We start from the raw sequence: 72,089 nt of genomic DNA, 5'->3' as shown, positions 1-72,089 counted from the left end.
ACATAACATGTATGTATGTTATAGAACTTGCCCCTTACCTGTCTTTTTTAAAGCATCTGCATACATTCTTCAAAGCTTTTAAGCCTTTTTTAAAAAATGCATCTTTTGCCATACTGGCCCAGGATGACAAATTACATCTTGACATTAACTCCCTCTTTCAGTGTGCTCTTAGAAATTTCTCCAACAGGTGCCTTTTCTTTTGGATAATTAACTCTAACTAATGATATTTGTTGACAAAAGGAGCTGATTTGGCACTTAGAGTTCTATTAGTTAGGGTCCAATAAATAAAGGAGAAGGTGTAGGTGCATTTAACAATTTCTCTTCTCGTATAGGTAGCTGTGCAAATGCCTCACACCTCAATTCATCATTTCAAAAAACATCTATCACTACATGTAAGATGTTGTGCTGGGTGCTGGTAAGAAAGGGAAAATCAAGCACTCAGTGGTAAGCTGCCTGAAGGCCCTGGGTCTACTGCAGCCTTCTATACAGATAGGATGCTTAAAAATATCTACTGATGTGTATTGCGTTCAGTTAATTATTATAGAAAGATCATTGGGTTGCAGATAAGGTAGGAAACGTGGACTTCATTTTCTCCATCTGTAAATATAAATGCTATAGATATATATTATCCTTAATGTCGATCTGTGAGGGAAGTAAAGTCAAGTAGGAGGTGCATTTTTGCTTCTCTTAATTATAAAATAAGAGCAAATTACCTCTTTCCTCAGAAAGCATTCAAGGATGAAGGGAGGAAGGTGAGCATGAGGCACTATCCCCTGTGATCTTCTTCTGATTTTTTGCCCTCTTTTAAGAATGTGGCCATGACCATTTGCTCAACAGTCGTCTGTCCTGTGAACTAAGAAAGAAGACCAATTAAGGAATTTAAAAATGTATAAGATCAACATTTCCTTCCTATCTTGGAATCTACAGCATCCACTGAAATCCATACTCTTGCAGGATTTTAGTTTAATCACAGCTCCGTAATTATGGGTTCAAAAAAAATCTCATAGTCGTGAGCTCAAATCCAATCGCCAGTCTTTTAGAGCAAGGCATGCTTATTAAGAATTAGGAAAGAAGCAAACTGACAGAAAAAAATTACACTAAAATATGAATAACTGATAAAAGTTTGTATGTTTTCTAAATTAAAAATACACTTGTCAGCCATAAAAAAGAATAAAATAATGCCATTTGCAGCAACGTGGATGAACCTGGAGATTGTCATTCTAAGTGAAGTAAGCCAGAAAGAGAAAAATACTGTATGATATCACTCATATGTGGAATCTAAAAAAAAAAAATGGACTTATTTACAAAACAGAAACAGACTTATAGACATAGAAAACAAACTTATGGTTACCAGGGAGGGGAAGGGAGTGGGAAGGGACAAATTGGGAGTTCGAGATTTGCAGAGTTTATACTGTATAGCACAGGGAACTATATTCAATATCTTGTAGTAAATTATGGTGAAAAAGAATATGAAAACAAATATATGTATGTTCATGTATGACTGAAGCATTATGCTGTACCCAGAAATTGACACACATTGCAAACTGACTAGACTTCAATAAAAATACACATATACAAAAAATATATACTTGTTAAGTACATATCTAATTTGTAGAATTTCACAGAGTTCAGTTAATGAAAGTGAGAAATGCCAAGTTGTTCAGAAGTCTCCTTGGTGGATTTGGTATCAGCCGCCGTTTATCATAGAATCATGTTCCTTTAGCTATTGACCCATTGACAACTGTGGAACACAAATACTGACTCAAAGCCTATCTCCTCTAGGGAACTGTTCTGACTTCTCCAGACAAAGAAAAATCTTTCTGCTATACTCATTTAGGACCTTGCTTATATCCTTATTATAACATTCATCACATCCTGGTAAGCATCTCCGGGTAGTTTGGGAATACCTGATAATTTAGTGGCTGCTCACTAAACAGGGGTTTGATTGGTATTACAACTATTTGTAGGCTATCTACTGACCCTTGATAGGGAATCACTCACAGCTAGCCTTAGGGCCAGAGGAAAGAAGAATGATTTATAAAATGAGCCATCAGCAAGTACAATGGTCAGGAAAATTGTGGAGTAGGAGTTGGTAGGGGATGCACAAATTCTAATCTCTTCCTCTGACAGGATCAGGCATATGCCTAGAAACCCAGTGATGTGTAACTGGTTTTGACCAGTCTTCTTCTCAGTAGATTGTGCTGGACAAACAACCTTGAATTTCCCAAGGCTAGATTTATGCAAAGCAATTTGCCTTGCTGTTAGAACTTACTGATCAGCTGATTCTTTCTGACTAGTTTTGACTTGTTTATTAAAATATAAGTTGGACAAATGTGATACTGAATTGATGAAACAAAATTTGGCAAGCCTTAACACAAAAGCCACCAGTCACCCATCTTGCTAATAATATTTGTAAGTATAATAGTTTACTTGATTAAGTGCTTATGTAATAGATACGTGTAGTTAAAACCCCAGTATCCACTCTCCATTTGATCTAGAGAAGCTCAATCCAGTCTGCGCTGCTGTGTTGAGTATGGATACACCTGGAACTGCTAGAAGCATTTTGTTCCTCTAAAGGGAGTCAGTCTGGGCAAGAACCTGGCCTAGATAGGAGAGCAGGACTGAGATGATCATAGAGAAGTCACTGATGGCATCATGAACCTGTGGCTCAAACTTTGGCTGGAGAAGATCCAACCTGTGAATGAACCTTTGTTCTTGAAATATGTTTTGATTTGGGTTTTATGATACTTTCTATGGAAGGGCATCTTACATAGTTCACTCTGGGCCAGGCCTTATACTGAGCTCTTTAGATAAGCTCTCTCACTTAATCCTCACCAAAAACCCTAAAAAGGAAGCGGGACAGCCATTGGGGCAGTCATTTCTGCTAAACTCAGATATACAGTCAAGCCCTCAGGACAGCAGAGCGCCAGGCAGCTGTCTCCAGTCAACTACATGGGACATGGGCAATGACAGCAGTTGCTTTCTCAGCCATAAACCATGCTGCCTGGAAGCTGTGGGTGTAATGTCGCACTCGATACACTTAGGGTGCTTAATCTATATCTTTGAAAGGTACTGAGTTGGAAGAATTAATGTAGAAAGATTATCAGAGAAGTGCCTTCAGTGCCTTCCTCCTTCCAGTGCCTGGGGCCCCAGGAGCCTAACAAGCAGTGTCTGCAGAGTCTTTTCACAGACGAGAGAAGTTCCCTGTGCTCTGTCTCTGATCACCTCCTTCCAGCGCTTGCTCTCCTAGGTACCGCTCAGTATCTTACTTTTTCCCCACTACTTTTCCTCTCTGACCCCTCGAAGTTGATTGTGCATTTATCCTGTCTATCCACAATTTGATACAGCTTCTATTTGCTAATTTCCACCCCTGGTCTAAACCATCCTTAACTCTTTATAAATGCACATTTTAGTAAATTCCTTGGCCAGACCTATTGTCAGCTTTATATCAGAAGAAGCATCCTGTTCCAGTGAGAAATGAGGCAGTGAACTGCCCCAGGAAGACATGTTTGCAACAGGTTAAATTCAGGATTTGTCAGACTGTTTTATGGCCATAAAGAGGGAAATTATGCTTTAATATTACTTTTTTTTTTTTTTTTTTTTTTTTTTTTGGTCCATAACTAAACCTAGCTGAGGCTTCAGTGACATCATCTGGTCAGAGAAGTTCACCATGCACCTCTCTGGAAGAGTTAAAAAATACACATTCACATTTCCTGGGAGCTACATTAAGAGTTGAAAACAGTCACAGTTCACAAAGTAGCAATTGTTTCTTGTCACTACCTGGAATTAGAATAGCATCCGGTATGGTGAAAGATACTATACTTTTGATTGTTGTTATCTATGGCAAGATGGTAGCATCCAAGCAGGTGTTTCCTATTACAATCAACTTACTGACACTGAGTCTGTGACAGGAAAAAAAATATCAGAGAGAGAACATGGAAAGTACTTAACTGTAACTTCAATTTAAATAACAAGGTTATTCTTATTCTGCTGTTGAACAGGAAGCCTGGTGCCAATGCTTTTGCATTTCTGATTGTCATTTGGTACAGAGTAGAATCTGGCAGATGCAGTTGCCAATTGCTTGTTGAAATGAAATGGTACATTATTGTGAAAGAAACCTACCACCTGTGCCACCTTCCAGTAGGTGTAATTATCCCTAAATGATCCGTGGCAGGATTAAGCAGTATTTGTATTTCGTACCAACCAAATAGCTCTTCCTTGTCATACACATTTTGACACATCATAAAAAGGAAATATATTCTTTCTCAATATAACATTAATAAACTTCAAGTTTAATTTAATTTCCTTAACATGTCCTTGTGACAGTGTTTATATGCAATATAAGGCACTAGATGTAGAAACCGGGTGACAATACTATCTGGAAAAACCAATGATTATGATTCATTTAACATCATTACTGCTGCTACTATTACTAGTAACTGTACTTGTCACACTTGCATGCTTCCCTGAGTCAGATTATTCTGTCTGTGTTTGGGAAACCCCATATCATGAGGCAGAGCTTACTTCTCATTCATTATTTTTAATCTGCATCAAAATGTAAGAACATGTGGTATGGGATGAGTTCTAAGATTTGGGATAGTAAAAACGCAAGCAAAAAAAAAAAAAAAACCCTCCTCCATCTGGGTAGAGAATCTCTAGCCCAAGGATTCTCTGCCCATGATTTTCCACGTAAGATCCTTATTTTGTTGTCTCTCTATGACATAGATCTTTAAGTAGTTTCACTTCTTGAAGAATTTCATCTCCTAAACCCTCTGAGAAATTTAGCATTATTGGTTCCAATTGCTCCTAACAATATTAACACATGTTATTTTAAAACTATTATAGATGACCTTCTAGAGTTTACTTGATTGTTGATAATTCTTTGCTTTCTTAGGATTCCATAATTTATACCTTCTATTTATTATTACTTTTTTTCTGGGAAACAACATATAACTGTAAAACAGAGTCTAGATTCCTTCCTCGCTGACTCCAAAGATGCACACCTAGCACCAAAAAAATTTTTCCTCTCCAGAAATCAACCCACATTTCTAGGATTCATGAGGTTGCCTTCTGGTTTGGTACACGGCACCACAATGCAAAGCTGAATCCTAGAAACAAAGATGAGTTTCAGATGGTTATCTTAGTTAGGCCTGAAGTATGCACCAAGCAGGTTTCAGGAAGACTTCTTGAATTCTTTGTGCCAAATATATACACAGAAATGGACTCGTGGTGGTTATTACTGTTATTTCCCTCTAGGTCCATAAGCAGATGAATGGATAAAGAAGATGTCGTATATGTATATACAATGGAATACTACTCAGCCATAAAAAAGAATGAAATTTTGCCATTTGCATCAACATGGATGGACTTTGAGGGTAATATGCTAAGTGAAATAAGTCATACGGAGAAAGACAAATATTTTGTGATATCACTTATGTGCAATGTAAAAAATGAAACAAGCTAATGAATATAACAACGGAAACTGAATCATATAAAGAACCAACTAGTGGCTACAGTGAGGAGAGGGAAGGGGGAGTGGCAAGATAGACAGATTAGGAGTGCGCACAAATTCTAATTAGTATTTATGTATAAAATAAATAAGCTACAAGGATATACTATACAACATGGAATATAGGAAATATTTTATAATACCTGTAAATAGAGTATAAACTTTAAAATTGTTAATCACTTTGTTGTATATCTGGAACATAATATTGTACATCAACTATATCTCAAATCTTTTAGAAATGAATTAAATCTTGTCTTTGAGGCACTCATCCTCTACTACTTGAGGTCCTAGTAGATTTGTCAATTACACTGATGCACACAGATCCCACAAACTCCCATCTCTACTGCAACACATGACCCAGGCTGAGCCAATCATTGTACTCCATCCTGGTACAATCTTGGTCCAGTAGTGGATACTGGACCCATAGAAAGATAATCAGTATCTTCTTCAAGATTCAGAAATTGGATGAAAGAAATCTTTCCAATAGTTTAACTAAGGAAATGTGAGTCTAGAGATACCTATAGCCATCTTACCCATCACATATAGAGCACATCTATGCAGAATACAGCCAAGTAAAAGAAAGATGATGACAGAGAAGGTTTGAGCTGGTAGGTTCAGCATCTCATTTCATGTATTTCTCAGGTCATGAGCCAATAAATCCCCATTATTTTTAAGCTAGTTCATTTTGAGTTGGGTTTCTATGACTTGTACCAGAAAGAGCCTTAACTAATTCAACCACTTTCTAAGGGAAATTGCCCAGTAGCCATGGATTTTACTTTGTGTTTTGAGTTAAATTAGCATACTTTCTGGATATATCTGATTGGGGCAGTATACAAGTTGATGGCAACCAATGTTGAAAACCAAGGCTGGGCATGAGATAGGACAGTTTCTTCTAAGGTGGCTAGTACAGTTTTCCCAATAAGAATGCTCCTTTTGGGAAGGTAGCAAAATGACTGATTCAAGTCATATAGGAAGAATTCATTTGAAACATATGAGATCTCCATTTGTTAGATCACAAATTGGCAAATATTATCAATTTCACTTGATTCAACCTAATATAATTATTAGATAAATAAAAAGAAAATACTTCACTTGGGTTAAGCTGAAGTCATCACTCTTTGAGTGTGACAGACCAAGATTTGTTTCTGTATTCAAGTCTCTATAATGTCTGGCACGTAATGTTGCAAGCACTGACACCCAAGGTTGATTTTATAGCTAGAAAATTGGCTACATTTTTGTTCACATGAAGTTATCTTAGAACAAAATCTGTACATTCTTGCAAATCGAATGATTCTGACAAACAAGAGATTTTGAGAGATCTGACCAGCACTCTCAGCCTAGATCTTATCATATAACCCCCAGTATTATCAGAACCTTGGCTGATCGTGTTCTTGTTTCATTCATTAATTCAACAAATATTTATTAACCAAATGCAAAGTACTAGGCTCTGTTCAGTTGTGTTGGATTTATATCAATCAACCAAACAGTCAAAATCCATGCCATTCTTGGAACTTACATTCTGGTGAGGAGAAAGCTAATAACTGAAAACTATATTATGTATTAGAAGTTCATAAATACTGTGGGCAATAATAATGCTGGAAAGTGGGTAGGAAATGTGGACTAGTTTACAATTTTACGCTGGGTGGATGGTGGGATGGTCAGGGGAAATTTCACTGAGTATGTGCTATTTAGGCAAAGAATCAATGGGTGTGAAGGAGCAAGCCATGTAGATATCTAAGGGAGGTGTGTTCTGACAGAGGAACCCAGAATTTTAAAGTCCCTGAGGGACCTGTAGGACTTGCATTTTCCAGGAACAGGAAACAGACCAGCATGGCTAGAATGGAGTGGGAAAGGAAAATAGGAGGGAAGAACAGAAGTCAGAAAGGTCCCAGGAGGCCATATCTGCGGCTTGTAGCCTTTACAAGGATTGAGTGTTCACTTTGAGTGAGCCGGAAGCCCTCATCTTGAGCAGAGGAGTGGCATGATCTGACTTGTATTTTGGTGGAATCACTCTGGCTAATGTGTTGAGGACAGACTGAAAGTGGACAAGGTTGGAAGCAATTATGTGGCTCTAGCCACAGAACCTAGCCCTAATCCAGGTCAGAGATGCTGGTGACTTGGACTAGGGTGTCATGGTGGAGGTGGTGAGAAGTGATGGGGTTCTGGTTCTAATCTGAATACGAAGCCATACACCAATAATCTCAATTAGTCTACAGCTGACCAGTTCTTCCGTAATACTCAGTTGGGAAAACTGTCCCATCTGTGACATCTGGTGACATTCTTGCTATGCAGAACACAAAGCTAAACAAAACAAATAATCTTCCCCTTTCATAATTTTCCTCCAATTTTCTCCTCAGCTTAAGGGCATTGCTCTTGTGGCTGTCATAATTAATGTCAGTTCCTGGGGCTCTGCTCCATCATCAGAATAAAGAGACTAGGAACCTGTCTACAACAGAGTGGTTAAATGTCATTGATCCTTGATCCGAGAAAAACATTTTCCTGGCATCACCCTATGAATTCTCACTAAGTGCTAATCCAGTTCACTACTGTCCAGTTTTAAAAGCAAATGAAGGCATTTGATATTTCTCCAAATGGCTGTTTGGGATTCAGCAGGTGTGGGGGAGAGGTCAGAACGATGCAAAGTAGCGAGTGAGGGAGAAAACGGGGTCTATCCAAGGAATGTCCTTCTGAACTGGGCCTGTTGACTTGGTTCTACTGGAACCATGTGATGTGCTAATACGTTTTCAGAATGTATCCTCTACTTAAAACCACGTTGTGTTTTCAAAAGCATTTTCTCTGCACAGTACAACCTCCCGGGTGTGTGTCTGCCTGCTAATAAACTCATGCCCAAGGTGGGTAAAGTATTGGCAGACAGGCCCAGACCCTGGGGTGTGTTATTGCTTGCATAATTAGCCATCAATTATCACCAGTTACATTTGCACCTGTTCCATTTACAGATCTTTGGAATTTCAAGCTTGCCCAATTAGCATGTTCCGAACTTTCTCCCGCTTGTGAGAAGTGGGATAGTAATTCCTTCCTTGCGGAACCTCCTTGGGCAAGGTCTCCTCTGCAGCCACCATATGACAAGGGAATATCTAGTCAACCACTTTAGAGGCACTGTGAAAACAGTAGTATGTCAGAAACAGCAAAATTATTTATTGACAGTCCTAGCTTTTTTAGACTTTGAAAGGGCTTTTGAGATCATTTCATTTTACTGATGAAGAAAGTAAGCCCTAAAAAGTGAAGGGGACTTTTCCAACGTCACACACCTTGTGAGTGGCCGAGCCACTGCCCGAGCCCAAGTGTTCCTAGCTCGGGTCTGTTTCTGCTCTGGCATGTGGTCAAAATTCACCTTTTACTTGGGACTGAATTAAGACCGAGCTTCTTTTGGGTATGCAGAATTATGGGAAAAAATGGCACATTTCAAAATACCCCATTTCAGCTACATCAATTGCTGATTATTCGAAGCTTAGTTTAAAGGTTCTCTCACACAAGTGTTTTTGGGCTGTCTCTAGTTATTTGGAAAACTTTAGGAGGCATCTTTCTATGGTAATATTGCAATTCATAACGGAGGGCATCTCCGGGGTCTTCTAACCCAAGGGGGCCTATCACCTTTCATTTCCATCCGTGACTGGGTGCAGCTTATGAAGACTGGTTGTATATGAGGCTTCTAACTCTAGTTGGCCAAATAACCGTTTTTCAAGTTGTATTGGTAGATAAGGTCACCTTTATTGCCCCAAAGCCACAAGTGTTAACATAATTTTAGTGTAAACTGTACTAGAAGAAAAAGTTAACTACAAATTATGCTTCTGACCTTTGTATTTTACTGCTTATAAAAATGAGGCTTCTGGATCTTTAAATTATAGATTTTGGTCCCCATTCAACTGTATGAGTCCATAATAGCTGACCTATTTTGGCTTTTTCACAGACATAATTTGAAATGGTCCAGCCTTTGAAGGGTAAATCTGTGTGCAATATGCTTGGGGAAAAGCTGCGACTGGTGGCACGGTGAACAATTTAACAGACAGTCTTCTGCACACCTCTTTCTGTATGAACTTCAGCTACACTTATTACCTTTGGTTCCAGTGATTTTCTTCTACAGGAATTTTTCATTTCCAAAAAGTTTCTCTCATAGCAGAGTATGCATGAAGATTAATTCAATGAGACTTAATTTGATAGTTAGAATCTTAATAATTTGGTGGTTAAAGTGATGATATAATGACTAGAAAATTACGCTAGAGTCAGGAAACCACCCTTCTGTCCAGATCCACCACCTAAGAGCTGGTTTCCTGAATCAGTGAGGTATACTGTTGAGAACTTGAGTTTTAGAATGAGCTGACCCTGTCACATATTCAGGGTGTGACTTTGTACCAGCTTCTATCAGCTACTTAATGCTTTTAAGCCTTAGTGTCTTCATCTGTAAAATGGGAAATGATGGCTATTTTGCAAAGCTTACTGTGAGGATTACATGATTTACATAAATATCTCAGCACTTGGTAATTATTATTATTACATTCAGGAGCCAGGAAAGGATGTACAGGAGTAGATTCTGAGGGTGCTAGAGGAGCGTAGTTGAACCTAAAGATCTCACTTTGAGAATACAATACCCTCTCATGTTACAGGATTTAACATCCATGGGGAGATCCTGGGATACAGTGGGGAAACACTGCTGGGAAAGCTCTCAGAAATCAAACACAAAACCAAAAAAAAAGTTGCTCTATACAAAGTGAGGCTGAAATTCCAGAACTGCCATGGCAGACAGGAAAGAGGGATTAAAGGTTTCAAAGAAGCAGACATTCTACATATACTATGCAAAACAGGGAAACATACCAGATGATTATGTCCCACTGGGGACCCTGGAGATACCTCACTTACTAACGTAATAAAGAAAGTAGCAGTGAAAGGGACACCAGCATCACTATACAGTTTAGTGGGGGTGATATCTGTAGGCTAAGGCTAATGACAGGAGTGTCTAGTATAAAAATAGGCTCACTGATAACAATGGGATGATGGAATTCTGAAAGAAACAGATGTCACGTGGCTTAACATCAGAAGCAACGTATGGACACAATGCTCATAATGAGTGGCCAGGTTGCAGTGGCAGCTAAGGTATCCTGACCTGCAGAAGGCTGTGGAGACAACTAACAGACTACAGTATCTTTAGAGGCAAAGTTCATGGCCAGCCAAAACAGGTGTCAGTCATCAATCTACACAGTAAATTAAAAATTAATCAAGGATGGATGATCATGAATCCAGGGGTTTTCTTCCTTATCAAAAGTCATTATCTCTTGCCCAGTTTCCTGAGTGAGCCTATTTTCAGACCTCTAGAATCCAAGGGCTTACGAGGCCAGATCCCCAGAGTAAGGACTCTGCAGTGCCAGGGCAAGGATACATGGACACAATTATCCCATTACTTCTGCAAAGGGAAAATAACTCCTCTGTGAATCAAATATTTAACATAAAAAAAGAAGGTACAAGAGTATCAGAAAATATAGATACTATGTTTCTTTTTTAGTAGTAAAAAGTGGTATATTTCAATGAAGTCAAAGCATCATATGAAATTAACACTAGCATAATCATTTACCCATAAAACAGTGCATGCTTCCTGGTATCCATCTCTTGCTCTTGCTCTCACTGCTGTACTCTCCTGCTCTCCTCTCCCTGTTAGTTGACAACAAGGTCTTCTTTCTTTTCATTTATACTCATTTGATGGTGACAGAAATTGAAAACTTCAGTACAATCTAAAATGAATTCAGAATACTGTGCATATGCAAACATATGCACATATATTGAAAACACACACCTGAACATTATTTATCCATAGTTACTTAGGTCTTTTTGAATTTATTTGTATAAATAAGAATTAACCTATATTTAAGGAACAAAGTAGGTACTTTCTTTGCTTCAGTGTTTTGAGGCAGGGTATAAGACATGGAAATAATTCCACATCTGACATTTGAGAGAACACACCTCTTAAACCACATACTAAGAAGTATTTGGGAAATGTTCCTTTGTTGCTGTTTTTCTGTTTTTGCCATGGTTATTAGTTCATTTTTTAAATTTAGGGAAAAGTTGGTAATTTTCTCAGAAAAAAAGGTCAATTTTGTTAGATTTCAAATGCCTCATCAGCAAACTTGTCACTACATCTGGAAATGGTCATGATAACATAGTGAAGCATGTGGGCTTCGTACTCAGAGATTTGAATCATTGGTTCTCCCGCTTACCGGCTGTGTGATCCTTATAAAATCAATGTAACCTTCCTGTTCTGTATTCGTCTCCACAATAACATGAGGATAATATCACCAACTTTAGAGTTATGATGTGAGTGTGCAATGATACAGTATTTATAAAGTGCTTAGCACAGTGCTTTCTTATTATTAATACTATTCTTTTGCATTAATACTATTACTTTTTTCTTGATTCTGTTTGCCAGATTTCTATATAAGATATGAATGCTTTCAAAGAATTATATCTAAGATGTGTTTATCAACTTCTTTTTTCTAATTCATTGTCTAAGTTCTTTGCATCAAACTTCTTGGGTTGAATATTGAGCTAATATCTTCCTTATTTGAAAATGCAAATGTTTATAGCTATGAATTTCTGCCTCTATCATGTTGGCTATATTCATTGAGCTTCGATATGTAGGATTTTGTTATTTCATAAATGGTAGGAAATTAATATTCCTACCATTTTAGAAATTAATATTAAATATTTTTCAATTTCCTTTTGGCTCAGTTGTAATTTGAGGAGGATTTTCTTTTTAACTATATAAGTAATTAGGTTTAAGTTTGATTTAACATTGATTTCTAACTTTCTTACATTTTGATCAGGCAATGTACATGATCTTATCATTTGTGATTTTTTAAATATATTGAAGTTATATTTTGATCTTGGATGTGAATCCATTCTATTTACAGAGACTTCACGTTTAGAGCAGTTTTAGGTTTACAGCAAAATTGAGAAGTTAGAAATTTTCTGTATATCCCCTTCCCCCACACAGCCACAGTCTCCTTCACTGTCAAAATCCCATACCAGAGTGCTACATTTGTCATAATCAGTGAATCTATATTGACACATTATTACCCAAAGTCCACAGTTGATATTGGAATTCACTATTATTGATGTATATTCTATTTGTTAAATGCATAATGACATGAATCCACCATTATAGTATCATAAAGAGGAGTTTCATTGCTCTAAAGATCATCTGTGTTCCTCCAAACCACACCTCCCTCTCCCCCAACCCCAGGCAATGAGTGAGCCTTTTATTGTCCACAAAGTTTTGTCTTTTCTAGAATGTCATATAGTTGGAATCATACAACATGTAGTCTTTTCAAATTGCTTTCCTTTACTTAGTAGTATATTTTAAGTTTTCGCCATGACTTTTCAGAGCTTGATAGCTCATTTCCTTTTAGTACTGAGTAATATTCCATTGTCCGGATGTATCACAGTTTACTTATCCATTCACCTACTGAAGGACATCTTGGCTGCTTCCACGTTTCAGCAATTATGAATAGAGCTGCTATAAATATTCATGTGCAGATTTCATGTGGACCTAAGTTTTCAACTCATAGAAGAGTATAATTGCTGGATCAAATGGTAAGAGTATTTTTAGTTTTGTGAGAAAGTGCCAAATGCTTTTCCAAAGTGGCTGTACCATTTTGTATTCCCACCAGCAATGACTGAGAGTTTCTACTGTTCCACATCCTTGCCAGCATTTGGTGTTATCAGTGTTTTGGCCTTTGGACATTCTAATAGATGTGGAGTAATACCTATCTCACTATTGTTTTAATTTGCATTTCCCTGATAGCATATGATATGAAGCATCACTTCATGTACTTATTTACCATTTGAATATCTTTTTTGGTGAAGTGCTTTTTAAGGTCTTTGGCCCATTTTTTAATTGCTTTTTGTTTCTTTTTCCTTGTTGTTGAAGTTTGTGTTCTTTGTATATTTTGGATAATAGTCTTTTATCACATGTGTCTTTGGCAAATATTAACTCCCAGTCTATGGCTTGTCTTCTCATTCTCTTGACATTGCATTTTGTAGAGCAGAAGTTTTTAATTTTAATAAAGTCCAGTGTAACAGTTCTTTCATAGCTTGTGCCTCTTGTGTACTGTTTTAAGTCACTGCCATACCCAAGGTCATCTAGCTTTTCTTTTATGTTATCTTCTAGGAGTTTTACAGTTTTGCATTTTACACTTAGGTCTATGATCTATTGTGTGTTAATTTTTGTGAAGAGTGTAAGATCTGTGTCCAGATTAATTTTTTTGCACATGTAGATATCCAGTTGTTCCAGCACTGGAACAAGACTTTTTTTGCTTCATTGTGTTATCTTTACTCCTTTGCCAAAGATCAGTTGACTGTATTTATGTGTGTCTACTTCTGGGCTCTCTAGTCCATTCTGTTAATATATATGTCGATTCTTTTAACAATACCACACTGTCTTGATAATTGTAGCTTTGTGGTAAATCTCGAAGTCAGGTAGTGTCATTCTTCCAACTTTGTTCTTCTCCCTCAGTGTTGTATTGGGCTATTCTAGGTCTTTCTCCTCTCCATATACATTTTAAAATCAGTTTGTCAATATCTACAAAATAACTTGTTGGGAATTTGATTAAGATTGCACTGAATCTATAGATCAGGTGGTTAAGAACTGACATGTTGATTACATTGAGTTTCTAATAAATTTTTAAAGTATTTTACTTCTAATCATGTATTAAATGATTTTGATAAGCACAATGGATAATAAAGTTGAAATTCCATTTCCTTTTTCTATATTGTTTTACCAGAGACACTAAGTACTTTTATTTCTATTTCTTCAATGTGAAAAAAGAATGTATCTGTGGAGAGCCAGTGTTTACCAACAAATAAAGTCTGTGGTGTGTTCTGTCCCTTTGCCCCCATCTCTTTCCGTAAGTGTGGACGCCAGTCAACCTCAACAGACGTATTGCACTGTAAAGTTTATGGCCTCATATGAAAGCAGCAAGTCAACAGAATAATGAATTTCAAAATACTGGAGTGAGAATAAGAACTTTTGCATGAAATTCACAGTAGAACATGCATATACTTGACAAAATGCTTAGCTAACACAATCAGACTTAAAATTTACACCTGGAAAACCCTACATTTGGGTTTTGGTAGAATACCCTTGGCATATCGGTCGTTAGAGAACAGATGTATACATGCATTGGCCCAATTTCCTGTGAATATTTTTCTAGTACATCTCATTTGAACTGGGTTGAAATATTTACCTATTTGCACCATCCTGCTCTTTATCATACTAAACCAAAGAAGCACATGCAACCCAAAGGTCCCCAGCATGTGAAGAAACCAGGGTTCTTCCTCTCTCAATCGTATCCATTTCCATAGAAATTTACATGAGGTTATGATCTCCCCTTTGGAAGCAGTAGATAGTTATCACTCCCCTCAGTCTCTTGCTCTGTCTTGTGTGAGTGATTACATCCCTCTGTGCGAGGAATAACTAAAAAACCAAGGGGAGGGGCACAGTACTTTAGCCACCTTCAAAAACAATACCCATGGACATCACCATTCAGTTGTGATAACCTGATTTGTACTGGACTGGGAACAAGTGGAAAAATGAACAAAATATACAAAACATCTGTTTTCAGACATCAGCATATCACGACAGTCATACTTGGGAGAGGAGAAACAGAAGAGGTGAAACTTACGATCACCCAGTCTTTCTGCCAGAGGCACCTTCTATACTGTTGAGCAGGAATGGGGGACCCGAGCATAACACAGGGGTTTTGTTGATTTGAGTTAGACAATAGATTTAAAAGACACTCATGTAGCTAAAGTATGTAGAGCAGAGTCTTGGAAAGAGGGATCTGTGTAGACAAAGGGCTCTGATATTTTGCATTGGGTCCCCACGAGTCTACTGCTCAAAATAAAGTTACACACACATAGGGTAAAACTTCACAAGATTAGGCAAGATAACAGTGGGAGCTATAAGGTGAACAATTCTGAGAGCTCACACAGGACTAGAATCCATTTGAGTTTTAACAAGCCAGAGTGGAGAGACTTTACTGGACACCCAACACATTCAACAGAGATCTCAGAAGAATTGCACCTCAGTAGTAGGGATACATGAGGCTTAGAGTAAAGGCAACTATAGAAGTTTCCTAAAAGAGTTACAACAATCTTCACAGCGGTCTTGTCCAGATATTTACCCAAGAGAAATGAAAACATATATTCAAAAAGGGCTTGCTCACAGATTTTTATAGTAGTTTTTTTAAATCACTATATATTGCAAATAGTAATAATGTCGATCAACAGATAAATGGTTTGTTATGTTTATACAATTACTAATCAGAGAATGAATTACTGATATACCCATAAGCATGGGTGTATCTCAGAAACATTATGCTGAGCTTAAGAAGCCAGACTCAAAGAGCACTTACTGTATCATTTCATTGACGTGGAGTTCAAAAACAGGCAACTAACCTTGGGTGAGAAATATGAGATCAACAATTGCTTATGGGGGAGTGGTACTGACTAGACGCAGGCATGGGGGAATTTTCTGAGTAATAGAAATGTTCCGTATCTTGCCTGTAGCAATATTTATGGAAGTGTATGCACCTGTCAGAACTGATCTGTAACAGTAAACTTAAAATGGGTTCATTTTATTGTATGTAAATAAATTCTACATTTATTTATTATATGTAAATAAATTATATGTGTAAGTATATTATATGTAAATAAACCCCAATAAGATCGTTAAAATAAAAACAATAATATGGAGAGAGATGGTTGTACAGGGTTCTGGTTGGTCTGAACCCTGGACGTCTGAGTCACAGGACATCTTTCTTGCAGGCTTTCAGATTGCCTTCATTTCTGTATCAGTTATTTATTTTGAGTCTTCACTCAGTGCTCAGTGCAGGTCTTGAAGTCAGTATAAAATTCTCTTAAATTATGACAGTAGGTTGCAGGCTCTTTTTTTAATGGAGTTTTTGTGGTTTTTTAGTTACTAAGTGTGTCTGTGCTATTTTAGGGAAAGGCTTAGTGGTGGCTACTAGTTAAATGCCACCCGTGTGAGGTGCAAGGGTTTTCATCTTCACTGCCCTTCCACTGGGAAAGGTTTCTCTCAGATCTGACACTTTCCTCTCACGTTGATTCCCATGTACTTGATCATTCCCTTGTACTTGTTGCGATCAGCACACATCATCCTGTATTATTTCTCCTCTACTCGTCATCCTCTCCACTTGCCACCCCACCTACCACATAATAAATCCTATAGGAAAGAGGACCCGTAAGTAAAAATCTAATTTGCTGATAATGTCCATTGAATCAACCACAGAGTTTCTACAATGGAAAACGGACTTACAAAGGGTCCAACAGTTGGTTAGTAAAATCCAAAATAACTAATAGAATGTTTGCTCATGCATAATACAGTATAAAGGTCCTGGGCTTTGGAGTCTTGGCTTTCCTATTTGTAAAAAGAGAATGATATCCTTGGGCGCATGTAATTTTATGAGAAATACACAAGCTAAAATAAATAATACGCCCACAAATATGTGATACACCTTCACCTAATCAATAAACATGTGCCTCCCAAATTATGTCTGTAGTGTGTATGTATGTAGAGCTAGACTATGTATACATATATATTCATATGCATGTGTGAATCCTTAATATGTTCTACATGTCAGATCTACACATATTCAGCTAAATACATGTATTTTAAATATGTATCCAGTAGCATTAGAAAATAAAATAATGGTTTTATCATATATTTAATTAAACATCAAGATTATGCATAGAAATTCCCAGACAGCCATAATTTCCTTTGTTCTCTTGAAATGTTTCTTATTTATCATTTTATCTCACAGGTGCGCATACATCAAGATCATGGAATGTGCAATAAATTAATGAAGGTGTTGGGCTACCCTGCACAAGCCACTTGACTCCTTAGCACATAACTGATATTGATATTACCTTGCTAAGAAATATAACCTAGCAAGGAACACTGCATTCTTGTACCATTTCCAATTTGGATAAAACATGAATATTCGACAGTCATTTTTAAAATCAGCCGTGAGATTTTTGTTTTGGTTTAGCTGAGCTGCATATCTGGCCTAATCAGTGGATATTCCAGTTAAAACATCAAGTGTTACTTAGATTATTTCCTGCCATATCAGCTTAAAAGTCTTGTTTTTTTTTTTAATATCACAATATTCATGTTGATGATACGTGTGGATTCTGTATGCAAAAAAATAGAATCTCCATATAAATAAAACACAGAAAAGATGCACTGAAAATTTCTTCTTAAAATTATAACTAAACAAGAGTTATCGCCTTTGTTAGATCTGACACAACTTATTCATTAGAGAGCAACCAGTGTGCACATCTGTATATTTGCATGCTAAAAATAGTTGTTCAAGAAACAAAAGGTTGCTTAGAATACATAACCTCTTATCCGTTTAAATTATATGTTTCCGAGTGGAGTATTATGATCTTGTTTTCAACTACATGTATGTGACCACCTAATTACAAAGCAGACATTTTAAACATAGTGTTTACTGCAAAGCATTGTATCTCAGAATAAAAATGCATTAGAAGCAGTGATCAGGAGGAAAGGGAGGCAGACACGTTCAGCGTCTTGGACACAGACATCAAAATCTTCATCCTCCATTCTCAGTCAGTGTTGTTGTGACTGGACTTAATGCCCTGTAGACCAAATGCAACTGCTTAGCTATGACAATGCTGATGGCATGATCAACTCATGAGGAATCGTGTCATACTGTTTTTATTTTACCTGAGATTCATCATTAGTCTTATTGGTGGGCAGAGAACAGGACCAGGAGGATGCTGTTGCAGTGTTAGTATCTGTATTGATTTTCTCTTGCTTAGCTTTGTCAAGTAGGGGATAAGGTTTAGTGGCGGTGCTTGCTGACTGGGACACGGAAGGGTAGCCAGGAGGGAGGTTTGACTGGTTAAGCCTAGGTGTAGAACTGGACACTGAGAATCAAGGACAAAGTGCCCAATGTATCGAGTCCAAATGGATGAAATCATTTGGGGCTTGTTTCAGCGATTCTTGTGGTTTCAGTTCTTTCCCAGCAAGATCCTAGCTAGTGTCTAGGGAATGGAGGAAAGGATGGGGAGCGAGGGTGTAGGGTCCAGCCCTCTAGGAGGGCGATAACAAGAACTAGGGTGGATATCAGGCTCCAGGATTCAAAGTCATCTATAATACGAGTAGCAACTGTAGGACTTGGCAAGGAAACCATGGTGGGAAACTGCAGCCGCCCTGGAGAGCACACTGATACGGTGGGCGTGCAGCTCTACAGGCACCTGCCTACTAAATCAAGAGCAGAAGTCTAGCTTGAGGCCTGACTGGATGGTTTGCTCTTTATAGGCTGCTTTCAGCAGGACTGGCTCAGGGATTATGTGCAACTGTGTTGGTGGTGGAGGCCATTGGTTCCCCCAACAGTCGGAGGGGCCGGAGGAGGCAGGGCAAGCCAGAGAGAATAGTGTCTCATCACGTGTGTCTGAGCACACAGCAGCACGTCTATGCTGTGAACAGATCATGACATCTCCCTGTTCTGATCACCTTGCACTGAGCTCCCAAAGGTATGAAAAGAACAATACAAGTGGAGTGTTACCTGGTATTTTTGTTTAGTTAATAAATATAACACATGTGACCCAAGGTTAATTCCGAATGAGGAAGTAGTTGTCACTTTGTGCACATGCCTATGGCCCTTCATCCATGCAATGTTTAACATGTCCTGTCAGCACCCCCTCCCAAAGCAAGACTTGTCCCTGCACTTAAGAAGCTTACTTTCACGTAAAGATGATGAAGCAAGCTCACACACACGGTAACATAATCCATGACAAATCCACACGTCAAGACCACTCTACATGCCACAATAAATCATCTGGGCCACAATTAGTGTTTCCTTACCTATCATTTTATTTATTTTTAGTGGTGAAGTCTATTGCTACCATTCTTCTGAGGCCACAGTGTGAACACACTGGAGTCCTAATTAGTCATCACGAGTTGGTTAGTGCAATTTTGACAGAACAAAACCTAGAATCTGAATCCCTTTTTAAACAGTTTATGCAAATTTACTCTTTATTCTCAGGCTATTTGCAATCACAATTGAACTTTTAAATGGAGTAGTAATTTTACTCAATAAAGTGCAGCTTCTAGCATGGTGTCCCTCTCTTTCACTTGTCTTTTCTATCACAAAATGAGTGTGGTCACAGCATATATTTTCAGTTCTTAAACCCATATTGCCGGAAAACATGCTGCTTCCCAAGGCTCACCTTTGGTGCTGCGGACAAAACTTTTCCCTTATAGAGGATATGCAACAAAATGGCTAAAACTTGCTATCCAGGCCCACGGTGATAGGAGTGAAAAGGATCTTATGCTTCTTATTTTCCAACTGAATTTAAAAGAAAAGGAAAAAGAACTTCCCCCTACACACTCACAGGCATGTGAATCCTAGTCTACTCTACTCTAGTCTGTTCCCGTTCTACTGTCTGATCCCTCTCCCCTTCTGTGGTTAGATTTCATTTAAACAGAGTGAAGACAATGCAATCTCTGGCTCTGATTTTCAGTTGAAGATACTGCCTTTGCCAACCTTAAGTTGTGATCAACAGATACCAAAAGCAGCAGCTTTGTTTTAGAACAAACACATCAACAGGGTCACTTTTCTGGATATAAGGATGCTAAAAGATGGTGATGGAGATGAGAAGCAGAATGTCATAGGCAAGAAAATGTTACAGTTCAGGGGACTCTTCATTAGAATTAGAAAGGAAGAGTTACCATTTGTCAGAGAAGATGAGTAACGTAATGTCACTCGTGCTGAGATGGATGATATGCAAGAAGAAGGTAGGACCACATGCTCAGAATGAATAGTCATTAGTAATGTAGAGAGCAAATTCAGAGTTTACTAAATCATACGTTCGTTAAGAGCCTGTGGACACACCAAAAAAATTGAAGAGTTAAAGACATAGGGAAAGCATCATCTTATGTCCCTAATAAGTGGACAGTATCTCCTCTTCAGTAAATTTCCAAGTCTTGACTTGCAGTCTGGGAGAACTAGAATGAATGTGTTTACTAATTCTTTTCAACTGCTTTGGATGAAGATCCTAATTAGGTTGTGATGGTGTAGTTCATTTGACTCAAAGGTGGATCTCTTTTCCTAGCAAAAGCCGAATCTATCCCAAATCTGAATGCCAAGGTTCTTGAGAACCACTAAATGGCACCATCAACCATCAATAGAGAAAATAAAAGATGCTGTTGTCCAGTGATTTAATTTGATAAAAGTAATGTATGGAGGGGAAAGAAGCCACTGGGAGAAGCTCCTTTTCTATTCTTGCATTAAAATATAGTGAATGTTCTACTATAATGAATGAATAAAAGAAAGAAATAAGGGCTACAGAATCAAATCAAGTGTATCTGTTTCCCACAAAGACATTCATGCCCAAAATCAACCAACAAAATGAGCAAAAAGAATGCATTTCTGAGGGAGTGGATACCCATTAAATAATTTCTGCAAGCGACAGAATACTTTGATTCATATTTGGATAGCAACTCAGGTTATTATTTTAATTCCTATGGTGGTTATGACCGTCCCAAATTCCCCATCAACTTGGACTTTGCAGAGGGCGTGATTAATATGCATGGTGTTCCTCTCATTTGCTTGGAATTACAGATGATGACTCCAGCACCAGTGTTCTGGGCTTTATCTTGCAAATGGGACATGGACTAAAATATGAAGACCATTGGGTCCCTTGCACTCATATAATCTGCATTCTGGACACAGTAAGGTCTGCTTATATAAGGATGGCCTGATCAGTTCTCAAATCCAGCATTTTTGAAAAGACTGACATTTAGTGCACATTTGGAAAGTAAAGTAGGCAGTGTCCTAGAAGAAAGAACATAGAGATGATCACCTCTAACAGGCCAAAATCTGGTTAAAAATTACTAGACTAGATGATCTCTAGTAATTTTTTCCAAATATAACATTTTATGGATCTGCAAAGAGAATGATTGCTTACTTGTACTATTACTAAACACTTACATCCAAACATTCTCTTGCTTCACGATAACTGTACTAGGAGAATAAAATGACACCGACGTGGGAAAGAACACAGTTTTACATCTGGCACATGGCGTGCGCTCCATGAATGGAAGTTGCCTTCCTTCTATCTACAATTGATGAAAATTTTCCTTACACATAGTATGTTCGGTAATGGGAAACGTAAGAACGAGGCGGGAGAAGACAAACACTAGTTTCTTAAGAATAGCCTAGTAAATTGGAAATTATTCTGTCTGAACATAGCATTAGCTCCCAGCCCTGTGGATTTATGCAGACATTTAGCAGCTTTCACTGCACAACTCTTACTTAGAGAAGAGATAGGACTACTCCCAGGTGCTGTGATATGCAGACAGATAGCCATAGTATTGCATTTTATAATGAGAAGTATCTTTGTTTAATGAACACCTTTTCCACACATGAGTCCTACCCTATTCATTACACAGGAAATAGTCTCATCATTTATGGAGTAGTTATTTTCTCTTTATGTCACAGAACACTGTTATGTATGTTCTTCACATATTAGGACAAGTGAGCAGATGCAATTTGTTTCGATTGTGTGGCTTCACGTACATGTGCTAGGCATGTAGTCTACACATTTGTGAGATGTGCATGTGTTTGGCACAAGTGGATATTAATTTTTGATAAGTGAATGCATATCTGCGTTGGGAGAACTTTTCAAACCTCACACATACACTATATTCATCATATAATAGTATCTGTCCAAATACAATGCATACATATTTATTTAGACTAAAGTCAAGTGAAAATGACCAGGACTGAGACCCAGAGAAAGAAAAGAATTGAGAGTATATGTGAGGGCAAGAAAGGGAAAGAGAAAAGTATGAGGGCCCCCGAAATAACGTGAACCACCATGTATGTTCCTGAAGCTGACTTTAAATTGGGTATAAGAAGAAATGACCATTACTTTAGTGTAAAAACTGAGTACTTCTTGATGAACGTAGTTTAGGGACAACTAGCTGTGTCTGTTGGTAGGTTTTGCTGAGCGCTGTGCTGTGTGCTTTACCTTTTAGTCCTTAAGTAGTGCGTGATCTGGTTATTGCTCCTGCCTAACAAGTGGCCCCCAATTTAGAGTAAAACAAAAACCTTTTGTTATGCTCATGATTTAACTTGCCAGGAATTCAGGAAGGGCTCAGTCATCTAGTTCTTGGGGCTCCTCATGCTACTGCAGCCAGATTTCAGCTGGGGCTGCTGTCATATGAAGATGCAACTGGACTGAATGTTCAAAATGGTTCACTCCCATGACTGGCAAGAGACCCTGGCTGTAGGCTGGAATGCCAGCCAGGACTGCCCAGCAGTTCTCCACGTAGTCACAGGGCAGCTGGACTTCCACATGGTAGTTACCTTCCTCCAAGCAAGTGTCTCAAGAGACCCTGATAAAAAACTTCAGGGCTATTTCCATTCTAGCTTTGGAAGTCAGATACCATCATGTGGTTACCCACGTTACTAATGTTCACAGCAGTCACAAATTCAATCAGATAGGCGGGGATGAGACAGAGGGTCACCTATGGATGGTAGAACATTCAGGTCAAGCTAAAGAAAAGCATGCAGAATGGGAGATGTCATTGTGACCATATTTGAAAAGTGTGATGGGCCACAACTGGTTTTTCTGTGCTAGTTTTTTTAGAGGAGTAAACTCAGGCCAAAAGTATTTTAGAAACTGGAAAGAGAACTAAAACCTGTATCCTTTCTGCTGCGCGGCATTGCCTCATGGGGTATATTATTCTGCCTCAGATGATTATATTTTTTCAAAAATGTGAATAGATTGAAATTTGGTATCAAAGACAGATCATCTCATTAAGAGTCTTAGTCCTGACTTCTAGTCTTGTTTCTATTGCTTGAATGATCTGGGGTGAGTTGGTTCCCTTCCCTGGGCTAATTTTTCACATGCGATGAGCAGAAAATTTGTGCCATATTGTCTCCAAAGCCACTCACACTTCTTGAATCCTGTGCTTCAGAATGTGAAAACATTACAAGAGAAGGAGGTGGTAGAGAGAGAGAGTGCACAGTATTAAAAACTTTAATCATTTTTAATCGGAAGGTTACAATACCTATTTATCTCACTTCTAACATGTCTAATTTTGGTTTTGTGATCCTTGCCTGGGATCCTCATTAACCTCTGAGGCAAGAGACAAGTGATTTAATTAGTTGTGCAACTGTGTATTTCCTCTCTGAGTATTTCCTTCTATATTCAGTCACGTTTCCTGAATCAAGAGGCTCCCACAGGCAAGAGAAAGGCTATGGATTTTATAGGTTTATTCGGGTTACTGACTAAAAGGGAATGAAACTATCACGGGTTTGAATAACAGTTTGAGTGAAAGACTATTCTAGTTCTGCAAACACAACAGAGAAATTTATTTCCAGGCAGTAGGACACGCACTCTTGAAAAAATATGTCCTGCAAGAAGCAGCTTCCCAAATGATTGTCTGGTACAGTAATGGTAATGATCTGGTGAATTGTATGACAGTGTCCTAAGTCTCGGGCAAACGTCTTTGAAGACCCTTTCTATGTAGACTAGAGTGTAATGCTTTCATCTCTTATTATTCTAACCATTTAATTAACTGCAGTTTCACAAATTTACAGAATTCAGACCTTTGGGGGAACTTCAATATCCTGGCCTTTAGTTGTTTCTCAAACTTTTTTTCTCAGCAGAATCTTTTCTCAAACAAAATCAGAAACGAAACTTTCATGGACGTATTGATAAAAGTGCAGATTCTGGATTCAAAGTGGGACTGAGGCTCCAGAACCATTTCTTCTGTTACCTCCTCTCTTCCTTTATTCTTTCCCCTATCCTGCTGCAGGCTTCAGATTATCGGAAGGAACTTCTAGAACTTTGAAAAATCTGGTTGGAAAGTCAGTCATCTAGTCCATTATTTGATTCAAAATAGATGCGATAACATGTCCCTGTGCTGGACAGTCGTAAATAAGATTAGACAGAAGTCAATAAGACCGACAGAACTGCTGCCCTCACGGAACACAGGATCTAATAGGGGACTTACGCGTGTGAACAAACCATCTTAGGCCTAGTCTTGGTGTGCTAATTACAGCCTATGGAAAGGATACCTAAGGTGACCTGGGGCTTAGTGGTCAGGAAGACTTCCTGACATAGGAAAAATACTGACACCTGAAGGCAAATTAGGTGTGACATCAAAAAAAAAAAAAAAAAATAAGAATAGGAGGAAGAAATAAAAGTGTGTATAAAGCCCCTGAAAGGAGGGGAGTGGCCTATCTGAGTTTCTCCTGAGTGTGAAATGTGAAGGGAGCCAAAGATAAGGAATGAGCCTTATTCAAGCTGTTGTAAGGAATCTGAATTATAACCAAAGAGTACTCCAGCAGGAGCCCACCGCAGGAGGTTCAAGAAGGGACAGGATATAACGTGAAATGTGTCTGCAGATGCTCGCCGTGGCTGACGTGTGAAGAATGAACGAGGGAACTATTGCAGACGTAGAATTGGCATCATTGCTAATAGACTGGATGTCATCCATGAAGAGAAGAGAGAACTCCAGAATGGCCCTCGGGTTTTGCCTGGCAAATAGGTGGAAATTGGTGTTACTTATTCATATGTGGAAGACTGACAATTCTTAAACCCTATGCTTCAGAATGTGAAAATATTACAAAAAAGGCGGGGGAGCATTTTTTAATAAGTTTGACATACATCATAAACATCGCAGTTGGAATGGAAGTAGGTAGTAGTTAGATCTAAGTACAAATTTCAGGAGATGGGTCTGGGATAAAGATACAGTTTTGAGATTCAAAAATATACAGGTGGCATTTGAGGCCATTGTAGTAGATTATCCAGATAGATGGCATAGAGTGGAAAGCTAACAGGACCAGAACACAATCCCCAGCATTTAAAGGAGGATTAGAGAAGATAAAGCCCACAGTGGAAAATTAGATAAAGTACCCAATGATGTAGAAAAACCAACCAACAAACAAAACAAAGTGCTGAGGGATCATAAAAACAAAATAAAGTGGCTGTCTGAGGGCGGAGTAGTCAACACTGGCAAATATACCTCTGGTGGAAATTAGGAGAAGGAAGAACACTTACTTAACTCTCTTTAACTCTGCTTAACACTCAGTCCACTCTCCATTTAGAAAAAGGAAGAAAATTGGAGAATAAAACAGCACAGATAATATAATTAAGAGTAGCTACTGACTCAAATAATATTTTCTAGAAACAGTGAAACTAAGATCAAATTAAGGGAGGAAAGTGAGGAACAATACATATTTCTCCTGATCTTTAAAATGGAAAACATTATTTTTCCAAGAATATTTGAGTACTGAAGGATGCAACTCATTAAACTTTCCTTGAATCAGTAAGGATCAGAGCCCTGGACGGGCCACACAAAATGGAATCATCTGAGAGTGAAGAAGACCTTCTTAGACAAGAGAGAAGCCATATAGGAAAACAGTGAGAAAATACAGGATCTAAACATTAAGTTTTATAAACCAAGAACTAGTATAAACATTTAAAGAGGCAGTAACTGGGAAAAATTGTAACTCTTTAATAGATGGAGGACTGTTACTATTAATATATAAACAGTTCTTATAAATTTGGGAAGGGAACTCACAGAACAAATGGTAAAAAAAAAAAGGGAGGAGAAATAAAAGGAAGTGATGGCTAAGCTGAGTGGAAATCCATGAAATATACTGTATTTTGCCTATCAAATTTGCCCTCCAAAAGGCAAAAAGATGGTAAACTACATTACTGACAAGGATATGAGGAAACAAATTCTATCCCTCATCGTTGGTTGACTGTAAGAGGCCACATATTTTCAGAAGGCAACACAGCAATAACTGAACATTAAAAGCATACTCCTTATCTCAGAAATTTTATTTTTAGAAACTTATATAGAAATGCATGCGTGAATATTTAAAGATACTTATAAGGATGTTCAATAGTACATTACTAAAATTTTCAAAAGTGGAAACCACTCCAGTATTAATCAATAATAAGGTATTTGAGCATTAAATCAGGGAATGTTAATACGCTGGTGCAACGGAGTACTATGCACCAACTGAAAGGATCGATGCAAAATATACAGGGAATGACATGAGATTTATGTCCAATATACATTAAGTAAAAATCCAACAAAAAATCAAAGAGCAGTATATTATCATATGATCTCTTTGTAGACAACAAAGTCCCACAGCGTATGTTACATGTCAATTTGAAATATGTCAGATGACACAGGTAACAAAACCAAAAAGTTGCATTACACATGTTACTTGTCATCTGACATGACTGTTTTGTGTCAGTCTCAGCCTATCATTAGAGATGCTATGGGTTAGGAACTCCTTAGGGTACTCACCTGGACCCCTGCTGCTTGTGGGGAACCCCCACAGACATTTCTGCAACCAGAGCCAAGTGTGGCTGGACTACCTCTTACGGTTCATATTATGATTGCAAGACACATCTTGGCAACAGCCATTAGGGAACTTTGAAAAAACAAGGTGTATTATTCACAAGTCCAGGAGGGGACAGTGCATGCCTGAGGCCACACAGCTAGGTCATGGGTAGAAAGAAAAAGAGACGGTGTGGATCTAGGGTTCTGTTTTTATTGGGGTGGAGGGTGGGGTATATAGGATTTCACGCATTCACTTTTTATTGGTGAATTTAAAATATAAGAGTGGGAATTAAAATGCTGGAAGGGATAAGCAGGGTCACTCAAAAGGTCAATTACGTAGGTCCCCTGGGGCCTTCTGAAAAGGAACTTCTTGGGTGGGGCAGCCTGGCTCTTATTCTAGTTGTGTTTGTCCAAGATGGAGGTCTTTGAAATGGATGCCTCGGCTATCAAAAGTTTAGTGTCTTGCACTTACATGACAATCAAAAAAGCTAACTGTCAGCTTACACTACAAGGTCATAAGGCATAATGTAGGTAACTTTTGAAGGATACATTACAAATATTTAATAGGGCTTATCTTTGAGAATTAAAATTAGGGGTAGATTGGGAGAAGTTCCCTTCATCTTTAACTTCAAACACTTACGTATATATTTGAAAAATTTTTATAACAAGTATACTTCTGAAAACATAATTTACAAAAAAGGGTTACAAATCCTACAGAGAATAAGGGCTGACAACTGTCTATCTGCTTTGGCAGCCTTGGTCTTGTCCACAGCACTTTCAATATGAAGTTAATATACACTTAAAACCCCAATATAATAAATGGATAAATTTTAATCATATAAATATCACTCTGAAGAACAGCTTTAGTATGTCGAAGTCAATATGTAAGCAGACAGGGTAGGGGGATCTCTAGAGAAAGGGAACCAGGCAGGGCTTTCTTGACACAAGAGGAACCATTTTTGGCTTAAGTCATTTTGTGATCTAAGCCCGGCCACAATGCTTGCCCTTGAACAGGTCTCAGTAATCAATGATCTTAAGGGAAGTAACGGAATGCAGGAACAAAGGAAAAGCAGCCAAGAAACAAGAGTTCAGCGATAAAACAGAGTTCCTCCTCCAGGGATATACAGAACAATCTGACACAGTCTTTGAGCTCTGCAGGAACTAAGGCCCCCACCCAGGTGGAGGATGAAATGATGACGTTTACCCTCATGGCTTCAATCAATGAAAGCTTGGACTCTGTTGACCTTTGCTCCAATTCTTTGCTGAATTCTCCTCTGCTCAAGACCCTTCATGAATATGCATGTACCCTTAGCATAAAACTTCCCCAATTTTGCTGTTTGGGGAGACACTGCCTTGGGGAAGATCCCCGAGGTTCTCCTTACTTGCTGCAAGTAATAATAAATTCTTCCTTCTCCCCATCTTTGGCTTGGTTGTTTTTTTGGTTCAACATCCACCAAGAGGCGAACCTAGTTTTCAGGTAACAAACGTAGTTCCTGTATGTGTAGCAGTTGTTCATGCTTAACACCCTAATTTTGTTGGCTTGAGTACCCCTCCAATCACCTTCAAAATAGTATCGTTCTTGGGTTCTACCTTCATCTCTCCTTCAGTTGAGGTACAAATAAAGTGGTTTCTACTGAAGAGGGAACAAGAGTTATGTTTTGTGAATCACTGTACACCTGAGAAGTTCCCAACTCGTGTGCCATAGCATGAGACTGTACCAGAAATGGATGACCTGTGTGCCGAGGAATTGACCCCCTTCAGCTTTGGGGTGGCTAATCATAGCTTGGGTCAGCCGAAGCCTTCAGGCCAATAGTTTCTTGGTGTGAGCAGCCACATCTAGTTACCTTATTATACTATAAAAACATCCTTTTCTATGTGTGCCATGAAGTGAAAAAAAAGGAAGAGTGTGGTACCACTGCTCTGGAACATCACTGCTTTCTTCCCACATATATCACATCAATGGGTATAAATCTTGGGTTACAATTTTTTAGACCCAAGACAAGATAGGCATTTCTTCATTTTCTTCTTCCATTTAGTTTTTTTCTGTGTAGAAAACTGTGTTTAGGTTGTTTTTTGTTTGTTTGTTTTGTTTTGTTTGTTTGTTTGTTGGCATTGGTCAGTAAACATTTTTCCTGCTTTGATGTTTGGATAATTTGTGAATTTAATATTAAAGTGTAAAGTTTTACAAAGGTATCCTCAAGGTATCAGTCGCCTTTCATTAATTTTGCCTGAATGTGGGTGAATACTTTCAATCTGTATGTGTACATCTGTTATCAGTGAGATTTCCTTCTATTTCATCTTTCTTACTCTTTGGGTTTCTTTTGTTCCAGTTTCTTGTCTGAACACCTGTAATTCCTTGGTCCTCTAAATCACATAGTGTTTTTGTTATTGCCATTTGTTACATTTTTTTCTACTTTACTGACTTTTCTTTCACATTTTGTCTATTACTGCCTACAGTAAGAATTTTGTTATGCTGTGCTGAATTATTTCCACGTATCATCACTTGCTTGTTTTAGTCATCCATTTGTATATTTTCCTTTATCTCACCTGGATCTCTCTTTTTGGTTCATTTTCCTATTTCATAGATGTTCTCCGTTTGCTCTTGGAAAATAAGTCTAAAAATTTTCACCAGTCATATGAGAAATAAAACATTTTTCAGGTCATTAAAATTCTTTCCTCTGGTGGTACATCCTCTGCCTTATTTTTCCTGCCATGTTGTTTTAGAGCTGCTTCAATATCTGAGAAAATGTCTCAGGACATAGGAATGGGAACCAACCTTGGCTAGTTCAGAGTTGACAGAGTGTCACTCCAAATGTATATACTTTGCAGGTAAGCCAAAACAATTTAATGATACTGGAGGGGGAAATTGTGTGACTTTAAGGTAAACTTGTTAAAATATGTATAAATATATACTGAGGTCATTAATAAATCTCATATATTTTATTGAGGCACTCTGTAATCGTAGAGACACTGTATATCATCCAAACTAGGACTCTCGAGAGTGAAAGGGACACTATTAATACTTACACTAGAAAAACAGGTATACACGGAGACTATCGTGAGCAAAATGAGACGTACAGGCACTGTATACAGTTCTCCTGCAGCAATTTGTTGCATCTGCAGTTAACCCAATGGGTGGGTAAAGCTCTTCCTCCCTTTTCCAAGCATCCTTCAATCGTTTCCCACGAAAAATACATTTAGTGAATCATCGACCAAGATGGAACTTCCAACATATGGACTGTTCTTGTCTGCAGTCTAGTTATCCTGTTTCTGGGTGTTTTTTTATTTCAATAGGATTTTGGGAAGGTGTACAGCAGTAATATCTTATTTTCTGCTTTGCTTAGTGAGGATTCTTAAAGGTTATATTTAGCAAATTGGACCAGCTACATGTTTTATTCAGCTCAGAAAGCACAGAAGATCACCTACCCTCATAAGTAAGTATGCTAATTTCTCACCTAGGCATAATTTGAGGGACATATTCTGTGAAAAGGGTCCTGTGGCTCAATGTTTTGTCAAGTTGAATATCATGAGTAGCAGTTCCACAGCTGTTATCACTTAGGGAAGCTTTTGTGAGAAGCACTGGCTCCTGTGCTGGGGAAAGGTATAATGATGTGTGTGGAGCAAGCAAGTGCTGAGAGACACAAGTACTGTATCAGTTGGACTCCTCTATCAAAAAGTCAAATATGTGAATTTGCTGCAAGTAAGGAACGTATAATCCGGAGGATGCGAAGGGCTCATGATCACTAGAAAGTGTAGGTACTAGGTGATCTTCAAATTTATATGCAATATTATCACGGTTCTGTGGAGGCAGGGAATTTTAGTAGTTCATATTAATGGGCACTTGCTACATGCCAGATACTGTTATAGGTGCTTTATCTTCATTCACACATTCATTCTTCACAACAAGCCTATGAGAACAGACAGTCTTATCCCCACTTTACTGGTGAGGAAATCAGGATTCCTAGAGAACACTTAGGCCAAGCTATGCAGCTGAGACTCATACAAAGGCCTGTGTTTCAACAGCTCAAGCCCTTCGCCTCTCCGTGATACTCTACATTTGCAGTACAAATTCACTCAGATGATGCTAATCCAGTCCCTTGAGATAGATGTCTTATAAGACCTAAGCAAGCTACCAGGTTTCCAGTCAGACGGATGGGGTTTTATCACAGGAGAAAGTAAATAGCCGGTAAGAGCACTGAAAGCTGGTCATACGGATGGGTGAGTGGAACAGGGGAGCGAACACTTGGCAAAGTCTGGGACTCGAGGGGCTCACACATCTAGCCACAGGGCTTATCAACACAGGCTACACCTTGGATAACATGACCAATTCCAGACTGAAAGAACGGGGTTCTGCTCACACAATTCCAGTTCTGACCAGGATTAACTCAGAATCAGGCAGGCTGGGTTGGGAGGTGCTCCTGATCTGGAAAAGACAAGTAACAGTACTGACTCTAGCTCGGAGGGGCTGAGAAATCAGGGGACGTTAAAGACTTCTTTAAAGTTTGAAATTGAAAACAATAAAGAAGTCAGTCATGGGTAAGAGACGCACTGAGGCAATGAAACCCTTATATTAAAACATTATTTTAAAAGTTTTGGAAAGAAAACATTAGATTTAAAATTCAGTTACATCATGTAATTATATTTAATATTATGAATAGAGATCCATTTAATGATTCCAAGTTGAGAAAATACTTTTTGACATCTGTTTCAATATTTTGGCTGTTTTCCTGACAAGTAGAGTTTCAAAGATAGTTCAATGGAAGCTCACACATCAATGAAAAGGAAAGAAGCTAGGAAAGACAATGGATGAGGTATTGAAGCATCCTTTGGGACACATGGCAAATGACGTTTTCTAAAGAAAGAAATCAAACCATTTCACAGAGGAAAGTTTTATCTGAAGATCAGCATTCAAAGTGAGTATCCTCCTTGTTCTGCTCATTCAGGTGAGGCCCAGGAAAGCAGAAATTTATGGATAAAGACTTGGATTTCAAGGTGACACAAATGCCCAACTGTGGCCAATCATGTGGGGAAGGCAAGCAGCAGAGTCTGTGAGATCTGGGCAACTAAGTAAAGTTTGAGTCAGTCATTTTTTATAGATCCATACTAGGAAATACCCAGGTCCATCAAAGCCAGATTGCCATCACTGCAGACATTTTCAGGGCTGGTTATTGAAACTGTGAAGAGGAAGATTACTCAGTGTCAAGGTAAAACAGATCAGCAGGTTCAATATAAGTCACTGGTAAGGGCTGGGGTAGGGGCAGCAGAAACTTTATTTTGTGTACTATAAGCCGTATCATAAAAATCCCACTAATGTATTATCTCATGTCACCCTCACACCTCTTTGTGTTAGGATACTGTTATTGTCTGCATTTTAGAGATGAAAAGCCTATGGCTCAGATTGCTTAAGTAACTTGAATAAGGCCACATAACTTGTAATTTGGGACTTTGGGTCTATATGACCAAATCCTATAGTGAAATCCTGTCGTGATGAAAATTACCACAAAATAGAACAATGAAACACAAAGGACTACAGTAACAGAGGAAAGGAGTGACAAAAAGACTACAAGACATGCAGAAAACACTTCTTAAAAATGGCAGTAGTCAGTCCTTCCTTATGCTTAATTACTTTAAATGAAAATCAGTTAAACTCCACAATCAAAAGATATAGACTGGCTGAATGAATGAAAAATAAAAAAAGGATTTAACAGAATGCTGCCTATGAAGAACTCATTTTAGATCTAACGATACACAGAGGCTGAACATGATAGGATGGAAAAGGATATTCCATGCAAACAGTAACCAAAAGAGAGAAGGCAAGGCTATATTAACATCAGACAAACTAAACTTCAAATAAAAAACTGTCACAGGAGACAAATTACATTATATAATGTCATTATATAATGATATAAGAATCAATTCACCAATAAGATAGTCATTATAAATATCTATGCACCAAACCTCAAAACTTCTAAATTTGAAGTATAGTTAGAGAATTTAAGGGAGAAATACATAGCAATGCAATAATAGTGGGAGACTTCAGAATCTCACATTCAATAGTAGACAGAACAACCGAACAGAAGATCAATAAGGAAATAAAGGACTTCAGTAGTACTATAGGTGAATTGGACCTAAGAGACCTCTACAGACCACTCTACCCACCAACAGCAAAATATATAATCTTCTCAACTGCATATGGAACATTCTCCAGGATAGACATTTATTAGGAAACAAAAACATACATTAAAAAATTCTGACTATTGAAGTCCTGGAAACTATCTTTTTTGATCACAGTAGAATGAAACTGGAAATAAATAGCAGAAGGAAAACTGGAATATCTAAAAACATGTGAAAATTAAGCAACACACTTTAAAGCAACCAGTGGGTCAAAGAAGAAGCCACATGGGAAATTAGAAAATAACTTAAGATAAATGAAAATGGAAACACAACATACAAAAAAAAAATGAGAAGCAGAAAAAGCATTGCTAAGAGGGAAGTTTTAGAGCCATAAATGTGTACATTAAAAAAGGAATATCTCAAACTGACAACATAACTTTCAGTTTCTTGAGTTAATTTGACAAAATAACTCAAGCAATTGAAAAAAGAAGAAACTGAACCCAAAGCTAACAGAAGGAAGGAAATAATAAAGATTAGAGTCAAGGTAAATGAAATAGAGACTAGAAACGCAATAGGAAAAATCAATGAAACCAAGTGATTTTTTTTTAAAAGATGAACAAAATAGACAAACTCGTAGCTAGAATAACTAAGAAAAAGAATACTCACGTAACTAAAAATCAGAAATCAAAGCGACGAGATTGCAATTGACAGGATAGAAGTTAAAAGGATTATAAGAAAATACTATGAATAGTTGTATGCCAACAAATTGGATAACCTAGAAGAAATAGATACATTCCTATAAACACACAACTAACCAAGAGTGCATCATGAAGAAACAGTATCTGAAGAGAACAGTGGTTAGTAAGGAGAGTGCTTGGATCACCAAGGCTCTACTATTGTACCATGAGTGCTTATAAAATCAGTTGCACTGATTTCAGAACTTCCATTCTTTCCCAAATGTACAAGATTTATGGAGGTAGCAAGAGAGCAACAAGTCATAAATGGTTTGCTACATTCAATTCAATTCACTGTCATAATAACATCTTACATTTCGAACATAATCTAAAGAGCAGGGGACTTTGGCTTTTAAATAAAGTATTTTAATATCATTTCCTGAAATTCACTGTAATTTCCACATCCCCTAGGTTCTATTCCTTCAATCACTAAAGACTAGCCCAAACCCTCAGCATTAATCTGGGACATTCTTGGGGCAGATGGCAAGTGGGGGGCACTAGTGAGAGTCTGAAGGATTGGTAAGGAAATCAGGGGAAAGACGTTAACTCTCAGTCTTAAGTGGTGAATTAATAAGTGCCCGAGCCCTGTCAATGACTGCAAATCAAAGGAGCAGTGGTTGATCTATGCCAGCCGAGGACATACGAATTCATTATTTGGTTAGGAGTACAATCATAATTTGTGGAGAATTTCTTTGGAATTCACTTACCATTCACTTTCTAGCACTACTGAGGAAGTCTTAGTTTAGCTGCTCAAAATGTTTCTTGTTAGGGAAGTCTTTTATTTTTGTAGCATGTTCCTCAGTGTAACTTTACAAGCCTAAAGTTGAATCCGTGGAGTTCGGTTGCAAGAGGTTACACGTTCATTCCACTGCCTGTGACATGCGGGACACCTGTCTCACCTCTTACACATGCAGTAGGTATCTCTGCCTGCTGACAATTTAAATTCAGCCTGTTGCCCGTTGCACAGTGGAAGGTAAGACACTTACTGTGTCTGCAGTGTGTTTTCTTACCGTGTATGTTATAAATTCTCAATATGATTAACATCCCTACAGGCCCAGAGATTGAACTAAATAGAGATAGAAACTAGAGAATATAAATAGAAAAATATTCTCTGTCCATCACCACCATACATATCCAAAATATAATACTGGAGCAACTAAAAGAATATTGGTGAGGGAAAAAGGAAGGAAGGAAGCAAGCAAGTAAAGAAAGAAGAAAGGAATTTCCATTCAAAACAAGGAATAAAGGGATATATACCCATTCGTCACTAGTGTATACCAAGGCTGAAATCCTGAAAGTCAGGAATTATGAAGGCTCCCTACCCTATGGGTGGGAGAAGTCTCTTGATTAAGGCCTAATTCTACTCACTGGGAGGGAGTCCTTGTTGATTATCGCTGAGCTTGGGCTCTGCCTTCTAGAAAGTTCTTTTACATTATCTTCTTTGGTCACATCTGAAATACATGGGAATATGCCCTCCTTAGTGGCTCTGCAGCTGTCTGGACTCACTCCAGAACTTGGGACTGCAAGTTCTCTTAACTCTCAAATAATCAGATGCTTGAAGGATTTTGATCTATTTGCTTCAAGTCAGTTCCATGAGCCAGTAACCAGACCTCCAAGCAGCTCCTAGGTATGATTCTCGAGTCTGATTTATTTTTCTTCCTTACACATAAAACACACACACAATCTCTCATTAATAGTAGCTATCTTGAGGCTATCTGTAAAAATAGGTGGGGACCCATACCTTAAATCTGATCATTGTCCTGAATCATTTTATTCAACTGAGAAGTATTACTGAAATCTCATCCTCTCAACATCCTTTTAATTGCTAACTCTTAAAATATTGGGTCTGGACAACATTTGGCTTTTTCTAAACCTCCAAAGCCCCCAATTCCTTAACTCTTCCTATTTCCTTTCATTTCTGCTTGGAAACTGACTATATTCTGAGTTCATTTCTCTTACAACCATCTTACCAAGCTTTTGCAGGCAATCAGCGCCAGCACATACTATGAAATTTCTGTTTTTCCAACTTTTCCTCTAGGACTGCTGGCTGAGTATGTATCTATACCTCCAAGTTACTGCAGGCACTTTTATTAAAAGATCTGCAGTGCATACCATAAACTGTCATCTTTCTGACCTCTTTCATCTGTTACTTGGCTTCCTGGTACCCAACTGTTAAAACAAAGGCACATATTTTACGTTTTTGTTACAGCAGCACTCCACTTCCAGATACCAATTTATGTATTAGTAGGCTAGATTATACAATGGAAGCAAATAAATGCCATACTTGCTTATGCAAAAATCCAATGCAGATGTTCCTGACTGAGTGGTGATCCACTGGGTACTGATTCAGGGATCTGGAAGGCTCCTTGAATTGTTTTGCACTCTAAAATGAAGCTTTTTAATTCTTTTCCTTAGAAGTGATAAATCCATTTTAACATGACTTCTGTCATCCTGTTTGATGCTTTATGTTCTTTTATGGCTTACTTGTCATTAACATTTTTTCCTGTTTTTACAAAATAAAATACCTTTCTCAGTTTATTTGGAAGGTATACATCCTCTTTCCATTTAAGGAGATATCTTTAATATTGACATATATATTTAAATGTAATTATAATAATTTTAACAAGGAGGCGAGATCTATCATATCATAGCTGATAAAAGATTTCTCCCTTGGCAATTTCTGTTTATTCACTATGAAATTTTATATTCAGATTATTACTTATCGTTACAGAAGTATTTTATACAATCTAGTTTCTTAGAGGTATTTCTGGCATAGCTTTAGGTTTTATTACCACACTTAAATTATTTAGACTTACATCTATGTTTTAATTGGTTTTCGTGCTCACAGCAGGTCTTTAATTCTATAAAAAATTCATCTTGAGTTTTCTGCTTTGATTATTTCCTGAGGAAACTGGAGCAAATCTTTAAGTTCTAGCTACTTGAGGGGAGGGGTATGGTTCTGGGAATTATGTAAATGGCCTTCTTTTTACACCCTTGGGTATCTGAGAAAGTGATGTTGCTGTTGGTGATACTAAGACCCCTTAAGTGCCACCTTGGCTATGTAGGTAAGTTCTCATTCAGAAAATATCTCCTAGCAGCCTTCTGTGGAACTAGTTCCTCTAGTTAAAAAAAAAAGAAAAAGAAAAAAGAGGAAAAAGAACTGAATCTGATCACTTGCCATCAGCCTGTTTTCCAAAATAAATCTAAATCTTGGTTTTCTTCTCATTATTTGCCTATTACATGGTATGCACGTTTACTAATCTTAATAGGATCTTTTTCACCTCTGGAAGATTTTCTTCAATACTGTTTTGATTGTTAATTTCATTAATCATTGTTATATCTGCTCTGCCTTCCAGGTTTCAGACCATGTTTAATTTGGATTTCCACAATCTGTTCTCTGAGTCTTTTAGCGGTTATTTCATTATTTTAATGTCTTCATTCTTTTCCTCAGAGTTCTGGTAAAATATAACAAACTTGTATTCTACTTCAGTGATTTGATTATGCATCAATCTGGTTTATGCTTCCCCCGTGGTATATTTTTATTTGACAATTGTGAATTTTCATTTCTGTAAAATTGTTCTTAATTTCGCATTTTCCCCGTATGGTTGGTTATTCTTAGTTCATAGATTCAGTGTACTCTGAAATATTGTTAAGAACACAAACCTATTTTTACTTTGGATTTTTATTGCTTCATATTTTCTATTTACAAAAATTATAGAACATTACAGAAGAGTCCCTAGATGCATTCCTGTCACTGCCATGAACTTTTGTGTCTCTCACCATAATTTTGACTACATACAGAGCTGTATATATTTTATAAAAGTTGCATGAATGCTTTAATTTTTCATATTACTGTGTACTTGCTTTTCTCTATGTTAGGTTTTGGAAATCTATTCTTGTTATTATATATTATCCATTCATATTTAATCCTGTATAGTTTCCCATTGTAAGAATGTACCATAAAATATTTGCCCATTTGTCTGTTGTTGGAAATGTGTGCCATTCCGTGCTATTATTACACTGCAGTGAACATTCTTACACATATCTTCTGGTAAATGTGTGCAAGAGGTCCTCAAGGGTATAATACGTAAAAATAAAATTCCTGCGTGTTAGAGTACACACATTTTCAAAGTAACATTTTTTTTCCAACTAGCTCTCCCAAGTGGTAATACTAATTTTATATTCCCACAAAGATTACATAAGAGTCCCTTTATTCACCATATGCTTGCCATTCCTTGGAATTATTCAGCTTATTTTTTAAATATGCCAATTTCATTTTTTCGATGTTTATTGCCCATCAGGTGTCCTCATCTCTGAATTCAATTTTATATTGCCATTTTATTTTTTTCTTAGTGATCTTTAGGAGTGTTTTCAATATAGTTGATATTAACACTTTGAATGTTATATATGTTCAAAGTATTTTTTGTCATGTAAGCTTGGTTTTTAAATTTTTATATATATATATATATATGTTACTTTTCAAGTTGAGGAAGTTCCCAACTATTCCTATTTATCTGAGAATTTTTATCTTTAATGGTTGTTAGGTTTTTTCTGCATCGGTTGATAAGATCATATGATTTTTTAAACTTGTTGATGTAGTGGGTTACATTGATTGATTTTTGCATATTGAACCAGCACTGTATAACTGGAATAAATACCACTTTGTCATAATGTATAATTGTTTTACGCATTGTTGGATTAAGTTTGCTAACAATTTGTTGAATATATTTGCATCTATGTTCCTCAGAGATAATGGTTTGTAGATCTTCTTTCCTGTAATATTTTAATCTGTTTTTAGTAGCAGTAATTCTGATCTCATAGAATGAATTAGAGTGCTCTTTCTGTTTGTGTTTTCTGGAAGATATTGTACAAAACTGATGTCATTTCTTCCTTATAGATTTGGTAGAATCCACCAGTGAAAATATCTGGGCCTGGCATTTACCTTTTGGTAAAGTTACTAATCAAGGATTTAATTTCTTTAACATGCAAGCCCATGCAGATTATCTTTTTCTCTTTGTGTAAGTTCAGTAATTTGTGTCTATCAAGGAATTGATCCATTTCATCCAGATTATAAAACTTGTGGCCATAGACTTCATAATATTTTATTATCCCTTTGATCTTCAAGGGCTCAATAATGATGACTCCTCTTTCATTTCTAATATTGATGATTTATGTCTTCTCTCTTCTTTTTTTGGTTAGCCAGGCTATAGGTTTACTGGTTTTACCAGTCTTTTCAAAGAAGCTTTTTCTTTTGTTGATTTTCTCTACTGTAGTCCTGCTTTTCAATGTCATAGACTTCTACTCTAATTTTTATTATTTTTTTTTTCTGCCTGCTTTAGGCTTTAATTGCTCATCTTTCTCTAGTTTCCTTAGGTGAAATCTTAGATTATTCATTTTAGATCTTTTGTCTTTTCTAATATGCGCATTTCATGTTGTAATTTCCCTCTGCATGCTGCTTTATTTACATCTCACAAATTTTGATAAGTTGCTTTGTACTTAGCTCAAAATATTTTAAAAATTGCTCTTGAAAATGCTTCCATAATTCATGTGTTTCATTTCCAACTATATTGCCATTTTTCAGCTATGTTTTTGTTATTGATTTCTAGTTTAATTCCATAGTGGTCATGCTTTGTGTGATTCTATTTTTTTTAATTCATTAAGCTGTCTTTTATGGCCCAGAATGTGGTCTTAATAAGTATTCATGTGAGCCTGAGAAGAGTGTGTATTCTGCTGTTGTTGAGTACTGTATTAGTGTCAAGTAGACACTGGTGATTAATAGTGATGTTCGGGTAAATTATATCCTTACTGATTTTCTGCCTGTATGATCAATTCTCTATCAGTTTTTGCCTCACATATTTTGTTATTCTTTGTTAGATGCATGTACATTAAGAATTGTTACATTTTCTTGGAGAATCATAATGCAGTGCCTCTCTTTACTCCGGATCATTTTCCGGATCATTTTCCTTGTTCTGAAGTCCACTTTGTCTGAAATTAACATAGGTCTTCCATACTATATTGTTATTCACTCCTTCACTTTTAATCTATCTTTGTCTTTACTTTAATATTTTATTTATTATTTAATTATTTTTAATATTTTATTAGGGGGGGAGGTAATTAGGTTTATTTTTAGATGAGGTACTGGGGATTGAACCTAGGACCTTATGCATGCTAAGCATGCACTCGACAACTTGAGCTATACCCTGCACCCCATTTGTCTTTATATTTAAACTAAGTTTCTTGTAGCTAACATGTAGTTAAGGTAATGTTGTTGTTTTAATGTACTCTGACAGTCACTGTTTTTTAATGTCTGTATTTAGACCATTCACATTTAAAGTGATTATTGATATAGCTGGAATATTCATTGTATATGTAACTCTTTTCTGTTTGTTTCCCTTTTAGTATGTCATTTAGACTATTTAAATTGTCAATTCACATCAGTGGTGAATTGATGTCCACTTATCACTTACATGTCTTTTTAAAAATGTTTGCAGTGGTTGCCCCAGAGTTTGCAATATGCGTTTATGACTAATCTCAGTCTACCTTAAATACATTATATGGATTCATAAGTAGTACAGATAACTTAGAAATCGGAATTCTTCCCTCCTGTGCCTTATAAACTGTATTTCACTTACCCATGTGCTATAATCATACAATAGGTTGTTACCATTGTTATTTTGAAGTTACCTCTTACAATGATTGAGAGTGGAAAAAAGATTTTATTTTAGCTTCATTTATTCCATCTCCAGTACTTTTCATTTCTTTATGTAGATTCATTTCTGACCTTCCTCTTGTTCCTTCTCCCTGAAGAATTTCTTTTAAATTTCTGTCCAGAGCAAGTCTGCTGGCAAACAATTCCCTCAGGTTTGTTTGGTTTTATTTCATTTTGTTTTTTGGTATAAGGGAGTGTTTATTTCACCTTTATATTTGCAGGATAATTTCAGTGGATATAGAATCCTAGGTTATATTTATGTTTTTTTTCTTTCAACACTTTAAATATCATAGACCACTCACGTCTTGTTTGCATGTTTTCTGACGAGAAGTATGCTGTCATTCTTATGCTTTTTCCTGTATAGATGAGGTGTTTTTTCCCCCTTTGACTCCTTTTAAAATGTTCTCATTGCCTTTGGTTTCCTGCAGTTCAAATACAGCATGCGTAGGTGTAGATTATTTGATATTTATTCTGCTTGGTATCCTCTGAGCTTCCTGAATCTGTGGTTTGGTATGTCGTTAATTTTGGAAAGTTCTTGGCTATTATTGCTTGAAATATTTTTTGTGCTCTTTCTCTTTTCCTTCTCCTCTTGGTATTCCAGTTACACATATGTTTTGAAATTATCACCACAGATGTTGTATATTCTGCTTTTTTCATTCTTTTTTTGCTTTGTATTTTAGTTTGGGAAGTTTCCACTGACGTATCTTTCAGCTCACTGATTCTTTTTTTGTCTGTGTCCAGGCAATTAAAGGTACTCTTTGTTATTGTTCACTTCTGAAGTTTCTGTCTCTCTGCTTACATTACCCATCTTTTCTTGTATATTACCTTTTTCCATTGGATGCATTAACATATTAATCATAGTTATTTTAAAGTCCCTGTCAGAAATTCCAACATGTTTGCATCATGTCTGAGTCTCATTCTGATGCTTGCTATATGTCTCTTTCAATTGTATTTTTTCTTGGTTTTTAGCATGCCTTTTATTTTTATTGAAAGCCAGACAAGATGTACTGGGTAATAGGTAAATGTGCCTTTAGTATGAAGTTTTATGTTAACTTGGCTAGGATTTGGGCTATGTTTAATGTTTGCTATAGCCGTAAGTGCCAGAGCTTTTAATTACCCCCAGTGTTCTTTGTCTGGTCCCCTCTGTTGTCTTTCAGTTTCTCCTAAGAGCTCCTTCACAAAGCCTAAGCCTTGTAGCTCTTTCAGCAGTAACCCACTGTTACTGTACTGCAGCCCTGTTGACATGGGAGGGGACTAGCAGTCTATATCATTTGATTAAATTTCAGTCTTTTAGTGAGACTGAATACCTGGGCTGTGGCCTTGAGAAGTGTTTCTTACTTAGCCTTTTATTTTCTCTAGAAAATCTAGAAGGCCCTAGACTTGCCTAATTGCCCTGCCTCCAAGTTGGATATGGCTCTGGTAAATCTTTTCTCCTGCAGAGTAGGGCTTTGTCATGGTGGACATTCTGGACCTATTTCAGTGTTTACTTTTCCCATCACCCTGCTGCAACAGGAATATTTTCTTCACTTTCATCATGAGAACATGGTGGGGTTCCTGCAGTGAAGGCCCTTGAAGTGCCAGTAAGACTGGACCCCAGGATTTTATGTTTCTCATGCTGGTCCACACAAATCCTCCAGCAATTCATCAATATTATCATTTAATTGTTCCTCCCAGTGTATGATTCTAGTATCTTTTGATCCAGACAAGCTCATCTTAGTTATGATCCTCCGTATTTACCTGTCTCTCTAGATTTCAGGGTACTGGTTGAAATCTCTTCCACTTCTCTGATGGATGTCAGAATGTCACTGATTTTTAGTTTGCTCAGCATTTTTCCTGTTCTAAGAACAAGAGTGACAACTTTGAAGCTCTTTAAATGTCAGAACTGAAACCAAAAGTGCTAATAATCCTAATATTAGTTTATATAATTCAAGTTTATGGTACTAGGTATATACAAGTTCATAACTGCCATCTTTTTGGCAGTGTTCTTGTATATCTATAATAATGCCTTTGGCTTAAAATCTGTTCTCTTTGAAATTAATAATGCTACACTACCTTTCACAGGCTATGCATTGCTTAGAATGTGTATTCCTCTTTTTTTTTTTTAACCTTCCTGTATGATTTTGCTTTAAGTGCTTCTCTTTTAAGAAGAACATAAATCTATTTTCCCCTCATCTGTCATGTAATAGATGAATTGAAACTTTTGCATTTTATGTGATTACTGATATGACCCATTTCTGCTTTTTTGATTTTTCTAGTTGTTATGCTTTCTTGTTCCTTTCCCTTTCTTCCTCTTTTTTTTTTTTTTTAATGGAGGCAGTGGGAATTGAAGGGGCAGAGCCAAGCATGTGCTCTACCATTGAGCTATACTCACCCTCCTCCTTTCTTCTTTACAGCCTTGTACTAAATTTATCAGACATTTTTTTACTTCTGCATTTTCCTCAGTACTGCTTTTGAAGTCAGCCATTCTATTCCTAAATCTGTATTGATTCCGCTTCGCTTTTCTGATGTGGTTGTGGCAGTGGTTTGTTTTTTGTTTTGCCCTTACTTTTTAACATGTATTTTTACATTTAGAAAGCCTCAAGTTAGTTAGTATCTCTCTCTTCCTCCTCAAAATACAGACCCAGAAATATTTCAGTACAATCAGTCATCTTGGCCTCATCCCACTCCCATTTATCACAATACGTTGTCTAGCACTTTTTCTAAATTTATTCATTTTCAAAGCTCTTCCTTGTTTGGTGAGCTCATAGCTTGGTAGTGAATGATTATTCATGGAGCTTTGATAAGGCAAAATCTCATAGTAGTTTGTGGGCATTTGCTATATGTCGAAGATCCCAATCTATAGCCTTGACCTAAGAGGACCATGGCATTAATCAAAGTCACTTGGTGGTTAAGTACTTTATTCCAGCAAAGTACAATATAGCAAGTGTTCCTGCACTCCCAGAGATTGTATGCTGACAGGAGTTTGGAATGTTTCAGGGCTTTCTGAATGTGTAATAAGGAATGCACTTGATCCTACTTCAATTAAAGACTTCTTTGAGATCCAAGGCAGAGTGCATTTAACTTGGGGTGAAAGTAAGAAAGAGAACACAGTGCTCAGAGTCAAAATTAAATTGCGCTGGGGGAGATTTTGATGTTCCTCTGACCTGGAAATGGAATAATATTTATTGGTTGTCTTGAATTAAATTGTACTCTGGGTGTGTCTTATGTATTGAGATGTGCTTACAGTTTGAACTTTCACATAGAACTTCTTTCTTTTCTGAGCTCTACTGTGGATTAGCTTTGTGACTTCAAGTACAATATTTAACCTTGCTTGAGCTTAGTTTCGTTTATATGCCAAAAGGTGACAATGCTTGCCCTGGGTACCTCATAGAATTGCTGCGAGAGTCAACAAGAATAATGAAGGATAGTACTTTCTTGATTATAAAATATAATGCAGATACAAAGGATTGTTCCAAAACAGGAAAATACTGGAAAACTGTATGTGACTTATGTTCTGATCCTGGTGAGTCATCCTGTCAGTAAAGCAAGAATTATTATGAAATCACAGGATATTGAAGATGTTCAATGTCTTCCAAACATAACCTATTTGAAGTAGGCTGAAAGATATCTGATAGAAGCTGAAAAATATCAATGTGCCAAGGATGCTAGTTCATTTTTGACTGCTTTATAATTTATGTCTGACATAGAAAACTAAGTATAAAACTTATTTCATATAGACTGCAAATCTAGACAGATGAAAGATCTGGGGAAAATCTAAATTTAGAATAATTCTATTTTATGTTGAAAGAGTTAGTAAGGAAGTTCTCCCCTGTAATGTGGCACCACTTAAGAAATGAGATGCAAAGAAAATTGGGTCAAAGAAAGTGATCATACAACAGTGGTGCACAGAGCCAGCAGAAGCAGGACCTTGGCCACTCCAGTCTGAGCCACTGATTAGTTCCTTAGAGCTCTGGGACTCTGACTCAGTGATTAAATTAGTTGTAAGAGTTTTATTTTTTGTCCCTAGTATGCATTTCTTATACCATTTTTCTGCTTTTCAGAATAGGGTTAAATACAGCAGAGTTCATTCTTATTTTTGAGGAGGGTTTAGGAATAGAAGACACATAAATTGAGTACCAGACACTGAGAAAGCTCTTTACCCACAATGTCTCATTTAATCTTCTGAATAATCCTATTAAGTAGACATTCGTCTTCTAACTTTACCTATAAGGAAGGTGAGGTTCAAAGAAGTTGAACAAGTTCACCAGGGTCATGCATTAAGTTATAATGCTGAAATTTAAACCCGTGTCTATCTGATGCAAAATCTTCTTCTCATTCTGCAATTAGGAGACCTCAATAGAAAGATGAGGACTTCTGCTGGGACATATGTGTCCTATACACATGGAATATGAACAGTTATCTACGTGGTATGATTTCAGGGGGAATGACTGCTTCCAAACGTATCTATCAGCTGTACTTCCTAAAGCCTAAAAAAACTCTGTTTAAGCCACAGGTAGCTGTGGGAAGGAGGGGGTGGCCAGGTGCCAAGCTCCTGCCATCACAGAACTAGACATTTATTGTCTTGATTTAAGCGAAGTTAGCTGTAGCTGTTAATAGTCCGGTTCCCGTGGGAAGAGGCCTACATTCAGCCTCATCATTTCTTATGCCTCATTTTGTGAGAAAGCTAATGGGATCTTATCCTAAGAGAAGTATTTGACTGTCTGAAGGTAAAGAAGATTGTGGGAGCACTGCATTCCTGGAGAAGGAGAGGAGCATTGCGGGAAAGGCCAGGCATGTAGTCAAGCTTCGTTCATTTCGTGAATGTGTCTGGAGGGGCACTATTTAAAATTACCAAAGGTTAATCACCAAGCTATCTTGGAAAGCTTCCTTGTTGGTTCACTGGTATTGTTTGGTGTTATGTAGGTACCCACAGTCTCATAAAAATGAAAATTGGCATATTAATTAGAATTCTCTTCCATTTGAGCAATAAAACTGCTTTATAGTCTTCGCTAGGGTTGGTAGAAATTAGTCTGAACAGTGGCATCTTGCTAGAGGAAAATTATAAAGCTGTGTCTACATTTTCATGAGCTTGGGCAGGGGAGTAGGAAATCTATTCTAGGTGGAAAGGGTAACAAAATGAGTTTGCATTGTAAACTGACTATACTTCAATTAAAATATATATATACATTCAAAAAAATGAGTTTACAGCAGTCCGTTAGCCAGGATCAGTGATTACCTGTCCATGGCAGCCCGGAAGAAAAACAGTAAGGTAGTTCAGGGTGAAAGCCAAGGATAGTGACCGGGGATCAGTATAAAAGCAAATATCCAACTAAGAGCCAAGCAAGTACCAGGAACTGAACATAGCACACACCACCTCGCACTGGCTGTTTCAGTCACACCGAGTGCTGACGAGCAGACCCTATCAGTTCAGCCAAGTTTCTCTGCTTGCCTGTTGCTTCGGTCAAAAAAGCAGGTTGGACTGATGTTTTCCATGAGCTGGTGGCTTTGGCGGAATGCAACATCTGCCTGGATGTCACACCAGCACAGTCCAGGTCACGCAGGAAATCTTAATGTGCTGCTCGTCTTGATTTTCTACCGCTAATAGGATCTAACATTTGAAAATTATGTTTTCAATATAATCATTCAAATAATTCCAGTAAGCAAAATTAAACTTGATATGATTTCCCACAGGAAATAAGAATATGAAGTGAGCTCCCTGATACTAATCTCATTCGCCCTTAGCCGCCACACAATTGAACAAGTAACATCTCTAGTATCTTCACAGAATTTAATTGGCCCCAACAATAGCAACTTCATAATATTTGTAGGCTGCCCCTTCAGGGTGGTGAGTATCCTTAGAGCGGTCAGGAAGCGAAGTGTGGGCCTTGGAGAGCTGGGGTAGAGAGAGCAAACAAGTTCGCATACATCAGTAGTCAAGTCAGAAATCCAGGGCAAGTAAACCCGATGGTCTTTACTACAAGGTTTGAGGAATCAGAGAATTCTGAGACATGCCTCATGGCGTAGCAGGGTTATAGTTCACCTACAGACAAGCCCCAGGCCGTGGGCAGGCACCTCTGAGCCAGAGGTGAGAGCACACGAGTGAGAATAACGTTTAGGTAACATTTTACTACTCTGAAGACCCTTTTCAAAACGTTTTATTTTACAATCAAGGGTTTGGCAAAGTGATCAAAAGATATGCCAAATAAAATGTTTTTAATGAAATTTGAAAAATTTAAGCCCAAACTATCAGCAAAGTCGTTGTAAGACAGACACTCTCATAATGACCTGGTGGATGAATCAGGTAGTTTAAACTTCCTGTGGATAATCTGGATCATTTAAAAAATGTTTGTACTCTTTGACCCACTTTTGGGAATTGGTCTCAAGAAGTAAACTAAAACTCAATGAAAGATTTATACATAAAGATTTTCACTGAATCATTATATAGAAGCACAGAAAAATAGAAAGGACCTAAATAATGAAATATTAGTTAAACAAATATATTAATACCATAAATATGCAGTCATTAAAATTCTGTTATGAAACATTTTTAAAGTCCTAAGGAAATTATTGTAACACATTAAATCAAAGTAAAGAGTAGAAAATTGTATATTTAGAATGATCTCAATTATATTAAAAAAATACATCAAAATAGAGAAATGCATTAACATCAGTAGCAACTATCTCAAGGTGGTATGCAAATAGATGATTTTCAATTTTGTCACTACAGTGGTCCCTATTTATTGATATCATGTAATAAGTATGTAATATTTCAATAATAGTAAAAATAAGTAATTTGATATGTATTATTACATCTGACTAAAAACCAGGTTGAAAGATTATTAACATTATTCCCACTTTATAGATGTGAGCACAGACACGCAGAGAAATTAAATGGATTTTCCAAGGTCACATTGTCTGCATTTTACAGAACTAACATTCAAGTCTACTTTTTCCGATTTTTCATCCCATAGTCCTCCTTCTATCTCACACTATTTGTTTCAGAAAGAGAATACAGGGGAGGCACGTGCAGCCAACAGTAGCTTATGTCACTTAGTAACCTGAGGAGTTGTTTAATTAGATGCCTGACACAAAGCTGATATGAGCTCATCACTCAGTGCAATAGCTTTGCCTCAGTTAAAGCCTAGTTTTCAGGTTGATTCCATGTCTGATCTCCTTATACAACTGACACTGTCTCTGGCGTGTAAGTTAAAGCAAACAGTCTCCCACGTTGTGCCTTTCTTCTTTTTCACATGTCACAATTATCTTGGTTGCTTTCCCATGTGTGGGAAACATTCCAAACTAAATATATCAAAATACATAGTGAATTCCTTGTTTTTTAATTGTCCTGTTTCTTTATACCCTGGGTCAGGGTCATACACATTCACTGTCCTTATGTAACAATAAGTTTTTTGGCACATTAAGTGCCTTGAAATGTGTTTTAAACCATTCCCTATGAGATACACTTGTTGAAAGCACTTTAAGAAAACCACCTATGAATTATTTTGGACCCCTGAGGAAAGGGTGTCAGTGACTAATTTTTAAGGTATGAGATGTCTTTTGGTTTAGAGACTTCTGGATGCATGGTAGGGGTTACAAGGCATAAGCTTCAGGACTCATTTTGTTGCAATCTTTGTCTTATTTTCCTGAAATTTGTCAGCTCTGAGTTAATGTTCAGTATGATTGACCCACATCACAAGTCATGTCATTCGCATAGATTAGACCATTTTAGGCCACTTGCCTACCTCTAAAGCAATCACTGTGACCAGAGCTACTTGGTCTTAGCCAGTCAACTCAGCTAGGCTTCCTTGCCCTGTCTGACCCCTGCTCACTGGCTGTTTCCCCACCCTAAGCACCCACAAATAGAGAAGGCAAATTTTGACCAAACACCTCTATTAACTATGACCTAGAGAAGGTCAATGAAGTTGCTCATATCTTGAATGAGTTAATACTATTTTTGCTCTGGAAACCTAAATCAGATTCATACTTCTAGTTCTCCATCCAACTGATCTAAGTTTTAGTGATTTTAATCTCTACATAAATGAAAGCAGTGAAGGAACAGACCTTATCCATATTTCTCTGAACAAATATCTGTGCAGTATGTGGATACAACGGGTCTATACTTCCAGCTCCTTGAAGAGCTGGGAGTGAATGTGTAGGTGTGGCTTCAAGACAGCTGATATCCATGGGTTTAAAATTCATTCTCTCTATGCTCTGTCTTCCTTTTTCCCCATTTCAGTGTGTACACTCACCTGTCACAAAGCCTGCTATTATATGTCTGCCTCTGAATTAAAACATCAAGCAATTAAGATTCCCAAGGTGCTCAAAGATTTATAAATAAAAGGAAAGAAAATGTGTTCTATTAAAAAGCCAGGAAGTAAGCATCTTCTCAATGAATGATCTGAAGCCTTTACAAAATTTCAAAGTACAAGAGAACTTTACCCCTAGGAGCTGGTATTTCAGATAGTATGATTTTCAGATACTCTTGAGTGCTAGTGCAAATGATATGTCTATTGGGATTTCTATATGGCCAAATGGAAGAAATGATGAAAGGGGATTCAGTTTGAAATAATAATGGATTTGATTCACTTGTTAAGACATTTCTAAAATTACTAAAGGGAAAGCTCAAAGAATAGATTCCAAAAATTCAGTCATTCTTAGCCAATATACTTTGAGCTTGCATTTTGTTACATAAAGCATAGGAATTATTATGCCCAATGTCTGCTGCATCCATGAATGCATGGATTTATCATTTTTTAAAGCCTGAGGGGGAATCTTACTGACATGAAGGGACTAACTGCTTTGTAGACAAAAGAGTCTACATTCTAGCTACCATGCACATTTACGTTTAACATTAAGGGAACACCTCTCTATATCCAAAAAAAAAAACCCCAAAAACAATATACATTCTTTTAAAGTGCACATGGAACATTCTCTAGGAAAGATTACATACTAGGACACAAAACAAGCCTCAACAAATTTAAGAGAATAGAAATGATTTCAAACATCTTTTCTAACCACAATGGTATGAAACTAGGAATCAACCACAGAAAAGAAAAATGAGAAAGAAAAGACTGTATGGAGACTAAACAACATTGCCCTAAAAAAAACAAGTGGGTCAACAATGAAATCAAAGAGGAAGTTAAAAAATACCTTGAGACAAATACAATGAAAACACAACCACACAAAATCGATGGGATGTAGCAAAAGCAGTCCTACCAGGGAAGTTCACAGTGATACAGGCCCTCCTCAAAAAATAAGGAAAATCTCAAATAAACAACCTATCCTACCAGCTAAGGTAACACCTCTCCATCTATCATCTGCTCTTTCCTTTGAAAGGGTGTTAGAAGAGCATGTACAGTACCAAGTGTCCTGTAGGCCTCTCCATTCAGCACAATGTAGACCCCTTAGCTTATATTGACCATCCTCTCAGGGACAGCATGCCACTGAAGATTGGCCAAATACTATCATTTCAATAGACATTTATTTAGTGTCTGTTTTTGAGTAGACTTAGTTTGCACTGGCATTTAATATTCAATGGGTATATAGTGACAAAGGCCATCAGGAAAATCTTAATTTGAGAGGACATTCTTCTTAAACAAGTGAAAATGGTCTATTATCTTATAACACTAGAGGCTGGTACACTTGAATGTGAAAGTGCAAAGGAACTTGTCCCTGGGTGTCGGGGAAACGTTATAGGGGAAGTTGCATTTGAGCTTTGGGTGTGTCTTAAAGGATGTGTATGAATTTTCCAGAATTAGGAAAGTTAGAAACGGAGAGGAAGGATGTTAAATTAGAAAGACGATGTTGTAAAGGACACCTACACACACACACTTAGAAAGAGCCCTAGATACCCTCTAGAGAGGCCTGATATCCTCACATTGCAAATGTGCTGTGTGCAGACCTGAAAGGAGATGTGACCTGCCCAGCTTGACAAAGTGGAGCCAGTGGCTCTCAAATGAGCACTCTTGCCAGTCCACACTGCCTCTGTTTATGCGAACAGAAAATAACACGACTCTTAGAATTTCTAGAATGCTCCATTCCCAACGACACCCCCTTTTACTGGTACGGATCCGTGGGTTATTAATCAAGACTGGAGGAAAGCCTCATACTCATGCACCGGTATATTTTGCCTTGTGGAGCAGTGGGGAACACACAGACATGAGCAGTAGGAGCTTTTCTTCCCCAACCACTTCTTTAAGTATGTGCCCTTCATTTTCAGATCCCTGCAGAAAGCTAACTCCTTCGTGTTAATCACCCTGATTTAAATACCTATTCATTTATTACACGTAGCTACCTTTTCAAATGTGCAATGTTGAAAACAGCAAGAGAGGAGACAAAACCATGGTAACACTAATACACCCAGATACGTATGACTATTGTCATTTATTTTGCCACAATGATATACGACATTAACATCAATAATAAAAGATCAGTTAAGTGAAAGAAAATGTCTACTTAAAATATGGAAAAGCTGGCATATAGTATGTCCCAATACATATATCTTGAATAAATCAATCACAATGCTTAGTATGACTTTCAGTTCAGTTCTGCCACTTACCAGCAGAGATATGCTAGATAACCTCTCAAAATCTCCATTTTCTCTTCAGTAAGCCAATATAAATAAGTACGCAGGGTGAATGTGAAAATCAAATAAAGTAATGCAAGTGGAAAAGTTTTTCAACTATGAAATGTTATTCTGATATAAGGTATTAATGTAATTCAGACTCGTTTTTAAAAATAGTGTACTTAGAATTTTAAGTGCCAATTTCCTTATGTGTGATCTATATTTATTTTACTCCTACTTCTTAAATATTGCTGTATTAAATGCTAGTCCATTTTTCAAAGTGCTCTGGCTAATATCAACAGATATATTTTAAAATGTAATTATTTAAAATAGAAGTTTGCATAAGATTATGGGAAAATCAATGAATACAGTGTTCCACAATCATTTAAAAATGATTTTAAGTTTCTGTGGGTTGATTTAACTGACCACACAATGCAACATGGTTGATTTGCATTTCTGTTGCCTCTTCTATTCATCTGAAAAATACATTCAGTTATTAGAGAAAAACTGCCTCTTCATAAAATTGAAAGGTAATATTCAATACATGTCATTTCACAAATTGCAAAGCACTTTTACATCCACTAGCAAATTGATCTCCCAAATAACCTTGTATTTTGGAAGAAAACATACAACACGAAGTATCTTGGTACTGTTAGCTAGCTCTTACAGTTGAGAGCAGTGATGTTGTGAAAGGTGAAGCAATTTACTGAGGTTTATAAAGCCAACTGGGTCTAGTACCCAGGCCTCTGGTTTCCTTGTTCAATACTCTTTCTCCTGGACTACAAAGCTCTTTCAATAGTAGCTTGAGTTAATATCGAGTATCATATAAAAATGAGGACTGTGTTCCCTCCCCAATGTCTCAGCTGCCCTACTTTTTGGAAATTAGGGATTCAGCAATCCTTTATGAAGAAAGCTGGCCACCAAGCACTGATAGATTCATCCATGGAACTATATGTAAGGCAGGTTTCAGATATGAGAGCACAATTAGTTAAGATTTCTAGTATTAGTTTAAACAAATAATTTCAAGTGATTTTCAACAAGTGACACTTTCAACAAGTAACACTTTAATACAGTTTATTGTGGTCTTATTCTATTCCACATTCATCCTTATAAATGTGATATCGAGTACATTTTATTAGCAGGTATTACAGGATTCTTATAATGAGTCACACAAAGCTGATTAACCATCTCCTGGTGATTCATTTGTTTATGCAACTTCTTCCCTCCTTAAATCAAGCCAGTTTTAAACAATAATCTCCTTGAGCATGCTTTTTGCTTTTAATGGAAAATAATAAATCTTAATGGATTCGCCTCCACCCCAGACCACAGATTCTCATATTATAAATATGTGAAACCTGTAATCTACCCCAAAAGCATGCTACTTCTATTCAATATTTTAAGCTTTAACAGTAGAGTGCTCTAAAAAGCTTCTATTCTACAAGGAGTTCCTGACTTGAGCATAATATGCTGTGAAGGTTTACCGTAATTGAAATGAAATTATACATACAAAAATGTGAACAAAGTATAATTTGTAAGAGAGTGGATTTAGTGGGGTTTGTTAAATTATTATTAATTCTCTAAATCTTAAAAGCAAATACATACATGTCTCTTATTGGCTAATAGAGTTTAGCTCAATTTTATATAATACTAATATGAAGCAACAGATCCAGTATGAACTGAGAAGTTCGGTCTAAATTCCCTACCTACTCAACCAGCTGCCTATAACTTTCAAGTTAATATACTTAAATATATATTTTAAATTGTTGGTTAGGTTTTGTGTTTTTAATCAGTTTCATAAGCTATTGCAGCAAATTACTACAAACTTGGTAACATAAAACGACAGAAGTTTATTATCTCACAGTTCTGGAGGATGGAAGTCTTAAAGTCAAGGTGTTGTCAGGACCAGACCCCCTGAAGTTTCTTTTGGAGGATCCTTCTTCCAGGTTCTGGCAGCCCCAGGTATTCCTTGGCTTCTGGCACCGTAATTCCAATCCCTGCCTCTGTCATCAGATGGCCTTCTACTTGTGTGTCTGTGTGTCTACACCTCTTCTCTTCTTATAAGGGCACCAGGCTTATTGGATTAGGGGCCCACCCTCCTCCACTATGACCTCATCTTAATTAATTATATCTTCGATGACTCTGGTTCCAAATAAGGTCACATTCAGAGTTACTGGAACTATATACAACTCCACGCCTTCATATGGTTTCAGATTATGGTTTATAAATAATATAAACAATCTAGTGATAATACCGCTTCCACTCCTGGGTCTCATTTGCCCAATGTTCACCCCAATTCCAGATGAAATTACTGTTTCTTATATAGAAATTAATAATTTATTCTAATTTCTTAGGAATTCTACTCTCTTCCCGTCTCAATTTCACTTTGAGAATTGAACCCACAGATATTCTTGTGCATGTATAAAATGATACATACATAACATTATCCACTGCTCATTTTTAAAAACAAATTTTGCAAACAATCTAATGTGAATTGAAAGAAAAATGACTAAATAAATTGTGCCACATCCCTACAGTGGACTACGAACCTGCATTAAAAAAATAACGAGGAAGCTCTCCTCTCTGAAGACAATTGAGTATAAAATGTTAAAACACTGACACTAGAACAACTCTTCCTGGGTTCTCACAACTCTACCACTCCTTAATTGTGTGATCTTGTGTGTTTTGGGGGGGTTGTATGAAATTTATAGATTAATTTAGGGAGAATTAATAACTTCTTTTTTAAATAATTCCTATTCAGGAGAGTGTATATTGCCCACCCTCTTTTGTGTCCTTTAGGGGTAATTTTAAAGTATTCACTTAATGGAGAATGTACCTATGACTTCTTTCATTATGTTATTTATTCCACTATAAAAACAACCTTACTGGTAGTTGTGGATCCATGTGAAAAGTTATTGATTTCTATTTATTATTTTTCATTTTACTAATTTACTGATTTATGATCCTTTTTGTTTTTCAATTGATTGTCTTGATTTTTCTATGAATACACTCACATCATTTGCAAATAGGGATAATTTTACCTTCCTCTTTCTAATTAAAGTAATTTATTTCACTTGTCTATTGTTTTAGCTAGTATTTCCAATATAACATTAAATAATAATTGTAGTGGTGGATATTTGTATCTAGTTCCTTACTTTAGTAGGGATGAAACAGGAGGAAAGGGGGCAGAGCACAGCCATTAAAAGAAGGACACAGCAGTTAGCACCAAGATGACAGAAGATTTGACTTCCAGTAGACTTTGAGCTTCATTACATGCTCATTGTAAAACATTAGCATGGTAAATGACACGCCCACAGGTGCCATGACAGTTTCAAAGCTGACCGTTAAAGGTCAAAAGTGGGTGATGGCCTAATGCCTGGGAATCCCAGCTCCTTCGCCAAAGTAGTTGGAATAATCTTCCCACTCGTTAGCATATGAAGTTACCCAGCCCATAAAAACTAACCCCTGCACCTCACTCTCCCTCTCTCTCACCTTTGGAGACAGCCCGCACTCCACCCATGGAGTGTATATGTACTTTCACCTTAAACTAAACACCCTCATGCCTTGTGGCTTCTCTGGCCTTCTGAGACAGCCTGCACTCTGTCTGTGGAGTGCGCATCTCTCTGAATATACCTACCTTCACTCTAGCATGGCTCGCTCTTGAATTCTTTCCTGTGTGAAGCTAAGGACCGACACTTGTCTGGGTGTGTCCCACTCAACTAAGAACTGGGACATGGCCATCCTCTCACACCCCATTTTCCTGTATCAGGAATGCATCTAGTATTTCCCCATTTAACATGATGCTGCCTTTTGGAGTGAGATAGATATATACTATTACATTAAAATGTCCATATATTCTTTTATTAACTTTTTTTTAAAATCAAGAGTTTGTTTAAGTTTGCCATGTATCTTTCAGCATTATGGAGTAGATAAAAGTTTTTCTTAGCTCTACTATGATGAACTAAATCAGTAGATTTCCTATTACTACACCATCTTTGCATTCCTGAAATAAACCATTCATTCACTGTGAATTTGTTGTTGTAATCTCCTGTTGGATTAATATTGTATGTTGACTTTTTGCATCAATTTTCCTAAATTAGCTTGGTCTATAGTTTTTTTGTGTGCTATTGTTTGAAATTTTGGTACCAGTGTTAAAGTAGTTTAATGGAAAATAAGTGGATTTTGCCTCTGTTCATTTTCCATGCTCTGAAGTAAAATAGTTGCTCTTTAAATGCTAGCTAGAATTTTCCAGTGAAATCATCTTAACTGGGTAATTTTTGTGTCTGTGTTTTTGTCCAGTGGGATAACCTGTTTGATAATTTTCTCAAATTTTTATGTGGACATTAGTCTATTATTGAAAAGTAGTAGGACCCTGTGAGGACCTCCCCAGTACAAATCCTTTGTGTCCCGTGTTTCTTGTTAGTAGGACATAGTCTTCATTCAGCCTCCTTGACCTTTCCTGAGTTGCAAAGAGCAGATGCAAACAGTTGCTAATCAGGGCAGGGAGGGGATGCAGACAAGGGAGGAGCAGTCAAGAAACAATAGTCCAGCCTTGGGGCAGGGTCCTGGTTCCTCCTCAAGGTATATACATAGCAGTATCTTTTGAGTTCTTCTGCAGGAACTAAGGCCCCCACCCAGGCGGAGGATGGTAACTTCCAGGGTGAGCACAAGATACCTGGTGCATGGCCCCATTACCTCCCTACCAACTGATCAGAGGAATGTCACACACCCTGCAGCCTTCACCCCAAATTTTCTTAAAACGTCTTCCCCCAAATCATTGGATAGTTCAGGAGGTTTCAGCACAAGCCACCCATTCTCCATGCTTGGTCCTGCAACAAACCTTTCCCTCCAGGCTCCCACATTTCAGTTTATTTGGCTTCACTGTGTGTCAGGCACCTGAACGTGAGTTTGGTAACAGAGTATCATCTATGTGTATGTTTATTTTTTGGAATTAAGAAGACAATTTGTAGCATTATGTTGTCTTAATTTTGTTGCTATTCTATGAATACTTGTAAAAAAAATACATAGATATCTAGTAATCAGGCAGAATGCCTCTGTTCGCAATTTTGCTTTAGGTCTGAAGTATTTCATGGTGGGGGAGACTGTCTGCTTCTACTTTTGTGAAAACTTATACCTATTTTGTAGTATCTCTTCTTAACATTGTCATCAGAAACCTCTGCCCCCAGTATAACCTCCCTGACAACAAGGATCATCTTTGTCTCATTGAAGATTATATCCTTAGCTACTAGAAGGGTTCTGGACATATAGTAGACATTTGGTGAATGTTTATTTGTTAAATGAATGCATATTCTTAGAAGTAGACATTCTGAGTCACAGGCAATTGGTTCTAGAGGCCAGGAAGACTTGGAGGCCAGGAAACAGAAACCTCATTAGGTGTTTACAATATAAACTTAAGACTGAGAAATTGGCTTTTGAACATACTATGGCAGTGACTACTATTCGCCAGTGAAAACCTTACCTTCCTTTCTTAAAGTCAGTGAATTTACCTGAGCACGTGGATACCCAGCTAAAGGTTAACTTCCGCACCCTCACTTTGTTGATAAGTTATCACCAAAGAAGGAATGGAAGCAATTAGCGTAACTTCTGGCTCACTGGCTTAAAGGGAAATTGCATGCCCTGTGCCACTTTTTGCCTTTCCCCTGAACTTAGCGATGTGATTATGAGCTAGTTTAGACGTTGTTGCATAGTGCTCTTCTTTTTACTCATATATCCTCTAAAACTGTTTGCACATTTTTACACTGACATCTAACATTTTTCAAATTTTAAGTAAATGATTTAAGTAAGGAAAAGATTTAATTTCAGGCATGTTTTATATATTGATGTTTTAAAATAAAACTGTTACGTCAGCTCTTCTAAATTTGTCCAGTGGAATCGAAATACCTTAAGCCATCCATTTTCTGACGCTGAAATCTACAGAGTCTGGAGTCACCCATCCCTGCTGCTGCTGCTGCAGCCGGTACCCAGGAGCACTGCACTGCCAAGACTGCTGGAGCGCAAGCTGCTATACAGCCCCTGGAATTGCACTGTCAGGCACAGCCCAGAAGCCTAGGCCATCCAGTGTGCTGCAGACATGCCCAGAGGCATGACAAGAAACCTAAGGGAAAAAAGAAAATGTGCATTCTCCCTCTCTTGCCCTCCAGTCTCCCCCTGTGCCTTTCATAAACACAGCCTAAAAGGAAGCCAACTGGCAAGAAAATCAGGGAATTAGTTTGTAAATATCCAACATTCTGCAATACAGGGGAAAGCATGGGAAATGGAGCTGAAAGCGAATAAAACTGTCTATCACAGTCTACCCGTTTGGCTGCTTAGCATCCATTCTCATCTTTCTTCCCATATTTGAACTCAGAAGTAACAAAAATAACAAGAACATCATGCTTCCTTCTAGCAGCTATTCCTCATGGAGACAAAGATGCTGTCTCTCACACTCTCCTTCCATAAAAGGAAGATACAGAATCCCATATCCAACTGTGCAAGATGTTAATTCCTCTTTTAATTACTAATAATCCCACCTATAGATTATTTCATGTACAATTTAAACTATAAACCACTACCACTATATCTAAAATCAAATAATAGGGAAGATGGAGAAAGAAAATATTTACGTAACAAGTAAGGAAACTCATATGCATGGCTGCCATACCCCTGGTTTCTGCAGCAGCCGTGAGGCCGTAGTTGGTATCCACAACTCCGTTTCTCCCCTGCCTATTCCGTGTTCACTTCACTTTAAACCAACCTCCCTGCTGAGTTGGGGAGTTCTTAATAGGACTTTTACTACTTTTTACTATTGGACTTGGAAGTCCTAAGAGACATTGATACTCTGGATCAATCACCCCAGGAGGGAGGTTAACTCCTCCCCCTTTATCTGTCAATTCAGTATCATTAGGGACCAAAAAGAGGCAGGCAGCAGTGTCAGCTTCCAATTCAGTGAAATCATTGTTCTGTCCACTAGTAGAAGCATTCATCCCTTGGAGACTAAGACCTCCGTATCAGCAAGCTTAAAGTTACCAGAACGGGAAGTAAAAAATTCTGCTCTCACGTTATTAGCTGTATTACTGAAAGGAGTCACTCTGACTTGCAGTCTTCATTCACAGACCCTTATTAAAATGGTTTTATAGCTCTTTCAGACATATCAGTAAATTCTAGACACCATGTTGATTTGAAGCTAGCCATTATCCATTTAAATATATATGAACAAGCTATTTTTATAAGCAAGATATGTGTATCTTTACTTTTTCTCCTAAATATATGTTATCATTCCACAGCTGTCACAGGGTTTTTAAATACATTTTATGGTTGGAAAGTCATACACCTTTGATTTTTTAAAATTATCCTATGACTCCAAACTCCAAGTTTTAAAAAAAAAGTCACATGTGGAGTAAGTTGTCATTACAATTCTTAGTACACAGTTGATTAAAAAAAATTAAACTACAAGTTCGATAAATTACAGTAAACATGAAAAGAACACTTTAATTGGAAATACACCTCTTAGTGAGATGTATGGAGCATTTTTTCAAATGAAAATAAATCTTTCATTTATTTGTGAAGGGAAAAAAAGTCACTTATTGAATGAACGTCACTTTTTGAGCCCTCAGTTAAATAACGTTCAGTATCTATCCTTCTGGTTTTTTTTTTTTTTATAAATATGTGCTCTGAGAAATCTTGTACAACTAATTATTGAAAATTCTTTTGCGTGATATGCAAATCATTTGTCAGCTAAACACTCCAGTGGGTCTCTTCAATTTTGTTTTAAGCAAAGAAATGAAAGCCACCTAGCTTACAAAATGATTAGCTACTCTGTCTTTTCATTCATTCAACTTCACGACACTAACACCAGTATTTCAAACTGCTCCTTCATTTGGTGCCCTGGTGATTTTTAACACCTCTGGGGCAATGAGCCATAGTATAAGAGACGGAAGAGAGGTATGCCTTTCTTTTGTAAAGTATGATTGGGAATTGTGAAAGGAAAGGAATAGGGGGAAAGTGCCATGTGGGAAATTAAATTGATGCAATTGTGGCGTTCAGGTTCACTACCAGGTAAGTCATCCCAGAAGTCATGGAACATAAAGGCTCAGAGAAAAATTAAATAGCTCAAATCACATGGATTATTAAATCAACCTACAACACAGAGTGAATAACAAGGACAAGGGATGGAAGATTATCATATGTAGGATAAGATACAAGTGGGATGTAAGGACCACAGTACCTTACACCAGGGGACATGAAACATCTCTCCCTTTCCCTCTCCCCATATGAGCTACTCCTGCTGATGGTATGAATTAACATACCAGAGATTTGGTATTATTAGGGAAGAACAACTGGCAAAGGGTTCCTGGAACCATCCCATAATCCATCTGAGAGACATGATGGGGTGGGAATGGACATGCCTGGCCACCACTATAGCTTGCCGATTAGCCTGATGGACAACTATGGATTTTGCATGCATTTCTTCACTAGAACACATGTAATACCATGATGGGATCAAACTGGATGTCACCAATGGGTGGCCAATTTAAAGATGGCATAGCTGTTGCCTTGGGGTGGCAGGACTGTAAATCGTGACCTGGTCCTTCAATCCCTTTCTACCTATAAGTAGCTCTCTTAGTTCCATTATTTATCCCTTAATCATATTTTAATGTACACTATATGTAACTAGCTTACTTGCTATCTATATTTGACAAGTATTACACACTGTCCATGTCTGACAAGTTACTTGCTTACCAGGTATCAATATTTACCATGTGTATATGATTTCTGCCTATGTAGTATAAACTACTCTTTTACTATATATCCTTAATACATTTCTTGAGTTTTATTTTTTGCTGTCTATTCATCCTATTGGTGAGGGAGAGAGTACCACCCTAGGGTTTGAGATGGCTAAGCAGACACCTGACACTGGACAAATGACATCCACAACAGGTTATTAGTCATGTATACTCACAGCCCTAAAGATGAGGACACTACATGCCGCACTGGAACACATGGGAGTTGCATTCAGATAAAGTAGGGGCTGTGCGGAACAGGCTTTGTAGTATCAAGTGGGTGGGGTGCTCCAGCAGGAGGATACGACTGGCTTGTTTGAATAACACTATGAGGCGTCAGGAAAGTGAAATCTGCATTTCCGGGAAAAGCAGGAACTGTACCTTGTCCCCTTGATAGGAGCTTCGTTTAGTTAAGGGACATTATCCATAGGAGCAGAGTGGGTAGTTTCACTTGGAAATTTATTAAATCCATTCAGTAACCCAAACATTGTCTTCAATATACAAAACTTTTTTGAAAATGTTAAACAGTTACTCACATAATAGTATAATAGCAGTAACTATAGATACACATTTTTAGTTCATTGTTTCTCTAGATGTTGATTGCATTTGTCTAATATTTAGGAAGTTTGTGGTCTTCTAAAATAAAAGGTATTCTTTAAATAGAAACTACATATTTCTAGCTCTACTTCTAAGAAATTAGCATTCTGTACATAAATAATGGATAATGAGATGAAAAGGAAGGAAAGGATCACCATGTCTGTATAAAAATGTCATTTGCAAATCTAATGACAGTTAATTTCTGCATGGCCAACTTACTGCTGGAGTGATCTTATACAGTCTTCTGTAACTTAACATTTTCTTTCCCTACAGAGTTAAAAGCTGGTGAAGAATATATCCTTCTGAGGAGGATGGAGATTGATTTACTTGTGTTAAACAAAGAATGAAATGTAAAAACGAAACCTATCAAAAAGTTATCATATTGAGAGGAGCTTCAAGATGGTGGAATAGAAGGACATGGAGCTAACCCTCTCCTACAAATACATAAAAACATACGTCTACATGTGGAAAATTCTCACAGAAGAGGACATCAAAATCATAAAATGTGGGAGATGGGAGTAAGAATATGTAGATTTTTTTTCATTCTTTTTAGGATGTGTTTGGGCCTATAAGATTACCAATCTAAAGCAAGGAGACAGAGTAATGGGTTAACATATTTGAAAAACCACAAATCAAACCACAGATCAAAAACATAGAATACAGTCACAACCCTCCCCCCCCCAAAAAAAAGAAAAAAAAATCAAGCATAGTACAAAAGAAAATCATCAAACCTGAAAGGAAAAACAAATAGAAAAAGATGATCAAGTGAGAAATATCAAATGGAAAATAAGGTTTAAAATAGCAATAAACACATATCTATCAATAATTACTGCAAATTTCAATGGACTAAATGCCCCAATCAAAAGACAGAGTGGCAGATCAGATAGTAAAACAAGTGCCTACAATAGGCTGCTTACAAGAGACCCACTTTAGGGTGAAGGACACATATAGATCGAAATTAAGGGGATGGAAAAAGATACTGCATGCAAATGGAAATGACAAGAAAGCAGGGGTAGCAATACTCATATCAGACAAAACAGACTTTAAACAAAGCCATAAAGATAAAGGACACTACCTAATAATCAAAGGAGCAATACAAGATAAAGATATTACATTCATTAATATGTATGCACCCAATGTAGGAGCACCTAAATTCATAAAACAAATACTAACAGATATAAAGGGAGAAACTCATGGGAACACAATCATAGTAGGAGACTTTAACACCCCACTAACATCACTGGACAGATCTTCCAGACAGAAAATCAAAATGACACAATAGAACAGTTAGACTTATTAATATTTTCAGGTCATTACATCCCCAAAAAACAATATACATTCTTTTCAAGTACACATGGAACATTCTCTAGGATTGACCACATACTCAGACACAAAACAAGCCTATTGAAGATAGAAATTATTTCAAGCATCTTTTCTGACCACAATGGCATGAAACTAGAAATCAACTACAGAAAATGAAACGAGGAGGGGAAAAAGAAAGACTGTACAGAGACTAAACAACATGCCACTAAAAAACCAATGGCTCAACAATGAAATCAAAGAGAAAGTTAAAAAATACCTTCAGACAAATGACAATGAAAACACAACCACAAAATCTATGGGATTCAGCAAAAGCAGTCTTAAGGGGGCAGTTCATAGCAATACAGGCCTTCCTCCAAAAACAAGAAAAATCTCAAATAAGCAATCTAAATTGACACCAAAAATAATTAGAAAAAGAAGAACAAACAAAACCTAAAATTAGTAGAAGGAAAGAAATAATAAAGATCAGGGAGGAAACAAAATAGACATTTAAAAATAACAATAGAACAAAATCAGTAAAACCAAGAATTAGTTTTTGAAAGAGTAAACAAAATCAACAAACCTCTGACCAGGCTGATTGAAGAAAAGAGAGAGGACTCAAGTAAACAAAATAAGAAATGAAAGAGGAGAAATTACAACCAATAGCACAGAAATAAGAAAAACCGTAAGAGAATACTATGATCAGTTATATGCCAGCAAACTGGACAACCTAGATGAAATGGACAAGTTTCTAGAAACATACAGTCTATCCAAACTGAATCAAGAAGAAATAGATAATTTGAACAGACCAATCACTAGAAGTGAAATAAAATCAGTAATAAAAAAAAAAAAATCCCTGAAAACAAAATTCTAGGACAGGATGGCTTCAGTGGGGAATTCTACCAAACATACAAAGAAGAAATTATACCAATCTTTCTCAAACTCTTCCAAAAGATTGAAGAGGAGGGAACACTCCCAAACTCAATCTATTTATATAACTCAAAACTATTCTAGCTGCCATCATCCTGATACCAAAACTAGACAAGGATACTATCAAAGAAAAATATTATAGGCCAATATTTTTGATGAGCATACATGCAAAAATTCTCAACAAGATATTAGCAAACTGAATCCAACAACATAAAGATTATACACCACGATCAAGTTGGAATCATCCCAGGGACATAAGGATGGCTCAACATATGCAAATCAATGCGATACACCACATCAACAAAAGAAAGGACAAAAATCACATGATCATTCATGATAAAAACTCTTACCTAAATGGTTATAGAGGGAACATATCCTGGCATAATAAAAGCTATTTATAACAAACCCATGCCAAGATACTACTCAATGGTGGTAATTTGAAAGTTTTCCCACTAAAATCAGAAACAAAACAAGGATGCCCACTCTCATCACTTCTATTCAACATAGTATTGGAAGTGCAAGCCATAGCAATCAGCCAAGAAAAAGAAATAAAAGGGATCCAAATGGGAAGAAAAGAGGTAAAATTCTCACTATATTATGTATATGACATGTTTGTTATATACAGGAAACCCTAAATACTCCACACAAAAACTACTAGCACTGATAAACAAATTCAGCAAGGTAACAGGATACAAGATTAACATACAGAAATCTGTTGTATTTCTTTACACTAACAAAGAAATATCAGAAGTGGAAAGTAAAAAAACCAATCCCTTTTAAAATCACATCAAAAAATAAAATACTTAGGAATAAACCTGACCAAGGAGGTGAAAGACTTATAATGCAAGAGAATTATAAAACACTGATTAAGGAAATTAAAGAAGATTTAAAGAAATGGAAAGATATCCCATGTTCTTGAATTGGAAGAATTAATATTGTTAAAATGGCCATACTACCTAAAGCAATCTTTAGATTTAATGTGATCCGTATCAAGATACTCATGGCATTTTTCACAGAACTAGAACAAATAATCTTAAAATTTATATGGAATCACAAGAGACCTAGAATTGCCAAAGCAATACTGAAGAAAAAGAACAAAGCTGAAGGAATAACCCTCCCAGACTTCAGACAATATTTCAAAGATACAGTAATCAAAACAGATATATGGATCAATGGAATAGAGAACCTAGAAATAAACCCACAGACTTAACGGTCAATTAATCTTCAACAAAGGAGGCAACAATATACAATGGAGAAAAGACAATCTCTTCAGCAAGTGGTTTTGGGAGAGCTGGACAGCAGTATGTCAATGAATTTAGGAAATTCCCTCACACCATACACAAAAATTAACTCAAAATGGCTTAAAGACTTAAACATAATACAAGACACTCTAAACCTCTTAGAAGAGAACACAGGCAAAACGTTCTCTGATATAAATCATAGCAATGTTTTCCTAGGGCAGTCTACCGAGGCGATAGAAATAATAAAAGCAAAAATAAACAAATGAGACCTAATTAAACTTATAAGCTTCTGCACAGCAAAGGAAACCACAAGCAAAACAGAAAGACAACCTATGGAACGGGAGAAATATTTGCAAACGGTGCAACCAACAACGGCTTAAATTTCCAACCTACAAACAGCTCATACAACTCAATAACAACAAAGGAAACAACCCAATCCAAAAATGGGCAGAAGACCTAAACAAACATTTCTCCAAAGACGACATACAAATAACCAATAGGCACATGAAAAAATGCTCAATATCGCTAATTATCAGAGAAATGCAAATCAAAACTACAATGAGGTATCACTTCACACCAGTCAGAATGGCCATTATTCAAAAGTCCACAAACTATAAATGCTAGAGAGGATATGGGGAAAAGGTACCCTTCTATACTGTTGGTGGGAATGTAGTTTGTTGCAGCCATTATGGAAAACAGTATGGAGATTTCTCGAGAAACTGAAAATAGACTTACCGTATGATCCAGCAATCCTACTCCTGGACATATATCCAGAGGAAATTCTACTTTAGAAAGATACATACACCCTAATGTTCATAGCAGCACTATTTACAATAACTAAGACATGGAAACAACCTAAATGTCCATCGACAGATAACTGGATAAAGAAGTTGTGGTGTATATATAAGTACGTACGTATGTACGTACGTGTGCGTACACACAATGGAATACTACTCATCCATAAAAAAATTAAAAATGCCATTTGCAGCAACATGGATAGACCTGGAGATTGTCATACTAAGTGAAGCCAGAAAGAGAAAGAAATTCCATGTGATATCACTGATATGTGGAAACCAAAAAAAAAAAAAAAATGACACAAATGAACTTATTTACACAACAGAAACAGACTCACAGACACAGAAAACAAATTTGTGGTTAACAGGAGGAAAGGGAGGAGCGGAGGGATAGACTGTGAGCTCAGGATTTCCAGACACTAACTACTATATATAAAATAGATAAACAAGAAGGCCTTACTGTATAGCACAGGAGATTATATTCAAGACTATTATGTTTTTAATTGATTTTTGTGCATGCAACCACAGTACACACCTTAGCAGTAGTTCCAAAAGGTTTTCAGTTGATGTTCTTGGGTTTTCTAGGTAGAAAATATTATCCTATGCAAATAAAAATATTTCTTCCTATCCAGTTGGTCTATTTTTCCTTCATATTTTATTATTTTGACCAGACTTGCTAGACAATATAAAATAACCATTGATTATCAAAATCTATTTCTTATCTTTGATTTTCAGGACAAAATTTCTATGTTTTCTCTGGTAAGGATTATATGCATCATGGTATTAAGACAGATATCCTTGATTCTGTTAAAAATTCATCTTAAGAGAGCTTTTATTGAGAAAGTGATGTTGAAATTTATTAAATGTCTCTTTGCCATCTACTGTAGTATTCATAAAGTTTTAAACCTTTAACCAATTTATATCGTTTATTATTAAATCCACTCATAGAATGTAATTTTAAAATTTAAAAAATCAACATGGTAAGTTATTTTTTAATATTATTTCTTTATTCATCTTTCTAATATTTAATTTATGACTTTTTAATCTAATATATATATGAGTGATATTGATTGCACTATAGTTTTATTTGTATGATGTCTTTTTAAGATTAAGCTACCTTACAAATACATTGGAAAATATCCATTTCTCTTTTTATTCTAGAAGACATTATAGGTTGTGGGAAATACATATGTAATGTGAAGTTTGATAAAATTCAGTGAACAAATTAATCAAGCTCAGAGCCTTTCGTTTTACAGGTACATATTTAAATTTTTAATTTAATTTTTTATACAGGCAATTAACTTTTTGAGTCTATTTATATTATTCATATTTTCAGAAAATCTCCCATTTCTTTGAGTTTTTAATTCATTAATATAAACCTACATATAGTAGCCTTTTATATTTTTTAAACCATAAGTATGTATGTATATATAACGTATATGTGTATATACAGGGGTGTGTGTGTATTCGTACCTTTCTCTTATGATTTGATTTCCATTGACTTATATATTTTGTTCTTTAAAAACTCTCCCTGGGCAGTGATGTCATGGAAATGGTGGAGAAGGGAGTAGACAATTACTTGAAGCCATACAAAGAAATAAAAAACTCTGGAGGTAGGTAACTATATAAGTAAATAGAGATAACTATATAGGTAAATATGAAAGCAAATATTACTGTTTTGGGTTTGGAATTCTCTTTTTGTTTCCTATATGATTTAAAAGACAAACTGTAAAACGTTAATTAAAAATTTATGTTAATAGGCACATAATTTATAAAGATATGTTTCATGACAATAACAACATAAGACGAGGTGAAGAAGGCATATAGAGCAGAGTTTCTGTATACTACTGAATTAAGTTGGTATCAGCCCAAAGCTGGTTATTATTAATTTAGGATGTTAATTATATTCCTCATGGTAACACTAAGAACATAACTGAAAATATATACAGGCAAAAACAGGAGGAGAGAATGAAAAGAGTACACTAAAAAAAAAACAAACAAGTTAGAGAAGGCAGTATTAGAGGAACTGAAGAACATATAGAAACAAGTAGCAAAGTGCAAAATGGTAGAAGTCCTTCTTTATCAGTAATCACTTAAAGGTAAACCACATTTGTATACACGTTTCTGTATGGATGTATGCTTTCATTTCTTTTGCATATATACATAAGAGTGGAATTTCTGGGTCAAATAGTAACTCTGTTGTTTAACTTTTTGAGGAATTGCCAGATTGTTTTCCAAAGGGTCTGCACCATTTTACATTCCTACCATGCAAAGGTTCTAATTAGTCTATAGTTTCTTCTTTTTGGTTTCTTTGTCTGACTTTGGATTTTTGGTTTCTTTGTCTGACTTTTGTATCAGAGTAAAAATTGGCCTTATAAAATGAATTGGGATCGTTTTGTTGTCTTATCTTTTATTTTTTGGAAATCTTTGTGAAAAAATAGTAGTAATTCTTTAAATGTTTCATGTATTCAATAGTGAAGCCAACTGGGCTTTTCTTTGTGGTTACTTCACTGTTACATCAATCTCTTATCATAGGTCTATTCAGATTTTCTATTTCTTCTTGAGTCAGTTTGGCAATTTATGTCTTTCTAGGAATTTGTGCATTTCATCTAAGTTTTCTAATTTACTGACATTCATTTTTTACAGCATTGTATTCCTTAGTTTTTATTTCTATAAGGTTTTTATCAACAATTTCTCTTTTGCTTCTAATTTTAGTAATTTGAGTCTTCTTTTTCTCTTGATCATTCTAACTAAAGTTTTGTCACTTTTATTGATCTTTTCAAAGAAACAACTTTGCTTCCATTGATACCATCTATTGTTTATCTCTTCTCTAATTTCCATTCTAGGCTTCATTATTTCCTTCCTTCTGTTTACATTAGGTTTAATTTACTGTTCCTTTTACTGTGTCTTAAGGTGGAATATTAGGTTACTGATATGAGATCTTTATTCTTTTTAAATGTAGTCACTTACAGTCTTTCCTGGAATAGCGTTTCTGCAACATGGAGCTTGGGGGAATGAGATACATTGGCATCCTTCCTCCCTCAGGGAGTTATCTTAGCCTTGGCCTGAGAAGTGGGAGAGGGAGCCCTTTGTTCTAGCCCTCACCTGCCAGCAGTGGGTAATTTGTTACAGCAGCCATACAAAACGAGTAGATTTCTATCACATTCAACTTGGAGTATGGTCAGGTCTCAAACGCCAGTGTCTCTCACTATTTTTTCACCAGCATTTGATAGATTTTCTCAAGTGACCATTTCCCCATTTTTTTGTGTGCTCTTAGGACAACTTCTAAAGACTTAATTTTTTATGGTTGTTTTGCTAGGAGTGGGGCTGTGGAGCTTCTCATGCTGTCTTTCTGAAAGTAAATCTCTGTTTTTGAGTAATACAATTCTCAGAATGCAGTCAGTGCACTGGCATCAAACCTCCTGGTACTTTAGTTTTAAGGGGCTGTCTGAAACTTTGGGGAAAACTGGCTGTGGAAATACTCTGCTTGCATCCCAAAGAAGTGCTTGTGAAATAGAGTAGCAACTAAGCAGGCTCCAAAATGGAACACTTCATAAATAAGAGTCAAGTAGCGGAATAGAACAAAAAATCTTTTCAGCCAGTGAAAAACACAGCTGTATTTCATGAAGAAGAGTCTGAGTAGATCATGAAGTTAATTCCAGGTGATTTTTACTCAGTAGATTCCTATCAGCTTTATAGTAACTGGAAGTTCCTCTCACATTTGTCAAATGGTTTTTCAAAAGAATTACTTTTCAATGAAATTGTCAGTTTTCAGTGTTTTACTTTTGATTGTTCTAGGTTGTGTCAGGAGCTGTTAATCAGAAGCTATTTTTAAATGTGTATGTCAATCATACACCGTTAACTACACTGGAAACACTTAAACCAGAGCAAAAGGCAATACAAACCCAGCAAGTGAAATTCCTGTGTGGTGTCATCAAGAATGATGCCTGTGCATTCACTCAATAATGTTTATGAGAAAAATCTCAATATCTCACTGATCTACATTTTGGAATGTGAGAGAAAAATAGAGGCTCACAGCCACTACATCAAGAATCTTACTAAAAGACTTTAGCTATGGCTTCTCTGTCTCCACAACAGTTAGTGTATGTGTGTGTGTGTACAGTATTTTCTATCTCCCTTCAATGTTTTGTGTTCATTGATGATTCTTTCCTCATGACTGCATGGTCTATCTTCACAGATTCAATGTTTTCTTGATTTTTCTTTTGTTTCTTACAGTAAACCTTTTTCAGATAAAAGTATTTGTTTCAATGTTTCTCGGTAGGTTTGGAATTACATTTCCTTAGATCTACTGATTTTCTTCTAATTATGTATCCTTACAAAGAAATGTCTAGGCATGCCAAATGTTCTTTTATTATCAATAAAGTTCATTTGAGATGGATCTCCTGGAAAACAGACTGTGTCTCTGCCAAATTCTAAAGGAATGGGAAATAGAAAAAAAAATTACTAGAAATGTCTCCTTCTAACTTGGAGACCTAGTTTATTGATAAAAGTGCAGAGAGAGTCAGAAACAAGAGTATGTCCAGCAGGGAGTTTCATATGTGCAGAAAAACCTCTTGCCTATTTTCACCAAGGATTCTCATGTCAGGAAGCAACACTCAACACTCAACCCAGCCCTGCTGCTGCTTTCACAGAGTTGTTTAGCATATGCACTTTTGCCAAGAACAATTCCTTGGTGCAACAAGTGACACTGTTGGACTCCAGATTGTATTGGCTTGGCCACATTTTTGAGGGGAAGTCCCGGTGCTATGCTCCAACTGTCCCATAGCGTGCTTTCTGTAGATGTCAGCCACTGGAAATAAATGGGGTCAATTTCTTTTCTAGACATGCTGCTCTTTTATTAGAAGTGGCTCAAAAGTCAGCCTTATGTCTTCCTTCAAATAGATCATATTTGTAATATATGGAGTGGAGACTGACATTTACCCTTCTCTAGCACTAATGTAAACTTTTCTCCATCCGTCTATTACTTTAGTCATTGTATTCGTTTTCTATGGCTGCTGTAACAAGTTACCAAAAAGTGAGTGACAACGCAAACTTACTCCCTTCCACTTGGTTGTAAAGGCCAAGATGTCATGGGTTTCACTGCACCAAAATCAAGTTGTCAGCTGGGCTGTGCTCCTATTGAAGGCTCTATGAGAGAATCCATTCCTTTTCTTTTTTAGCTGTTAGAGGCTGTCCTTGTCTTGGGGCTCTTACTGTATTGTTGCATTTTCTTTCCCTATTTCCATCATCACATAGCCTCCTTCCTCTTCTGTCTTCCAATCTCTCTCTGCCTACATCTTCTAAGGACACCTGTGGTTTCATTGATGTCTCACTCAGATAAGTCTGAGAATGTCCCTATCTCAACATCCTTAACTCAGTCACATATGCAAAGTCCTTTTTTTCACAGGTTCCAGGAATGAGTACCAGGATATATTGGGGGGTCATTTTTAGTATATTACAGTCATTTAGGTGGGAATTTAGAAGAGCAAGAATTAGATTCTTGCTTAGAAGTCTCTCATACAAAGTAACAATTATTCCTTTAAATTATTTTTTATTTAGCAATATTTATCTAGGTTTACTATGCATTAGGTACCATTCTAAGTTATTCACAAACATCAATTCATTTGGCTCTCATAACAGGTCCATTTTATACACGTGGAAAACAAGGCAATGAGAAGGTAAGTAACTTGAGAAAGGCTATGCGATCTTTTACTGTATATTTATAATCAGAGGAGATGGGATTTGAATCCACACACTCTGGCTCTAGATACTAAGTTCCTAATAAAGGCATTCTTGATGATAAATATTGCCTCTTTTAACAGGGTTAATGTAATTTCCTGATTTAATCCAAGTTAAAAAAAAATAATTAAAAGGCCCCTACATCAGGTTGAACCATGAACACTCACAAATTATAAATTAAATGTATTTCCTCAATTTTTAAATGTCATTGGTCATTTCAATTGGAATCTGGAAAGCAGGGTGACAAATACATATACGCACATTGTGATCTTGACTGTATGTCCATTTCAATCTTGTTTTTGCCTCCCTTTGGCTTTAAACTAGCAAAGCAACATAATGTAGCTGAATGAAAAATAATGGAATTAGAGATGTGTGATTTTTGAATACTGCCTCAAAGAATTTCGTGAACTGTGAAGGCTTGGGCAAGATGTTTCATCTCCCTCAGCTTCAATGTCTTTATGTGTAAAATAGGGAAACTGAATTTAACATCTCAGGTTTGTTAAGAAATTGAAATCAAGTAATACCCATCGCCTACCAGCTATGGTACCCGGGATACAGAAGATGTTAATTAGTATTACTCCTCACCCCTAGATCCCTTTTCTTTATATGCACATACATGGATGTGTATGAAAGTTGTCTTCCATCTTTCTGTTAATATTTTAACACTGCACAATATCCCACGCCCTTCTTATTCACTTCTCTACAGCTTCTCAGCCTCTGGCTGGCTGCCGTGCCGAGAGTCCATGGTTAGATATGCCCCAGAAGCTGTTCCTGCCTCCCTTCTCCGTACTTCAGTACCAAACCCTCTTGCCACTAATAATGCTGCCAGTTAGTCGGTGAGCAGCTGACTTTATTTCTGCCTCTACTGAGAGACTCTGATAGGCAAGGCTGAGGACAGGCAGAGACAAGAACTCATAGGGAGACCCCAAACTGTACGACTCTGTGAGAGTCCCAGTGACAATGCTTCTCATAATACCTTGTGCACAACTCTTTGACATTAGAAATGGAGAGGAGGATTCATGCCCTTCCCAGCAAATTCATACAAAATTATGTATTATTTCCCATGCTTTTGAGGGGACAAGTCTTTTAAGTGTGGGCTCCTAACATCTTTCTCGGAAAGCTCAAATAAACTACAGCTCCTGTCTCAATATACATTCAGTGAGAACAGTAAGTTCCCTTTTCAATATGTTATCTGATCTACATGTCCTAACACAGAAAGTTTTTTAAGTTCTTTTGTTTTTATGATAATGGACATTAAAAACCTTTTCTTCCTTTCTTCCTTCTTTCCTTCCTTCTTCCTTTCCTCCTTCCCTTCCTTCCTTTCTTTTTTGTTCTTCTCTTTCGTGGTGTCTCCAAATTCTCTAGTCTTCAGGAATTATATTTCTCTTTATTACCCAAGGGAAGTTTAAGCCCCATCTTCCTTTCATCTAGCAAGTCCAATACATTTAGAAGCTTCTTCTCCTCACCCAATATTTTTGTAACTGACAGAAACATGAATGATGCCTCTTTCCTCCACATCACCTGAGTCAACTGCCTTGCTCTGAGCTTTCACTCGATACCCTGCTTTTCACCTCGTTTCACTTTATAACTGACTTTCCCAAAGCTTTTCTTATAGGGATGACCGTGCGCCTTTTCCTTTATTTCCCCAAAGCACAACTCTCACCAGAATGGAA

The sequence above is a fragment of the Camelus bactrianus genome, chromosome X (assembly GCF_048773025.1).
Source record: "Camelus bactrianus isolate YW-2024 breed Bactrian camel chromosome X, ASM4877302v1, whole genome shotgun sequence".
Lineage (NCBI taxonomy): Eukaryota > Metazoa > Chordata > Mammalia > Artiodactyla > Camelidae > Camelus > Camelus bactrianus.
Note: the sequence above shows the minus strand (reverse complement) of the source record.